This window comes from Malus sylvestris, chromosome 7 (assembly GCF_916048215.2).
Source record: "Malus sylvestris chromosome 7, drMalSylv7.2, whole genome shotgun sequence".
Taxonomy (NCBI): domain Eukaryota; kingdom Viridiplantae; phylum Streptophyta; class Magnoliopsida; order Rosales; family Rosaceae; genus Malus; species Malus sylvestris.
The window spans coordinates 34,202,283-34,262,087 of NC_062266.1; the positions used below are offsets into that span (position 1 = coordinate 34,202,283).

The 59,805-nt window shown below is 36.7% G+C and overlaps 4 protein-coding genes and 1 long non-coding RNA gene across 8 annotated transcripts; 2 read left to right on the forward strand and 3 right to left on the reverse strand.

Moving 5' to 3' along the window:
• Positions 1 to 7,732: 7,732 nt before the first annotated feature.
• On the forward strand, positions 7,733 to 10,231 carry LOC126627775 (protein phosphatase 2C 51-like). Its single transcript, XM_050297326.1, has 3 exons — positions 7,733 to 8,524; positions 9,170 to 9,275; positions 9,740 to 10,231. Exons 1-3 carry the CDS (start codon positions 7,781 to 7,783, stop codon positions 10,054 to 10,056), a joined length of 1,167 nt encoding a protein of 388 aa, XP_050153283.1. The 5' UTR covers positions 7,733 to 7,780; the 3' UTR covers positions 10,057 to 10,231.
• Positions 10,232 to 16,758: 6,527 nt separating this feature from the next.
• On the forward strand, positions 16,759 to 21,585 carry LOC126627776 (spermine synthase-like). 4 transcript variants are annotated; one of them, XM_050297328.1, is made up of 12 exons: positions 16,759 to 17,088; positions 17,471 to 17,551; positions 18,191 to 18,411; positions 18,506 to 18,550; positions 19,079 to 19,155; positions 19,254 to 19,376; positions 19,944 to 20,048; positions 20,131 to 20,203; positions 20,291 to 20,362; positions 20,639 to 20,834; positions 21,039 to 21,168; positions 21,280 to 21,585. In XM_050297328.1, exons 3-12 carry the CDS (start codon positions 18,222 to 18,224, stop codon positions 21,376 to 21,378), a joined length of 1,110 nt encoding a protein of 369 aa, XP_050153285.1. In that variant the 5' UTR covers positions 16,759 to 17,088; positions 17,471 to 17,551; positions 18,191 to 18,221; the 3' UTR covers positions 21,379 to 21,585. The 4 variants fall into 4 exon arrangements, with proteins under 4 accessions (XP_050153285.1, XP_050153286.1, XP_050153287.1 ...); XM_050297329.1 differs by having other exon boundaries at positions 16,759 to 17,029; XM_050297330.1 differs by lacking the exon at positions 17,471 to 17,551.
• Positions 21,586 to 21,990: 405 nt separating this feature from the next.
• LOC126627772 (cyclic nucleotide-gated ion channel 1-like) lies at positions 21,991 to 25,437 on the reverse strand. The gene is made up of 8 exons (XM_050297322.1): positions 25,254 to 25,437; positions 25,077 to 25,146; positions 24,539 to 24,965; positions 24,115 to 24,309; positions 23,602 to 23,897; positions 23,397 to 23,508; positions 22,759 to 23,007; positions 21,991 to 22,648 (listed from the first exon to the last, which is right to left on the reverse strand). The coding sequence occupies exons 2-8, from the start codon at positions 25,115 to 25,117 to the stop codon at positions 22,106 to 22,108; spliced, it is 1,863 nt and encodes a 620-aa protein (XP_050153279.1). The 5' UTR covers positions 25,118 to 25,146; positions 25,254 to 25,437; the 3' UTR covers positions 21,991 to 22,105.
• Positions 25,438 to 47,785: 22,348 nt separating this feature from the next.
• Positions 47,786 to 49,384, reverse strand: LOC126627778 (uncharacterized). Its single transcript, XM_050297331.1, has 3 exons — positions 49,144 to 49,384; positions 48,147 to 49,052; positions 47,786 to 48,033 (listed from the first exon to the last, which is right to left on the reverse strand). The coding sequence occupies exons 1-3, from the start codon at positions 49,202 to 49,204 to the stop codon at positions 48,005 to 48,007; spliced, it is 996 nt and encodes a 331-aa protein (XP_050153288.1). The 5' UTR covers positions 49,205 to 49,384; the 3' UTR covers positions 47,786 to 48,004.
• Positions 49,385 to 53,551: 4,167 nt separating this feature from the next.
• LOC126627782 (uncharacterized) lies at positions 53,552 to 54,740 on the reverse strand. The gene is made up of 2 exons (XR_007625133.1): positions 54,529 to 54,740; positions 53,552 to 53,740 (listed from the first exon to the last, which is right to left on the reverse strand). It is a non-coding gene; the product is annotated as an uncharacterized LOC126627782 (long non-coding RNA).
• Positions 54,741 to 59,805: the final 5,065 nt, after the last annotated feature.

Consider the following 59,805-nt stretch of genomic DNA (forward strand, 5'->3'; position numbering starts at 1 on the left):
CTAAGGCCCCACAAAGGCACATCTCAAAGTTAACGCTGTCCTTCTCTTTCAGCCTTGCCCGAAGAGTCTTGCCCAAAGAGTCTTGCCCGACGAGACTTGCCCGACAACGCCCGACAGCGAAGCAGAAGCCCGACAGCAGCCCTCAACCGGTGCCAACCTCCAGGGGAGCTGTGTGCTCGTCGGCCAGGAAACATCCCCGACGGAAATTCCTGACACGAACAAATCTGTTTGTATAAACAATTGTAAATTCTATAGCATAACTTTAGCAGAAATTCTCTTTCGTACATGTTTTTCACGAATGCATAAGACCAGACTTGAAAGCCCCAGTACAATCCAATGCGTGGTATTTCACTCTCTAAAGGTTGGTTTGGTATTGATGTGATTTAAAAAAAGAGAACTTTAACGAAAAACATCCGGTACTGTTCATTTTAACGAAAAATCACATTTTTACACTAAAAAGTCAATCCTATTACTATTCACTTTACCCTTTATTTTGTCTTTATCATTAAAACTCAAAGTTTTCAAGCCTTTTTCAATAGTTTTCTTTAAAAAAAAAACTGTTTTTGCTGTGCTGTGAGAATAAGCAGCTGTGAAATAAAGCAGCAAAGTGTTTGGTAAACTTTTTTTTTAAAAATACTTTTGAAAAAAAAAACAGTATTATTGTGTTTGATAAACTTTTATGTAAAACAAATGTGAAAAAAGCTGGTTTTTCAAAGCTGGGTTTTGCAGCTTTGTGTTTTTGGTTTTTTTCACCCAAAACTGTGAAAAAAAGTTGAAGCTGAATGTTTACCAAACATAAAAAAGCTCCCAACTTTTTTTTATAGCTATTTTTTTTTCAGAATCACCTCAGTACCAAACCAGAACTAAACCCAACACGATACTCTTGTGGATACTTGTAAAATATGAGATGGCGAAATACGTGTTTCATGCTTTATTTTGAAAATAGGTGTTTCATGCTCTATACCTAACTAGTTTAAATATCATTCTCACATTATTATGTATAATTCTCAACAATATATATAAATATAACATAACATGTCCTTATAAGGTGTTCAGACTAAACTCTAATCCTTGGAGTAAGTCTCAAAATTTGGCTTTTAAACCCACCCCATTTCACTCCAACCCTTAGCCAAAATTTGATTTTGAGTTAAAACTCAAATTTGGGCCAAATACTAGCTAGCTTTTACGTTTTAACCCCACTGGTGCGACTAAACGCGCCTAGTTGAGGCCACTTACATGGGATTTGATGCGCCTGTTTGAATCTCACGCCCCCCAACTTTTCCAAACCATACATGCTGGGTCCTATGCACGTGGGCATGTCTACAAAACAGAATGGCATGTCGGCAAGAATTGAGAGCCTAACAACTCTTTGATTTAATCCAATGGTTTGGATCTTTGGACCGTTGACTAATCCAACGGCCTAAATTCAGCTTTAATTTTTTTTGTTTTATATTTATAAATTTATTAAATCCAACTGTTGAGATCTAATATGATCAAATCCAATGATAGAAAAAAAATTTAAAGACCCCAATTTAAATGCAACGGTTAAAATAATTTAACTCAAACTTCACTAAAAAACTCTACAAATACCTATGTATTTGTTCAAACATCCACACAAAATTCACTTTTCTCCTAAAATTCTTCCAATTTTTCTCTTTACCATCTTACAAAAACATTTGTACCATGTATTTCATATTCTTTCATAATGTTTAATGAGTTTCATAGTGTCGGTTTAGTGGTTTTTCAATATTTATCGGAATTTAAATATTTTTAGGTTAAAATGTTCATAAAATTAATTTAAGATAGTATGTCACAACCCGGCCCGGGCCCCCACCACATCCCGAGCTCGACTTCACCGTAGCACAATATTGTCCACTTTGGGCCCCGACCACGCCCTCACGGTTTTGTTTCTAGGAACTCACACAAGAACTTCCCAGTGGGTCACCCATCATGTGATTACTCTCGCTCGAACTCGCTTTACTTCGGAGTTCCGATGGAACTCGAAGCCAGTGAACTCCCAAAAGGCCTCGTGCTAGGTAGAGATGGGAATATACATATAAGGCACATATGATCCACTCCTCTGGTGATGTGGGATGTTACAATCCACCCCCTTAGGGGTCTGACGTCCTCGTCGGCACACATTCGACCAGGGATCGGCTCTGATACCAAATTGTTACATCTTGGCCCAGACCCATAGCTCAACTTCACCGTAGCACGATATTGTCCGCTTTGGGCCCTGACCATGCCCTCACGATTTTGTTTCTGGGAACTCACACGAGAACTTCCCAGTAGGTCACCCATCATGGGATTGCTCTCGTGAGAACTCGCTTAACTTTGAAGTTCCGATGGAACCCAAAGCTAGTGAGCTCCAAAAAAGCCTCGTGCTAGGTAGAGATGGGAATATATTCATGCCTCGATCCCAACATACGTCCAGGATCGACATGTGACGACACCAATACCCTTATATCTAACATACCCCGCCTCCAGGATATGTACAAAGCACAACTCGAGAATCGAATCGCATAGTAGTTTTTCGTATACTTTATGGCTGCATCTAACCTCCTCGTTAGACTGCCTACGTACCTTCATTAAGGATCAAGTCATTCGTAGTTCATCATTTCACTACACTCGAATATTCATCAATTAAATCGCTATGTCTCAACAATATATCACAATGCATCACATGCAATATTACAAGGGACAAACGACGGAGCACAATCATATTCACTAGTCATAAAGTTCAACGAGTCTAATCATAATTACCATAACCATAACCAACATCATTCCATAATCACATCCATCAATAATGCCAACCATCATATCATCAATAACATATATAACACGTTGAAATGCGGGCTAGAGCACCACAGTTCGGCTGAAGACCACATATCTGAAAAAAGGAATTTTGGACCACCCAACGGAACCAAGGCACCAAAGGGGATTCCAGACCAGAATCCAATCAGGATACGATTCCAGACCATTACTCAACTGAATCGTGGAGTATATAGGATTTCGGACCATCACTCAACGGAACCAAAGCACCACAGGGGATTCCGGACCATCACTTAACAGAATCGTTGAGTAAAAGGAATTTCGGACCATCACTTACGATTCCAGACCATTACTCAACGAAATCACGAAGTAGAAGGGATTCCGGACCATCACTCAACACTCAATTCTGAACCACTCAACAGAACTGAACAGAAGTCCAGGAAGCATAACAACGGCTCGAAAGAACAAGACATGATTCAAGTTACTCAATTCACAAAAACTCAACGAAACGAAACAATATCGAGCAACAAATCCCCATCACAATGGGTTATCAGTCCATTACTAGACCTCACATCTCCCAAGCAATTCAATATGCATTTCAATCACATGTCACAACCATTTCCAATACACAAGTCAAATCACATTTCACTACATCATACCAATCACTATGCTTCCAACATTATATCTTAATCCATAGCTTGTAACATATCAAGGAATCACGGAGCACAATATTAATATTTAATCACGTTAATCAATCAGTGAGATAGCATATCATTTCACGAATTTAATTAAAGAACTCTACATAATTCCCTACTTGGGCTATAGATAATAACATGGTAATTCTAATTTCTATTCACAAGATTCATTGTGGGTAATTCCCATTCACTTGAATCTAGGATTCTAAGATAACCTTATGGAAATGAGCAATAGCAAGGATTCTGGACTACTTAACGAAATCAAAATATCAAATGGTTTCTCATAATTTACCCAGACCTGTCGCATGTGAAATAAGTGCCTACATCATGGAAATGGTGCATCGAGCAACCAACAACCCGGATAAGCTGCGAAGCTCGTGTGAGCGACAATAATACAAAGTATGTAATAAAAATGATGAAACCAACCATCAATCACAGTTTATAAACTTTGAATATAAATCATTCATAAGGAATTAATACCAAAACTTTGCAAACTCCGAATGAGTCACATAAACATCCAACGACTTTTCTAAATCAAACTCAAAGTTCTCGAAGCCAAAATTCATGGATACACTTAAAATAGAGCTAGAGAGACGTCGTTCGGCCGAAGCCTATGCAAGTAACCAAATAGGAAGTGCCCCCCCAAAGTGGATCAACCAAGCAGAGCCACCCTTGAGAAAGTAACCAAGTAGGCAGTGACCCCCCAATGCGGATTAACCAAGCAGAGTCACTTCTACAGCTGTTAGGAAGTGATCACCCAATGCTGATTAACCAAGCAGAGTCACTTCTACAGCTGTTAGGAAGTGATCACCCAATGCGGATTAACCAAGCATGATCACTCCTAAGCATACATGGCCATAAGGATTGCCCAACGTGGATTAACCAAGCGCGATCCATATATAGTATGGTCCCCCAAAGCGGATTAACCAAGCAGGACCATTAGCGACCCCCCAACGCGGATTAACCAAGTAGGGTCATCGATGTACCAATGTTGCATGGTGCTATGAAACCAACATACAACTTACCTCCTACCTTTACACTTATGATTTACAACATGAGCACATACACCATCCATTTCTGTATTTCCCATCTAGGTTCCAAAGCATTATTTAAAATTATTACTACAAGCATCCATCACCTTGATCAACTCTTATTCTCAAGTATATGCAATTACTAAATGCATCACTTCCGACTCTAGTCTTAATTAGATTACTTGGAACTACTAATTCCCACGATGAGATCCAAGTACTATTTTGGTTAACTTGAATTAACATGATCAAAATAAATGTAACATTTGAATGAAAACACTTAGAGAAAATAAGTGAAGATGCTACTTACAAACATAGATGTACTTGTATATAAAAGCCTTGGCAGTTGGTGCATATATATATCCAGGGATATAAGTAAGTTCCTTTGAATATGCATGCATAGATATATGTATATGGTAAATAAGGAAATAAATTCATCCCTTCATTAATTTATACATACATATAAGGATTCGTTCAACTTCAGACATAAGTAGAAAGGTCTGATAATGCTAAACCAATGAGATGGAATCAATATGCTCATCAACAATGGCTATTCATTGTCATCACAACGATAAAATCTGGACCACGTCTGACTAAATGTATACTAACAACTCTCGCAAAATTGTACCAAATATGAAGAGAAACAATTTCACATTATGGGACAATATAATTGTTGATTCCCCATCATCAACATTACATTAATGCATTCACTAACTTTAAAGCAACAAATGCAACATGATAAATGGGTAATTTTCAAATAAGACTATACATACATAATGTTAACCATCAGCATTTCATAAATCGGATGTCACACACCGAGAAATTCGACTTTTTTTTCCAAAAATTCTCAAATTTTACAGGAATAAAGATCTCAACAAGTAGAGTAAACTTTATACCTATGGCCAAGTCCAATTTGGCTGGGAAGGCCCTTAGATTGGCTCGCACCCGTCGAAAACCCTAAGGTGGGTGTTCTTCAATTCGGCAGCCTTGGTGTTCCAATGCCCCTACAACTGATTGGGTCTTGTTCTTGGGTCCAAGAGAAGTTGATCAAGGGTGATGGTGAATGGTGACACTCACTGGAACGACGAATCGCCGTCAAGAACCCCCGGGTTCTCCGGTGGAGTTCTACCTGAATTTGGCCTTAAAAACCCTTCAATTTGAGCAAATAAGGTAAATGAGAGGTTGTGGAATAAGTTGTAGGTGGTGGAGGGTTGAGAATGACCTGAAAAAATGGTGGAGATTGGCCGAAATTCAGCCAGTTGAAGTCGGGTTTGTGGGTGCACGGGATGACGAAAATGGAAGGGGAAAAATCCCCCTTTTTTCTTTCTTCCCTTATTGGTCCTTTTTCCACCTCTAAAAATCTGATTTGGTCCTCTTTTTAAACTAACTTAACCTTTAACCTACATGTGAGAATTAAATAATTCCCACAATCTATAGTTCACAACTTCAAACGTCCGTAACTATACCGTTATAACTCAGACTTGTAAACGGTTTTCACCTATGCGTTCGTGGGTTCGAGATCTATTTAAAAACACTAATTAAAACTTCAAAAAGTCAACGAAAGATAAAGATTGATTTCGAAAATTCAAACCCGATAACTATTCGATTTAATTCCCAAAATTTACGGAATTAAAATTAAGTAATAAAAATGACGTAAACATGAAATACGAACTTAAATTACGAGATACACAATGAATAATGAAATTCCGGGGACAGGATTTCACAATATACATATAAGGCTTACAAGATCCACTTCCCTGGGCGATGTGGGATGTTACATAGTCTACATAATTTTTTTTTAAGTTAATTAAAAAAAAGTTAAGTTAATTAAAAAAAAGCCTAAATTCATTCTTTAATAATATGGGGTTAAAATTTTAGGCCATAAGGGTTCGAGTAGAAAATCTATTTCTGGGTTAAAAGTTAAATTTTATGGACTAAAAATTTTAGATTTTACTTCAAGGGTTGAAGAGGCCTGCACAACTTTTTTATTTTTGATAAATTGAGATAATTTACATTAATTCATCAAAATTATGAAGAGGTGAAATCAAACATGAGACCTTAAGAATGAATAATCTCAACTAACTGAGTTACAAACCACTTGCATATTTGCACAATTTTAGCTTTTTATACCATGTGATTATTTTCATTCTTTGAAAAATAATTCGATGTTTTATATATTGATTTTCACACAACAAAATTTTTGGAGATTTTTTAGTATACTTTAAGGTACTTTGTACTTTTTGTTAAAACAAAAAAGGTGCTTTCTACTTGGAGTGTTTAAGTCATTGTTGTCATTGTCAAAACTATAGTTACGACATAACAGTTAAAAAATAAAAAACCACATGATATAACGAAAAATTTATATGAAACAGTTTTACCGTTACAACTATGTTTAGCTTCGATAATACAAAATAATTTTTGTGTTTATCTACACATATCATTATATAGTTATATTATTTATACATTTATTTTTATATTTTACACATTTGTTGAAGAAAAATGAATAAAAAGTTAAAAAAAATAAGTGCGTGCTGATGAACTGCTCCTGTTGGAATTGGATCCGTTCTGAACTTTGGTGTCCGGAGCTTAAGGATCAATTTATCTATGCTGTACAAATTGAATCCAACGATTCTTATTAACTTATTTTCTTGGCTCACCATACAAAATTTACACATCAATCAACGATCCAGATAATTTGATCCTTAAGTTTCAGACACTAAGGTCCGAAGTGGATCAAATTCCACTGCCGTTCTGTTAATTTTTGAAATTTCAATGGATGAGTGCGTGTTTTGAATAAATAAAAGTATTTGAACCAAGAAAAACCAGACACGATAATCGTTAATAACACAAAGTACGAGGTCCAAATTCGACACGTGTTCCTACGTCTTTCACAAGACAACATTCTTGTCAGCGAGCCGAAACACACCCGAGAAAGAAATGAGAGGCACCACCGCATCTCCTCACCACTCGCCACGTACACATTTTCCAGCTACAGCGAGTGGGCCCCCTGGGCACCAAAAGATCTCGTAGCCAATCAAGAATCAATAAGAGCACCACCTTCGCTCCACGCGTCCTGGATCGCGAAATCCCACCGTCCACGTCTCTCTCAAATTTCCAAGCCAGCGGTCCCCATAAACACGCCTGGCGATCATCCGACGGCGGAGAAATAATCAACGGCTGAAATTAGAAGCCGGTCTACGTCTCTCAGCTTTTTCATGCAATTGAAAAGAAGCCCTTCTTCTTCCAAAAAAGAAGAAACGAAGCCCTTCACTTTCAGGCTGTGGAATGAATGAAAAGATGAGACGAAAGAGCTACGTCATCGAAGCCAAGAATGCTCGGCGACAGAGACTCGGAGTCCGGCGACTGAAGTACACGTGTCATACGAAGAATATCCAGGTGAAAATCACCGGCGACGACGATCAGAAACATGCTCCAGAAGATCCTAAGTCATTGGAGTTGAAGAAACAAGAGAAAGATGTTGGGACTTCGATGGAGATGTTGTCGGTATCGTTTTCGGAATCGGAAAACGAAGTCGTGTTGTCTAGTGGGTCCGTGGCCGGATCAGATAAAGGAGGAGGGAAAAGGGGTAGTGAGGGTTTGGGAGCGAGGGGAGGGTACGGCGTTGTATCATTGAAGGGGATGAGGAAGGAAATGGAAGATGCAGTGAGAGTGGAGGTAGGGTTTGGGAAATTTGACTTTTACGGGGTGTATGACGGGCACGGTGGGCCCGACGTGGCCGGGGCTTGTAGGGAGAGGATGCATGAGGTGGTGGCAGAGGCGGTGGAAATGGAAGGGATTAAAGGGAAAAATGATGATAAAGGTGATGCCATTGATTGGGAGACGGTGATGGAGGAGTGTTTTGGTAAAATAGATGGGGAGGTGAGTGATATTGCAGCGGCGAGGATGATTGGGGCGACAGCGGTGGTGGCGGTGGTGACGGAGGAGCAGGTGGTGGTGGCCAATTGTGGTGATTCTAGGGCTGTTTTGTCAAGAGGGGGTGTTGCCTTGGCCTTGTCCAATGATCATAAGGTGCGTAATTAACAAACTTTATATATGTATCTCTCTAACTTCGTTTCGAATGATTGTGAATGAGCTCACCTCCAAAGCATTATTCTTACTATCCAAAAAAAAAAAAAAAAAACTAATTAGTGTGGGCAAATTAGGCCCAAATATATGTGACTCATGTCAACAATTTGTTCCAGATTTTGAAATTATTATAAATTCACATTACATATATATAGGATAAGGATACCTTGTTGAGTGGAAATTGCATAATATTGGCTATAAAATTGAAAAGGAAGACAGAAAATATACTCCAAAAGATATAAATTGTTGAAAAAAATTACGGGTAGCTAATATGTGATGCAGGTAGCAAGAATAACATTAGACAAAGTAATTAGTATTTGGAACAATCGGAAGAGAATTAACTTTGTCCACTGTAGTTTGTATCCAACAATACTGGCGGAAGGAGGAAATTGAACTCATGATTTCGTATGTAAGAATGAATGAACTTAATCGTCTGAGCTACAAGTCTCCTTTAGCGCCTTATGTACCTTATTATTAAGATAAATGATTAGGTTTAACCAAATACTGCTCGAAAATCTTATTACGCTAGCTGAACACATTTTTTTTCCGTTCATACAACGTTTCTTAATTTCTACGTGCATATATAAGCCTGACAGAGTTGATGAGTTGAAGAGAATTGAAGCTGCGGGTGGAAGGGTCATCACTTGGAACGGAAACCGTGTACTCGGTGTGCTTGCCACTTCCAGATCAATAGGTACGTACATTATACAAACAGCGGGACATGAACCCTAATCTTGTATAAGTTAACAATCATCCCCAATAAGGGCATTACAAATAAAATCACTAGGCATCTCGGGCCAAATAATATCCTTGCTATTAATTAGACAAGGCAAATCGAGGGAGCCTAATTCAAGCGAATGACCAAAGTCAACTCTAAACGGTTCTAACTTAACATTCACCTGCATTAGGTTAATTAGCTTTTTTTTTTTTTTTCTGGGGTAAATGATAGATTTTGTTAGATTAGATGTTAGATTAGCTATCAATAGGGTTCAAACCACGCCGTCATGCAAAAGCTCAACTCTTTTCCACTATTGTAGTAAAGGGTCACTTGCTAATTTGCTTTAATTTTCAAAATACACAAGAGTATCGGATTAATATAGAAACTTTGCTAGTACACCTCACTGATTTGGTGATTTTTCAAATTAATTGGGGGTGCAGGTGACCATTACCTGAGGCCGTATGTGATATCAAAACCAGAGGTGACGGTGACCAAACGAACCGACCAGGATGAATTCCTCATCCTTGCCAGTGATGGGCTGTGGGATGTTATGTCAAACGACGTAGCATGTCAGGTGGTGAAGAAGTGTCTTGGTGGCCGAATGAGGAGAGTTTCCATTCATGACGAACATCAGGTTCTCCTAAATGTCCGAAGTCGCACATCTGAGGCAGCAGCAGTCTTGGCTGACCTAGCTATGGCTAGGGGAAGCAGAGATAACATTAGTGTGATTGTCGTCGACCTCACAAAAACCAGCTAGCCAGCTAGCCAGCATGCATTTTATTTTTCTAGTAAATATACTGTTTTCATAAGTTAAATCATATTATTCTTTACCCCCTTACACATTCGAATTTGAAGTTACATAATTCCTTTGTTAATTGGGTAATTGAAGCTTATATATATATATATATATATGTGTGTGTGTGTGTGTGGATCATTCTTGGCTATTTCATTATTCCGATACTAATTCATTTGTGTTAGAATCATAGAAGTGTGTTGTTTAAATTAATGGGGTAATAAGAGAGTATATATAAGCCCCTTAGTACATCCTAATAAAGAGCAATTTAATGGCTTCGGTTAGTTTTATCTATTTTTTTGTTTTGTATGGACATGTGATATCGTTAGTAGATTAAGTTGTTAAGAAAGAGAGGGATTGAAGTCGCATTGAAGTGTATTAATAAGTATGGTTGCTTTTCACAACCGAGGTCATCAAGTTCCATCTACTTTTTAATTTTGGGGTTTATAGAGGAAGTGGTATTTTCAGATAGGTTGTAGTCATTTTATCTACCTACAGATTGTTGACGCATAAATAAAGATGCTCAAATGAATAGTAGCTACAAATATATATATGAAATAGAGAGGCTTCGCTCCTCAAGATTGAGGAGGAGTTTCTCTTTGATTCATTAAGTGAACGGTGTATAAAATTTTGTACTTATGATAGGAACAGTTCATATTATAAATCATTCTGTAAAGATTACTTTAACAAAAAATCAAGGTTTTTAGTTAATCAATTGTAGTAAATAGATAGACGGTTTTTAATTTATTTATCAAATTCATTCATCTGTTTTTATGTAGTTTGATGATTTATACAATCTCATATTTAATTGATTGCAGGGATAGTCTTTATATAGTGATTTATAATATGAACGTTTTCGATCATAAGCATAAAGTTATGTGAATCGGTTACGTACATAATAATTTAATTGATTGCAGAGATAGTCTTTATATAGTGATTTATAATATGAACGTTTTCGATCATAAGCATAAAGTTCTGTGAATCGGTTACGTACGTAATAATTTAAGTAGGAAATTCTCCTTATTCATTGAGGAGCCAAGTTAATTCCCATATGAAATATCAACTTTGGGTATGATCATGAGATGTGAGAGAAACCAAACTCCCCAACCTTTTGAAAAGAAGAAGCAATTCGTGATTAGGGAATAATGATTTCCTTCTTTATTTTATTAACTTACGATTTAACTTTACATGCATGCTTGTTTAACATAACAATATGCATGCACACCCTTTTCTATATATTAACAAGTGCATAAACACCTTTTTCTACATCTACTACGGCATCCACCAGAAAATATTGTACTTTATCTACCTAATATTCTGCACTCATTTAAATATTATGCCGCGTGTTATTTGAAAACCTTTTCTAGGCATCTTTCCCACATCCTTATCTAATAAATTACTTGGTGATTAGAAAATTACCGATCCCATATCAAGAGTCAAGACTTTATAGTTGCCACATCAATTGTATATAAGAAGGTTGAGGAGTGAGAATCACGTAATCAATGGAAGTCCTTGATGTTGTAATTTATTCTCGACGTATGAGGACGGGTGTCATGGATTTGTGGTTGCCATTCTTTAATAGTACATTGTAATTAGTATTGGTCATACTCTGACAAAGACTTTCATACTACGAGTATATTGTCACCGAGAATCAGTTCTGTTAGAGAGAACTCCAGTGCTCCAAAGTCTCTTTAAGAGATGGTGCAAGATTTGGTATCAATAGTATCATATGAAGAAAAAAGATGTACGCATAGCGTTAAAATTACTCTTGTACTTTGCAATGACATCTTTATTTTTCATTCTTAGGTATGATTTCGATAGGCGTTTTTCTTGATTCTTAATGCACATGTTGAAAGAGTGACTCATCTTTTGCTTAATTTGCCGATGAAAATGTAGCTTATCCCCCATATCTATATGTATCCTGCTTAATCAATAAAAGCGAGAAAGCTTATCATTTAGACTGATGGCTATATCCAACTACCATTGTACGTTGTAAATGGACTAGAAACCCTAAATGACAAGGACATATTTCAAAAAGAAAAACGTGTATCCGAATTGGAATTGATTGTGAAAGAGACCGGTAAAAATTTGACAGAAATACTTTAAATAACAAACAACCAAGCACCACCATTTTTAGTGTTTTTTTTTTGCTTTTTTTAAGAAACCCTAGTGTCTTTCCACCTCAAACGAATGGTCCTGTAGTACGTACCAAAGCAAAAAGCACAAGGAGTTTCTTTGTTTTTGGTTTATATATAGGAGTAAGTTCTCTCCCTTTTTTTTTTTCCCCTCTTCTTTTCTCCCGTCCTAATTGAACGATCACGATTAAGTCACGTCAACATCTTATATTAATTTTTTATAGCAAGAGAAAGACAAAATAAGATAATGTGAGAAGAGGGAATGTAAGGGGCTGGAAGGAGGAGGGGACAAAATAAGAGAATGTAAGAGCAGGGGATGGAAAGAGGAGGGGAGAAAATCTTAGTCATTATATATATACCCGTAGTAGTAGCACCCACTATAAGAAAAGCGAGCAAAAAACTACTAATTATTTGTCAATTAAGGAGTTGTGTGCATATCTAATTACTTTATTATTACTTATCATCCTCAAGTGATAGTGATGTTCCTTATCTTATTTATTATCGTTATATGAGTTTAAATTTTAAGATTCATGTAATGGATCAACACAAATTTCAAAACTTAAACTTATCAAATGGTAGTAAGTAGGTTGGTGAGTAGGGATGAAGCCAGAGATTTACATGGATGGGGGCATCCTCAAACAACACTCACAAATTAAAAAGCTCAAGAATGTACAGAACGAAATGCTTATATATTAATCCATAAAGTTTTTCATATAACATATTACAACATTTCTCGACGTGTTTCATGTTTTGAAAGCATTGCATGACAAATTCATTACCTATACCTTCAAATATCTCTCTCTGTAAAAATAACCATGTTATCTTTCATCCAATTTCTCAATCAATATTTATAAATTTCACCGCTGAAAATGCTCTTTCACCGATAATAGTAGCACATAGAAAAGTTGACGCTAATGTCACAAGCAATTGGAAAGGTACACCTTTTCACCTAAAGTGAGTGGGGGCATCCGCCCCTAGGCCCAAGGTAGCTCCATGATGGTGAACATTACTATTACTTGACCATGACGAGCAAAAATGTACCCACCAGGTTATCATACATTATTTTCGCTACCAAAAACAACAAATCTTGGTATACCCTAAACCCGAAGATCGAAGTAAAGTTATTGTTAATTAAGGTGAATTGCTCAAAATATTTGATAATTGACTAAATTTAAGAATGGAAAAATGCCTGGTGCTTGGTGAGTACACAGTTAGATCTGCAAAGCTGGTTTGGTATTTTTGTGCTTTGAAAAAAAACTGATTCTGCTGTACTGTGAGAAAAAACAGATGTGAAATAAAGTAGCAGAGTGTTTGGTAAACTTTTTTTATAAAAGTGCTTTTGGAAAAAAAAAAAAAACAGTATTATAATGTTTGGTAAACTTTTATCTAAAACAGCTGTGACTGTGTGAAATGAATTAAAGTAAGCAAAATATCAAAAATAAAGGTGAATTACTAAATATACTTTATTTTTATTAAAAGAAAAATATTTATAAACTTTATCTTAAACATATAATCCAACATTTAACAAGAAATCATAATCCAACATTTAACATATAATCCAACATTTATGCCACTTCACGTTTTCAGATTTTTTTCAAAGCTCATTTATACTGCTTCACGTTTTAAGCTTTTTTTTTTCACCTAAAATTATGAAAATAAGCTGTTTGTAAGTGTTTACCAAACACCATTTTGAACTTAAATTTTTTTAATACCTACTTTTTATAAAAACATCTCAGTATCAAACCAGTACTTAGCAGTGCACAAACTATTACTATAAACTGTGAAGTCTGTGATAAGTTTCACATGCATGCAAAAACAATGCTGTCCTCTATTTACATAATTGCTGAAGTCCGTACGTTGTTGGTTTCCTTTTGATTTTAGGCACCGATTGAAGGAACCAACAGTATAGCGAGACAAGAATGGATGAATCAAAAGCTAGCTAGAATCCTCAGTGCCGACAAATTTAACGTCTGTGATCATGTTTAGATATTCACGTGGACACTGTTTAACATACATGATGGAAGATTGAATGGAGAAATGTCTCTCTCTCGATGTTTCCAGACTCGAACGATAATGTTCAGCATGAACCACAAGTTTATTTATACGTAAATTATACACATACATAAAATAAATATTATGTGCAATAAAGATATAAGGTGCGGATAAAACTACTTTTTCAGCCCAATGTTGCTCAAGCCACTTATTATTACGGTATTGCTCTTCACTTGTAAATGAGGTTTTATGTTTGATTTTTGAAAAAGGCGAAATTAAATTGCATTATTGCTAGTTTATTGTGAGGCCCACTCCTCTCTCCCTTAGTGTAGATAATATTTTTGTCAAAAAAAAAAAAAAAAAACTCAATGTTGTTCAATGCTGATCTACGAAGGGCCGCTTGATAATTATGTTGTCTTTAGTTTCACTATTTCTTGAGTTTTCAAATTTTGACCTTGAGTTTTTCACTTTTCGGTTTTAGTTTTTATTTTTATTTTTTTAAATTAGAAAAATGAAATTAGTTGCTAAGAAAGGTTTCAATTTTTAGTTTTCTAAACAGTGAAAATTAAAAATTAAAAACGAAATAGTTATCAAACAAGCCTTTACTAACTGAGGTGATTAACCAATCTAATATGTAGAAAACCAATATCAAAGTTCTAAAGTGATGGTTTTAAACCCTAAAACAACCAACAATGTCAATAATGAGATTTGCTCAACATTTATCTCTTTAAGAAAGACTTGAAAGAAATCCTAATTATGTATAAAACAATAGTTAACTACCATTCAATCTAACTTCTAACTAATAAGAGGGCAGATGATCAAGATTTTTGTTATTATGCAACACGCGCACGATTGAGAAACTTGTGGTGTAACTAAGCACTTTGTCAAATTAGAGGAAAAGAAGACCAAACTTAGCAAATTATGCAAGAGCAACATGTTGTCCACCAATATCTTTTATGATTTATCACTAAAAATTTTGAGAAAATTAGGAGTGGGGAAGATAAGATTATGACATTCCACGTGAGGAAAAACGTGATTAGTCAATGAACCATTAACATCATTCGCTAATTAAATGAGGATTAGCGCACAAAATTAAGCCATTTGTGAGTAATGAGAATCACGATTTGACCTCTTTTCCCTCTCTATCGTTACTATAAAATTGGATAAAATGGCTATGATGTGCCAACATATATATGCAAGAGAAATGCTAAGGAGACTACTCTTCATGAACCCTCTCATCTCACAGTTTAACGTTAACTTTCGTGTCAACATTGTGCCAAAAACATGAAGTTGTAAAGAATCCATGGAGAGTCTCATTTGTAAGAGAGTTTCCTTAACATTTCTCATATATGTTATATAATTGCGATTGTTGTTCAACTAGTTGAGACCAATGTTTTTCAGTGTACAAACTTTGTAGTCGAATTTGTTTAGTTCTTAATCGTCTTTTAAAGATCGCAACAAAAATTAGTTACATTTATTTGGACATCCTTTTGTAAGATTTTTTTATATTTTTATATTTAATGAGTTAAATTATTAAATGTTGAAGGAGAAGAGAATCAAAATTATCAAACCTGGACCAAGATGTATTAAACAATATTATCTTTCGTTAATGAGGTAAAACTCCATCTACTAAATTAATCGACGATTTAATTTTGTAGTAAAACTCAAGCCGATCTCTATAAATAATTTCCTTCAGTCGACACCAGAACCACATGATGAAAGAAAGATTTTGTGTGGATTTGGCAGAATGTTCAAAACCGAACTTGACGTTTTCACTCCTCACACAGACCGCGTAAGAAATAGGACTTGAAAGTTGAAACTAAGCAAAACTTGTTGAAGGTTAAATTGAGAGGATTTGAAGAAATGTCACATGTTAGAAAGTTGCATGTATACCCTGGAAAGTTAAACAAACCTTACAAAGGAATAAGGTCCCCAGTCAAGATTGAGAGGCCAAAAAAGATGATTAAGATTCTTATAAATGGACTCTTTGTTTATTTGATACATATCGATGAAGATACGATTTTCGATTTTATGATCTTGAAGAGGTATATTTAATAATAAACCATTTGAATTGTTATATTTGTATTATAAAATTGGAAATAATAGAGATTATATTTTTGTACGAATACTATTTGGCTACTGGAAGAGTAGGCATTTCTCTTATGATAAAAACTGTTTATATTATATATAGCTCCATAAAGATAGTATTTGTAAAAAATCGATTAAAATTAGGCAATTTGGTGGTCGAACTGTTTAAAACATAAGAATAAAATTGATAGAAGCATTATTTGCTATAATAAATCGACTAAATAACTATATTTTTTATTCATCTATACAAAACAATTCATAATATGAATAATTTTGATTATAAGTAAAAAACTCACTGATTTAAATTCGAACACAAAAAAAATTGAGTTGAAGTTCTTTACGTACCACATACAACACATGGAAGCATCATCCACAAATTTTGTAATTTCAAAAAATAATTTTTTTTTAAAGAATAATAAAGAAAAAGTAGTATAAATACTTGGTCTGTGTCGGCGTCCTCGTGCACACCGAAGTTAGCCGAGAGAACCAGAGAGAGGCAGAGCAAAGATTTATCGACAGACTTCTCAGAGAGGGAGTGGGAGAGGGAGAGTGCGAGTGTGGCTATAAAAACAGTTCATGCTAATTTTCGTTTCCCGCTCACTTGAATCGTCACGAAAACCCAATTTGTGATCAACCCCAGACAAGATCAACCCTTCTCGTTCTCTCTCTCTAAATATACATCTCTGGTTTCTGCTTCTCTCTCTACATCTCAACGACCTGCTGTACGTTCCCTCATTCTTTCTATTCAATCTCTGCCGCTCTGCAAGTTTTGTAGAAAAATGTGGGTTTCTTTTGATCTTAATTTTCCCATTTTTTATTTTTTGATTAGTTTTCCTAATTTTGTAGAAACAGAGTGATATTCTCACCCTCTCGGGCTTCCCTTTTGGGAACCCTCTTTTGCTAATGGCTTAAAACCCTAGGCTTTTGTTTGTTTCCCGGGAAAGTTGTGGCCGAGAAAATGGAAAAAAACTTTTACTTTCTGTTAATTGCTGAAACAAATGAAACGTATGCCCTTTTTTTCCTTTTGCTCGAAAGGTTTCTCAGCAGCCAAACAGAATTTCAGGAGAGAAAACAACAATGAATATATCAATTTAATTCATTTATTTTTAAATTTCCCATCTTTTGCCTTTGGTACTTGTTGTAATTTCTTTATTTGGTGTTAGGTCTGACGGTGGTTAGGACTTTACTCTGCGGCGTTTGACTGGAAAATTTAAAAATAATAAGTTGTAGTAGTTGTTGCTGAGGTAATGCTGGAACTGGTCTGGTACTATTCAGAAATTCAGTTCCTTTTTAATGCTAGAGTCTGGAGTCGGCTGTATGAATCTAGAACGCACTACTTTCTGTTTTTCACAAGGCTTTGTGGTAATAAAAAAATTATTTGGGACCCAGTACATAAATTAAATAGCTTCAGATGATTCTTTCATTCTTTGTGGTGGTGTGTGATAGAAATTCATGATTTAATTAGTAGATTAATAGCTTGTGTTGTGAATTTTGTGATGTGATTTAGTTTGGAAAAGATCTTGCATTGATTGTGGATGTTGATTTAAATCAAATCCTTACTGCTTTAATAGGAAGATTCTATGTGCAAATCAAGCTTGCTTAAACAAAAAGTTTTAAACTTTACATTTTTTTAATTCCGGATGCTTTAGCTTAAACCCTTTTTCTTGGAATAGTTTTTGTGATAGTTCTTCTGGTATGCCATTTGTTTTAACATTGTTTGTTATAATCTGATTGTTTAAGACAGATGCTTTAACTTTGTGCAACATGAGTGCGTTTGTACTGTGACAGAAGAATCCTTTTTTTTTTAAATTCTTGAAGATGGTTTTCATTGCGAATGTATTTTTTCCGCTATATGTTACTTATGAGTATGTATTGATTGTTAGAGACTGGAGACGGATAAGAAAAAGAAAATATATGGAGGGAGGCGCAGGAAGAGGTTTGGAATGCCAGAAGACTATGGATGGGAAGGCGAGTAACGGGAATGGTTCGGAGAAGGCCATCCCTTCTTGTTGCTTGAAGGCTAGGGCTTCTATCCCTGAGCCGGAGGCAAAATGTCATCCTACTGTTGTTTCTGGGTGGTTCTCAGAATCCCAGTCTCGCTCTGGTCATTATCTATATGGATTTTTCACCTTTGTAAATGGACTTCTTGTTGGTTGTTTGTATAATTTGAAACTTTCTTTTATTTTTTGTGATTGCAGAGAAGGCTTGTAAAAAGCTTTATTTCAACAACCCGATGTGGCCAGGTATGCACTTGTACGCATCCACGCATTTCATGTTCACAATTGTAGTTTATATACCACACAATGCGTGTTTCATTTTTCACGTCTGGATCAAGATCCCTTTCTTGTGTTCTTGACTGAGGTTGCTAAGTTTTATTGCTGGTCATGATCTCTTGCTTATTTTGTGATCCTTCATTCTCAGTATTACTTTAGGAAAACTTGTCCATTAGAGGAGCCCTTTGTCAAATTTACAATGCTTTTCATGTAATGAGGAAAGATAAAAGGAACAGAGTAGCTTTTTTTGCTTCATCGATATCTTGTATTGGCAACTCCATGGTCTGAATTTCGTTTGGTAACTTGTTGAAGCTTTTGGTAATTGTTTTCTTCTTCTTTCTTTTTCTCACTATTTAAAGTAGTACTTCTTTAAACTTTTTCGCTTCTAATAAAAATACTCCTTTTTGAAATTTCGCACCTCTAACTTGAAATAGTTTCTATGCATCTAGTTGTGTTTGATGGTTTTCATTTTTGTTGTTATTATTATTATTTTTTCAGGTGAAGCTCGTTCACTGAAAGTAGAAAATATTCTGTATAGGGGGAAATCAGAGTTCCAAGAGATTTTGGTGTTTGAGGTTTGTCATTTTTGTGTTAGACAGTTGAATTTGGTTGTTTATCTACCTTGTGTTCCTTCTTTTAGTCTTATTTATGACTTGAATTCCTTTTTATGCAGTCCTCAATATATGGAAAAGTGCTTGTTCTTGATGGCCTTGTCCAGCTGAGTGAGAAAGATGAATGTGCATACCAGGAGATGATAGCACATCTACCTCTTTGTTCAATTCCCGCCCCCAAGACAGTAATTTTACATGATCCATCCCTTGTGTTTTTTTGTTGTGCGTGTTTAAAGTCTGAATCTCTTGATCAAACGATCACCTATGACCATGAGACCAGATCGTATAACTACATTAAGATCAATTTTTAGCGTTTATTTCCAAAAGTAAAATACTTTATCAATTTTTAGCGTTTATTTCCAAAAGTAAAATACTTTATCTGGTATTGAATAGAGTTACGACTTACGAGCCAGGCATCAGATATAGTGTTTAGCTCATAAAATTGTAGTTATCTACCTCATGTTGGCTGGACTTGGATGCCATGATTTTGTAGCCATATCTGCACAATGGTATTACTGTCACACTGCAAGTGGATTTGGCAGCAGTTATCCTGTGGATGACCATTTGCTTTGTGAACCAGTTTCCTTGTTCGGCAAAGAATAGGGCATCAAATGTGAAATGGTGTTAGCATGAATTCAAAACCCACATCCTTATAATAATTTGACTTGGTTACAGCCTGGTGATTGCAGTTTGATTTACTTTTGTGCTGGAAATGAGAAGCATTTTGCCTTCATATAGTTGTTTTTGTGCAGGTTCTGGTGGTTGGCGGTGGTGATGGTGGGGTTCTTAGGGAGGTTTCTCGCCATCCTTCTGTTGAGCATATTGATATATGTGAGATAGATAAGATGGTTATTGATGTAAGTGGTGTAATATCCTCCATGTATTTTATGTTAAGAATATGAGATGACTAACTAATTTCTTTTGTTTGGCTTTTTGTAGGTGTCCATGAAGTTTTTTCCTCGGTTGGCTGTTGGATTTGAGGACCCTCGCGTGCACCTTCACATCGCTGATGGTAGGTTTAATACTTATTTGTTGATTAAATTGTTAATGTCAAATTGACTTTGTGATTGGATTATATCTCATTTTTAATCCATGACAGCTACTGAATTCTTAAGGCTTGCACCTGAAGGGAAGTATGATGCTGTAATTGTTGATTCGTCAGACCCTGTTGGTATGTTTTTTACTTTTACAATAGTTTTGCCGTGCACTTGTTGGCTGGCTGACTTCAAATTATTGTTGAATTGATTTGTGATCATCTAAAGATGTCTTTGTCTGCTGTGGTTTTCGTATAAATATTAGCAGATGACATGTTTGTTTCTGGTTACTTTCTTTTCTGTGCCCCCCTCCTCCCTATCTCCCTTGGTTGATCTCAATGTGCAATATAAAGACTTGTTATAATAAGATTTCTAAATCTAGTGCTTAAACGTACGGTTTCCTTTGGATGCAGGTCCCGCCCAAGAGCTTGTAGAGAAGCCATTTTTTGAGACAATAGCTAGAGCATTAAGGCCTGGTGGTGTTCTCTGTAACATGGCAGAGAGCATGTGGCTCCATACACATCTTATTCAAGATCTGATCTCTGTTTGCCATCAAACATTCAAGGGGTCTGTCGAATATGCTTGGGCGAGTGTTCCTACGTATCCAAGGTAACACTGTAGTTTCCTTTCCTCGCATTAATCTACTCTCTCACTCTCAACCTTTACGTATATTTATAAGTTTTTAGCATAGAAAAGATGTATTGAGCTTCCGCGTGAAGTTGTATAGACTAAACACCTTGCTTATCCGGTCCTTCTTAAGACCAGGTAGATATAATGAAATCACTCTTACTTGTGAGATTACTTGTCATGCAGTGGTGTGATAGGTTTTCTGCTGTGCTCAACAGCGGGGCCTCCCGTTGATTTCAAAAACCCCGTCAATTCTATTGAGAAGTTAGAAGGAGCTCTCAAACATAAGAGAGAACTCCAGTTCTATAACTCCGAGGTAGGAGTCATTTTCTGATTCAGCTGACATAACAATCTGCTGTATTTGCATCCTTTTCGCTTGCTTTAGATATACTTGTAAGGCAGAATAACAGCGTCGTTCTTTTGGCAGATGCACTCAGCTGCCTTTGCGTTGCCTTCTTTCTTGAGAAGGGAGGTGAGTGCGCTACGTGAATCTTCAACTCCGGCAAGACAAATCGGGGATAAGTAGTTATTAGTCGAGACAACGGTTGCTTGAGTAGCAAATGGAAAGCTAGAAAATAGGTAATTTGTCAAGTGTTGGTGGGTTGGGTTCGTGAGCTCTTCTTTCAGAGGCATTGGTGGGATTTCAATAATTGTGGATGATATGGACATTTGACATTTAATGTTATTGGAAAGTTTACTATGGCTATCAAATAATTATGTATCCGACTTTAAATTATGGTTTTATACTTTATACTCGAAATTCCGATTTTCTCAGGTACCTGTTCGGGGCTAGGTTTGGATATTATTTTGTGTTCTAATAACAATAACATCATGATTTATCCTAATTGTTTTGAAGTGCTAATGACAATAACACGACCTATGAGACTGTTTTAGTGCGCTAATAACATAACGACTTTTGGATTTATGTTTAGGGTTAGCCCAAGTTGTAACGGTGAGTGGGAAAATTAGTTAGGATTATGATAGATTAAGCGTTCGGTGTCTTCCATCAAAACAAATACTATTTCCTCATAGGCCCAATGGCTTACCACGAAACCCACTTTATTGTAATCTGTATGTTTAAACGAGGCCCAATGGGCCATATTAGACCTTACTGTTCTCGCATAACAATGCCACGAGAGAATTCAAAGACATGCCACGTAGACCAAAACAGGAGAAAGAGAACGTTAAAAAACTGCAACTACAATCGTGAACTGCTGTTCATAAGGTACATGCACATGGGACGTGCAGGACGACTAATGGGGGCGCATAGCAGGTTTGAAATACCGGATTCCTGGTGTCGAGGCCGTAGAGCTCTCGAAGCCACTCAGTAAGGGCTGTCCATGATGAGTAACGTTCATATTATTGTTGTTGTTGTTGTTGTTGCTGTGGTTCATGTTGTTTGGCCACAACGATCCGCATTTGGAGACTATACTTGTCAAGTCCTTGGCCATAAGAACAAAAGCTTCGACTTTTGTATGGCATTTAACGGTTTGGGGGGAGATAGGAAGTTGCGACGGAGATGACGGCCAGTAGAGAAGCTCTTCGCCGTAGAACTGGCCTTTCTTAAGCGTGTTGGTTGGCATTGATGAGGATTGAGAACCCGATGATGATCCACCACCATGTCGACTCTGATCACCGCCCACATAAGTCCATATAAACCCTTCCGTAATGAAGATCATCCGATCGAGAGGTTCTCCTGTTCGAACAACGATGCTATTCTCGTCGTACATCACTGGCCTCAGATAGTCGCAGATCATTTTCAACACTTTTTCATTCATTTCTTTGAGCATTGGTACCTATATATGTTATATGCATGCATGCATATTAGCTTAATCATATCTAATTAATCACATCATATAGATTATTAATCATTTAATGACATAAGAGGGGTTGAGATTGCACATACTGTCCTTAGGGTACTCATGAAGAGAAAACGCTTTAGGGGTTTCTTGGTGTACCAAGGAAGAATGGAGAACAGATTCTCCAGATCAGCATCTTTGTTTTCTTTCAGTTTTTGTTTTACGTTTTTCTTGATCTCTTTTTTCAAACCTTCTGGGAGATCATTTTTCACCATCCACTCTTCTATTTGTCGCTCTTTCATCTTAATCTTCTGCCTTATATCCTCCGACCTTGTAGTTGCCAATTGCATAAACGTCTGTATGTACGTACGTCACACAACAAATACTTGTTATTGGTAATTCTATTTAACACAAAAAGAAAACTGATATGACACTCTATAATACATATTGAAAATAAACCCTAATCAAGAAGGAAATTAAATGAAAATTTTAAGGAAAAATAACAGAGGGAGTGCTTTAAAATGATTGAAAGACTTTTGGTAAAAATATTTTTGGAACCAATCTTAGTAAAAAGCAAGTGAATATTGGAAAAATATTCGAAGTGCTTTGTGGAAAAAGTACTTAACTGTTGTTTTCTCCAAGAAGCACTTCAAGTGCTTTTTGGAACCCAAAAATACTTTTTTCTAAAAACATTTTCGATCATTTTAAAAGCACTTTTAAATAAGCTTAAAGATTTAATACCAACCTGTACATTTCCTATGAGATATAAAAATAGGAGTATTCCAATGATAGAAATAAGAATTGCAAAGATGTTTTCCCACACATATGTACTTGTTGTCAGATTTGTGCCAAAGTTGCTGCAAAAAAAAAAAAAATTCAAACGATGATCAAGAAATGTGACAAAATAAGATAAAATGTACATAATAATTAGTTGTCGATGAATTGCCAACCTTAAATTTCGCAGTCCCCACCAAAACGAGTAGAACAACTTGCCCGGAAAATCCAACGACGCCGCGTTTCCAGACCGAAGAGAATCAAGAAATATTCCGAAATCAAACGGCGGTGTAGTATTTTCAGGAGCATTTATGGGACAAAATTTATCTAGAAATGATGTAATATTTCTTGGGGTATCATTGTCGTCACAATAAAAAGTACTAAAGTTTGTCATGTTATGTTTTTTAAATGCCCGATACCAACAAGATGTCTCTCGTTGAATAGAAAAAAAGTACCAAAAGGCTCCAAGTACCTAAAACACAAGAAGCTAATTAATTATATATCGTAAAATTAAGGGTAAATTCTTAATTAGTACAAATGTTTAAGTCAAACAATAGTTAGTTTTACCAAACTAAAGACTAAAGTGAATTACCGCTCGAGTTAGTCAAATGGCAAAGGAGAGTAGGATGACAGGTAGGGGTAAGTTAATTTAAAAAGACAAATAAATTGACAATGGAATAGAAACTTACATGACTTGCAAGGATGTAAAGGACAAAATAGAATACACCTTTGGTCCATATTCCAGTTTGTGGAAGGTTGTTAGAGGATAGGAGAAATCGATAAATCCTCGGAAGATATTGGGCAAGAAGGAAAAAAGTTAGAACCTTTCTTTTGTACAAATATCGATAGCCTGTCATTTTGAAGAAAACATGTACTAAAAGCACCTGGGCAAAACAAACAAACAAAGCCAGTTAAACTTAAAGCTAATCATATAACTCACAAAAAACATTAGGAAGTTGTTATTAGGGTATAGACGCTCCAAAAAAGTCATTCTGTACTTTAAACATGTGAATATAAGAGATAAAAAGAGCTTGGAGGAGTGCAGACTGATTTTTCTGGAGTTCCAATAGCAACATCTAAAAATTGATCAAACCTTAATTCTAATTGTCTTACTTGTGGGATGGGAAGAACAGCAAGAATGTCAGTAACGATCGAGCGCCCCGACAACTTCCTGGCTACTGCCACAGCTTTCGATTCCCAACTGGGATTTTCCATTCCACTTGAGTTGACAGATTTAATGGCCTGACGAATTTGATGAATAATATGCACTACGAAAATGAGATCTGTGAGCAGTCGCAAAACAAGAGTTACATTCTTCAGCTTCTTGTCCATTCCAAGGCACTTGTTTTTTTCATTGATGAATGGAATGTAAAAGAACAAAGGGTCCAGTGACACAGCAATCACACATAAAATTACAAATATTTTGTTCCACAGTAGATCATTTGCAAGAAGTCGATCCAGTTTTGGCCTTTTAAATTTTGTACTAGGTGAAGCTCCTCCAGGTTGCAGGTTAAGTCTGTTGGGATTGAAAGGTGTTTGGCTGAGAAGAAAATGCAAATCAGAAGGGGGGGTAAACACGAATTTGTGCCATAACTCTAAATTATGAATTACTTTTCAGAGCGTACTTCCTTTCTTTTTGAGAGAAACTAACCTTAATTCAATGGTGGACTCATTATTTGGGTCATGCATCATTGGACACTGTTTACGTTCGACCGATTGTCCTGAAAAATTGAAAGAATATATGAACAGGTAGAGTAATTTACTTCTTTGGGAAAGAAAGCATGAACTAATACTGGTAGCAGTATGTATAATGTATTGATGAACTTACAAGCTAGAAAGATAACAGGGGGTTTCTTTGGAAGCAAATGATTGGCAATGTGGAAGAGAAATTGTGTCAGATTCAATTTTATTAGCAATTAGGGTTTAACCATTGTTTGGACATATTCATTGACGAAGAACTTGTCCAAGTCTTTCCAAATATTCTCCTAATCTTCCTTCTTCATTTAATTTAATTTAAGTTCAACTTGTAGTTCCAAACGACGCTGCCAAATTGCTTGATAAGCTTGTTTTTTTTCCCATATAGAGATAAACTTAATCTAGCTGCTCTTTTTGACTAAACTTAATCTAGCTGCTCTTTCTGACTAAACTCTTAAAAGAATAGTGAGGAATCAATAATTGAAAGGTATACAAAACGAATACCTCTATCTCAAGTTGTAATATTATTCAAATTTCCTAGAAGGAGGCGCGCAAACGAATGAACCTCTAGCTCAAGTTGTAATATTATTCAAATTTCCAAGAAGGAGACGCATGCGCGCACACACGCACGCCCATCTATCAGCTCTCCCTTCTTAAAGGAGACTATATTACACTGTAGCAACAACACCCATATATAATTTTTTTGGTCCAACGATAAGTTTGTTATTTTAGATGTTAAATTAGGGAGTTGACAAGATTTAAACTTACGATGTGATGCTAGAACAACACTCATCTCCACCAATGTGGTAGAAGATACTTGCCCTATATATCATTCGATATATCCAATTGTATCCCTAAACTGTTGATCAAATTCCAATTAATCTACGAGCACTTTTTTTTTTTCTTTGGCACATACCAATTTACCAAATACTAAATACTCATTATTTTTTGGGCATAATATGTTGTAAGCTCAAGAGACATTGCAAACAAAACATGAGAAGAGTGAGCAAAACAAGAGACACAAGTACGGCTTTAAAGCTACATAGCATTGAATACTACAAGTGTTTTAGTATTACGGTTAGTGATATTTCTCTTCAGCTGTAAGAAGTCTTGAGTTAGAATCTCGTGAATGACAAATTTGTAACCAATTTATTTCCCAACAGCCCAGTACACAAAATGAGATTGCCAACAAGCAGATACGGATATAAGCTTCTTTAGTCGGACATGCAAATAGGTAGCTAGGCATACTCCGCTACGCGAACAAGTAGGCTCTGCTACAAGCAGACAGGCAGGCAAGCAAATTCCAGATATATGGCAGATGAATATAGATTGAGATGGTGGATGGTAGATAGTTTCAAGCAGGCAAATGTTGAAGTATGAACTCTGTCACTAAACGGACGAGATTCCTATTTTCCAATTGGAATCATGCTCTCCTAAGGTACTTATTTTGAGGACCTATAAAAATCAAATGCATATTAATCAAAAGATTATATTAGTTTAGATTCAAAGGCTGAAATATTTGACAACTTAATCAAAACAAGAAGATGAGTTTTCTAATGGTTCATAGATTTTAAGTTGATTTTGGTTCATTAAATTATCAAATATTTTAAACCTTTAAACCTAAACTAATATAATATTGTGTATCCTCAAAATAAAGACCTTAGAAGAGTAAGACTGATTTGAACCTTATCGACAAACAAACATGTAGAAACTTGGACAACAATCAATGGAGTGGACTGGTAGGAATCGCTATGGGAAACAGACTTGCAAGTCGAAACAAGAAACTTTTCTTAGGTTCTTCCATGTGGGCCTCAAACCCAATTAGTGGCCCAATTTTTTAATTTTCCCTTTACTGTATGTTTTCCTCTTCTTATTAGTGGTTTCTTTTTCATGGTAAGTTTTGGCATAATCTTGAACTTTAAATTAACTTGAAAATATTTTGAACGGCTCATAATAAAAGGAGGGTACAAGACTGGAGGGGAGAAAATTCGAATCCTTACAATAGGTAACACATAATTATTGAATCCCATTATTCTATATTCAAAGTAATTTTAGAATATATTTTTTTCGCCACTTAGTATTACGGTCTACTAATTTTTATGTGGAAACATTGTTCAACTCTCAACTTTCAATTTTATCACTTCCCGGAACCAAATAGTGTAGATGCACTATGAAAGCATGTAGGTTTATTTGTTAGAACCCAGATCATCTCCAGATCTAAAAAAACTAAACCTAAAAAACAAATGATTTGTGCCTTTGAAATTTGATCTAACGGCTACAAACAGGGGACCCTCTAAAAGTTATAATAATTGTAGCCGTTGGATCAAATTTCAACAACCCAGATCAATTGATCCTTAGGCTCAGTTTTTTTAAGATCTAGAGATGATATGGGTTTTATTTGTTAATTATTGAGAGGTTTAGGTTAACCCACCAACGTGAAAAACGTGAATTATTTGTTAATTATTTGAGGGGCTCAAGGTAACCCACCAACATGGAAAATGAAGCAAATGTGTCGATCACATTGGAGTGGTTAGATGTCTTCTTGTGCTTTTCTGGGTTAGTGGGATGATTCGTTGCATCATCGATTAACATATCCGAAATCGGCATTGTATACTCATCTTTGGGAGTTGACAGATTCAGATTTCTGAAGTCGATGCGAATGCGCAAAGCACCATTTTTCTTTGAAACATGAACGATATTGGCCAACCATTCAACGTAGCGCGCTGTCCGAATGAACCCTGCTTTCAAGAGATAAACCAGTTCATCCTTGATGTCGAGTTGCACTTCGGTCGAGAATCGTCGAGGTGGTTGACGGAAGGGTTTACACCCAGGTTTAATACGTAACTCATGCTCGACGAGAATGCGATCTAAGCCAGGCATCTCGTGGTAGCTCCAAGCAAAACAATCTTTGAACTCCTGAAGCAAGGCACGAAGTTCGGCTTTCATAGGTTGGGGAAGCAAAGCACTAATAAATAGAGGTCGTGGGTCATCGGCCATCCCAACATTAATTTCTTCTAATGGATCCTTGACTTGGGGCCGATTGTTTTCGAGCTCGGCCGGGGCGGCTTGAATTTTGTCAAAAGATAAGACATGACGATTATCTCATTCGGCGAGGAACTCTACGAGGTTAACACCTGAATCTGGTTACTTAGATATAGTATACCAATGAGCCAGCAGTCGTTCCATAGTAAATGAAACTGCGGCCCGACGTTTCTCCCGATCGGTGTCAAACATCAGGGTCGGGGATGAAGTTAGCTAACCCGAGTCTCGTCGAATCCTGGTGGATAGTTTCGGCGCCAACTTCGATAGCTTTCTGAATAGAAATTCGAGTCGGCCGTCATTCATCATTGAAACCTTGTAAGGTGATGTAGTCGACGTGGTCATCATAATACCGTGCTTGGATCATGTTAGCTTCGAAGGGCTGACTATCGGTCGGGTGAACAATGACCGATTTACCGTCCCAAAAAACGAGCGCCTGATACAATGATAAAGGAATACAGCTGGTTTGATGAATCCAGTCTCGACCGAGCAGTGCATTATACTCGGTCTTGGAGTCAACGATGAAAAAGGCAGTCATGTGATTACGGCCGGTAATGTTTACTGCTAAAGGAAGCACCTCTTTCGTTTTGGATTTGTCTCCAACAAAGCTGCTCATTGTGATCCCATGGGGGATAAGTTCGTCATTGGAGCGGCGTAATGCCTTCATGACGTTTACAGGCATGATATTGACAGTGGCTCCACAGTCAACAAAAACTTTGGAGACTGGATACCCTTCGATATGTGCCATTACATACAATGGCTTCAAATGATGAAGTTTGGCCGATGATGATCGAGGAAATAATTCGGCCAAAGCTGCCTTGAGGTTGTCATCTTTTGTTGTTGACTCGACTTCAGCAATAGTTACAAAATCAACGTGACCGGCTTCTTCAGCAACTACATTGCCATTGAAGAAATTTGGTTGAGATGTGCTCGATTGAAAATCAACGGGCAAAACATGGACCATACTGATTTCCATGTTATCCAAGACCGACGTGCCCATCGGGTTACGATCATCCTCTTCAGGCTCTTCTCTTCCTTGGTCACCGACTGCGGCATCTGCTTCCATCGGAGTTGTACTAAAAGACTCATATGCTCATTCTTCAATGGTTTGTTCTCGCGGTGTCTCTTCGGAAGCCTATTTGTTCTGTGTATGTGCCTCAGGTGCATCTGAAATCGGAATTGTGCCCGGTATTGGTGCCAGGATACGAGCTTGCTCTTGGTACATTATACGAGCATCCCTGGTGTCGAGATAGGCATCCAATCGTGCGACTCATGTTATTTCATCGGTCGTAAGGCCGAAGAGAGAAACGGCTGAGAAGACTTTGAAGTGGTATCGTAAATACTGGAGGTCCTCCAATGAGAAAGGAAGGTCGGCCACATCGATATCAGTGTATGGGTCGACTTCAAAGCCAAGGACTCGAGCTTTTCGTATGTGTTGGAACCTAGCTTTCAATCCTAAGTCTGAGGTTTTCTGAATAATTTGCTCGGCATCCGGGCAAGTTAGGACGAGATCCATTGTATCTTGACACGCTTTTGGCAAACCATACAGATCGTTAGCCAAATGCTTTTTATGAAACTCTTGCATATATTCCAAAGCCTCATCGAGGAATGGTGGATGTAAATTCTGTCGAATCTTGATCAAAGGTTCTCGTGGGGTTGGTGGGGACAGTTTGCTTTCAGCTATTTTCCTGAAATGCTCGAAGCGTGCCTTCATTTCCCCAGGCCGAAGAAGAAGTTTGATCTTTTTATCAGCCTCCTCAAACGTGGTTTCAACATCTTGATTGACTAGCCGTTTCCCTTAAACCAGCTCTGTCATAATAGTTAGGGATGATCGTTCATCATCATTGGAAACTGTTTTCTTCGGCCGCCATTTAGGGACCGAAGTTTCTTGGGCTGCTCGTTGGCGGGCCATGCAGTCTATTCTTTTGTGCCGACATTTCTGGGATTTAGACAGTGCAATGTAGACGCCTTTCGAAGAGTGATATGTATACCAACACTGGTCTCGAGGTTTAGGAGGTTTGAAAGTTTTTCGGCTTTGTGATGATTCCGAGCTGCTAGAATTGCGTGTGTAATAATCTTCATCATAAAATGGAGCATCAAAATCGAGGTGCTGTCTGACTGAAGATGTCTCTTCCACCCGCACTTTAAGGCCGAGCCTATCAAAAACCCCTTGATGTTGGCCTGCGTTGAGCACCTTTTGCTGTGTTGCGGTTGTAGGTTGTTCCATTATCGCCGGAGATGACTTTTCCTTCGGCTCGGTGTTGACATTTGCTTTACACTTTCGACATAAAACCGCCGACCCACTGTCTTCATCAGTGTTATAATCTGTCATGGGCTTGACAATAGCAGGTCCCATTAGAGCTGTAAATGGTTTGTTTGAACGAAAATCAGCATTGAAACGTGGCCAAGAATTCTGATTCAGAGAGTTGTGACGATCTCTGCCTTCCATTTTCCTTTGTCCCTAGGTAAGCGAGCATCTACCATATTTACTGTTGCCGTGGGAAATGGGTCGATATCAACACTCATCTTCTTCTCCGGAAATCTAAGTTTGCCGTTATCAATCCAGCTTTGGACGTTGTCTCGAAACACGACGTAATTATTTGTCGTATGTTTGCTTGAATTATGGTATTTACAATATATCTTTCCTTTAAGCTCTTCGGCCTTGGGAGTGTTATGCCCGGGCTGAAGTTTGATGATCTTTGCTGATAACAATTGATCAAAATTTGCATCGGCCTTTGTAATATCAAAAGTATAAACTTTTGACGTTTTCATTGTTTCTTCAGTGGCCGAGCGGGTTTTGACTTCCTTAGAGTCAATTTGAGTCAGTGCTTTGCAAATGTATGGCTTATCTATTACTATCTCAGTTGCGTCCACGCTGACGCATTCACCTTCAGTCGATGCAAAACTGACAATGGGATTTTTGTAGATCGTCCCTCGGGATGGAGCTTTCGAGATCTTCTATTCACGGAGCAAATAATCATATTGCTCAACATGCTGGGCTAGTTCATACATATCCCGAAAGTTTGCCCCCAAGAATTTCTTTTTGTATTCTACGTTAAGATCATTTAGAGCAAGTCTGATAAATTTGACTTCGGGGAGCGGTACTCGGCACCAATTCCTGGCCGATTTAAATCTGGTAAGATAATCCATTGGTGACTCATCAGATGCTTAAGCCATCCTTGCTAATGAGGACACTGACATTTCCATCCCTGGGCGATAAAACTACTCATGAAATTTCTCGACCAACTCCTCCCAACTCTGGACGGAATTCGGTGGGAGGTTGATATACCAAGCAAATGATGACCCGGTTAGCGAAAAGTTGAAAAGTCGCAGCTTGTGAAAGTCGCTATTGACATCTCCGCATTACGCGGTGAAACGAGCCACATGCTCTAACGAGGATAAGGATGATTCTCCGGTAAAAAGGCTAAAATCTAGGATTTTGAAACCTCTAGGGTATTCGAGCTGTTCCATATAAGCTAGATATGGATGTATAAATTTATGGAACTTCGGCCCTTTTTTCATGGCCGAATCGATCATCTGCTGAACCTCGGTCATATCAATGGGTGTGGCTTCTACTTTATGGTCGGACCCGCTTGGCCTACTATTCGATCCTTCTCTTTTTTCAGAGTCAATTGGCTTGAGCCGAGCAGGAATTGACTCGGCCTGTACGATTGGTGGCAGATTATTCCTTGGTGGCAAGTGCTAAAAAAGATCGAAATACTTAGGGTCGCTGACCTTACTAACCAGTATTTCGAGCAATCTGGTTTGTGTCTTACTGGTACTACGTATCACGTCATGCAGTTTATCGATTCCTCGACTAAGCATATGTTTAACCGTCCGAGACTGCTCGTCAAGTCGTTTTCGAAGAAACGATCTTGTTGGTGGATCAGATCTTTCGCCACCATCCTCGTCACAATCGTTCACTATCCCTTCATCGAGAATGCAAGTGTTTCAATTAGGGACGTCGAGACTGCGAAACTGATTGCCGAGATTAACTTCCCTTTCTCGACAAGTCGCGCTTGTGGACTCAGGTGTCACGGTGCTCAGGGGATTCTGCACCTGCGGCACACTTTGTCCTATGTTTTGAATTGGCAAATCGGCTGTTAACTTTCCCATAACTGTTTTCTTTTTTACCGATCGCATTTCAATTGGCATGAACTTCGTAGTTTAGCACTTGGTCCTACCGGCCTGCCAAAATGTTAACCCTAAAAACTACTAAGCCTACGTGGCGCGCAGGCCGAGTAATCTATAAGCTAACTACGTCATTCGGTTGAATGCGGGGCGTGCCAACTTGTCGGCCGAGCTCGGCCGAGAAGTAAAATTTGTTGATGTTGCGTTGGGTGCGCGGCTGACTTCTGTGTCTTGCGATTGCGACCGAGGAATAAACACGTCTCAGCCTCTTAGGTTCTCGAACTTGAAGACAAGGCTACTATTCTTACGAAGTTCACGAATCGTCGTCGTTGGATTCGGTCACAGTGATGTATTCATCAGAGTAAACTCACGCCGAATCGACACCAAAGTGTAAGGGCACAGATACTCAAAGCGGATATAAGTCTTAATGGTGAACGTGGTTCGACCGTCTGAATGCCAAACTCTAAATCCCACTTGAGAGTATCCAATCATAAAATAACTCGGCGTGCAATGCGCCGAGCTCAGTAAACTGTAACACCTCACTTCACCGAGAAGGCTAATGAGATGACATCGACCAATAAGAATTTGGAAATCCTTTTTTACCGAGACTTGGATAGGTAACCAACCGTCCTCGCCGCAGTGCTGTTGATGCCAACAGAAGATGTTGCGAGATCGCCCGATTCTACGGTGACAGAGCTATCTATGCCGACTGAAGATATCACCGGTTGCTTTCACAGTGCTGTTGATGCCAACGAAAGATGTGTCAGCGAAAAGAGAAAATAAAAATCTCAAGTTGTTGAGAGAGTTTGCGCAGGGCAGTTATGTGTTGAATTGGAGAGGCCCCTGAACGATACATAGCCTCCTCTATTTAAAGCATTGGATACCTTCTAGGTCGAGTTAACACCCTACTCAGATTAGGATTTCTTCTTCTAATCAAACACCATCTCGAGTACTCCTACTCCCACCAGGATTTTGAACCTATCCTCTCATCGAGCTGGATTCTCCTCTATTTAAAGCTAGAAAGATATCAGGGGTTTCTTTGGAAGCAAATGATTGGCAATGTGGAAGAGAACATTGTGTCGGATTCAATTTATAAGCAATTATGGTTTAACCATGGTTTGCACATGCACATAGTCTTTGACGAACAACTTGTCCAAGTATTGGTTTAACCATTAATTGTTTGTACGCTGTCGTTGACGAAGAACTTCGTCCAAGTCTTTTCCAAATATTATCCTAATCTTCCTTCTTGATTTAGTTTAATTTAAGTTCAACTTGTAGTTCCAAACGACGGCTGTCAAGTTGCATGTATACTTGTTAGGGGTGGGCACGGTTTGGTTCGGTGCGGTTTTGAGTGAAACCAAAACCGAAACCGAAATTTTTTGCGGTTTGGTTTGGTGTCGTTTTGAAGCCAAAACCGAAATGAAACCAAACCGTTTGGTTCGGTTCGGTGCGGTTTAAAACGGTTTCGGTTTGGTTTTTAAGAAAAAATGTACAATTTGCAATTTAACATATTAATAAGCATTTCCCAGTAGCAATAGGAAAAAAAACATTTGTTATGTAAACAATTAGCATGTTGCATGCAGTACATGTATGTGTGCGTGTGTGTATGATGGTATAAAATAACAAAGGTCCTTCAAGTTAATGAACAAAAAAAAGTGATGAATGATGATATTCTAGTGTGGTTGAGTCCATACTAAGTGTATAGATTATAACAAGCAACCAATTAAAACATGAAATCTAATACGGACATTTAATTAAATGTTTATTAATATTTACGGTGCGGTTCGGTTTTGGTGCGGTTTTCAAAAGCCAAAACTGAAACCAAACCATTTTATATGTTACGGTTCGGTTTCAAAACCAAAATCGTTTCAAAACCGCAAAATCAAACCGTTTGGTGCGGTTTGATTTGGTTCGTGTTTCGATTTTGGTTTTCGGTTCTAAGTGTCTACCCCTAATACTTGTTTTTTTTTTTACCGATTTAGAGTCAAACTTAATCTAGTTGCTCTTTTTGACTAAACTCTTAAAAGAATGGTGAGGAATCAATAATTGAAAGTTTCCTAGAAGGAGGCACATATATAAATATATACCCCCACCCACCCCAAAAACATCTATCAGCTCTGCTTTCTTAAAAGAGAATATATTACAGTGTGCAAAGACAATAGGTTATCAACTCATCTATGATCCCTATAACCAATTTATCATTTTTTTTGTCCAACGATAAGTTTGTTATTTTAGATGTTAAATTAAAGAGTCGACGAAATTTGAACTCACATTGTGATGCTTGGGCAACATTTTTGTCCCTATCACTGTAGTAGAGAGTCACTTGCCCCATATATCATTCAATATATCCAATTATATCCCTAAACTGTTAATCAAATTCCAATTAATCTACTAGCACCTTTTTTTCTTTGGCACATACCAATTGATAGGGATTTTACTACACGTGCAAACAGGCTAAAAACTCATATAATACTTGCAAGAATGACAAGGTTATTGTAGTATAAATGGATCTTGCAAAGTCGTTCTCCACAGGGATTATTAAATAATTCGAAACAAACCCAATTCCAACAAATTATTATAAAATAAAAATATGAGATAATTAATTTTTATGACCTAATTTAATAAGACGAATTTAATTAATAAAAAATAAAACAATCTATAGCATTGAAGTTGAAAGAAAAGGAAAAGTTTTGGAGAAATCAAATTAAGAAAGCACTAGGGTTCCACCATCACCTAGCAATCTCATGTATTTTTACCAATTACTTATGATCTATACATGCTACTTTGAAGGTTAGGTTTTCCTAATTCATATTCTACTTGGAACCTCCAACATATAATGTATATCTAACATGCAACCCGTCCGGACGTTCGGATCAAATCTGAACATGAGAGACTCATTACACTTTTTGAAAACCCTTTGAGAAACCATGCAACCCTTAAGACGTGGTGTTCATCTTAAGCGAAATTACAATTATTAATCACAAGAAGCCAGCATCAATTTCAAGGAACATTCCGACCAAAATTGCATCAAATTACTTTTCTAAAGATCCTAACGGTGATAAGGCATTAAGACAAATAGATAGTTTTAATCACGGTGATCAATAATTCAAAGTATGCATGCAATCAATCATAAGCAATTAAATAAAAATCACATATTCATGCTAAGGCGCAAGGCTTCGCCCTAGCAAAAGGAATTAGTTACGCATATTCGTAAATAAAATCATAGAAATATTATTAAGAAGACAAAGAATGAAAACATCTTAAAGTAAAAAATCTCCAAGAACCCTAGCAATTCTCTCTGTCTCCAAAGTTGCATAAAAGAAAGCGTAAAAAAAACATATGTGAACGGCCAAACAATATATCTGCTATGCCATCCACAAACCCTAAAACATAGGTCCTTTATTCCAACTAGGAAACTAAATAATAATAAAATAGTTTAGAAAATAAAGTCCTAATTAAACTAGGAAAATCTGCCAGGTAACTGTACAGCCACAGTTTAGCCTCCGAAATCCTCCAAATCCGGCCCATACAGCTTGTTTTAAAGATCAGGACGTTCTGAACACATCTTCAGAAGACACAAACCCATCCGAGGTCATCTTGAGCTCCAAAAAAGCAATTCAAGCCCAAAACGTCACTATTCCAGCACCGCGCATCGCTCCTTTACTTTATTGCCAGAAAATCACTGCTTGGTGGAAAAATATGATATTTTGATACAATCGAGCTAAGTGACTCACGAACGTCCTCTAACTGAAATTACTCCAAAATTCATCCATTTGACCATGTTTTGCTCCAGATGAAGTCGAAAGTCCTATTTTGAAAATACAATTCAAAGTATCAAAATTCTTCCAAAATATTAACCAAAATATGCTAAGAATATGGTTAAATATATAATATGAAATTGACTTATCACCAATTTACCAAATACTAAATAATTATTTTTTGGGCATAATATGTTGTAAGCTTGGGATACACCAGGTTGGTACATTTATTATGTTATGATACCGATCTAACTAGTTTTTTAAGCTTTAATAATGCATTCTTATTCGAATAATAATGTAAATGGTCCACAAAGTCAGTGGGAGAGGAACATAATAAGAAATAAACAAGTAGTCCGACCGAAACCTTGAGAATCCGCTGTGTCATTGTATACAAGGATTAATTATACAGTGGTACTGTGAAAAGATTGTTCTTCAGTAAAATGTTTATTAAACAACTTGTCTCGGGCTTAGGGGTCAAAAATAATTTTGTAACCGGTGCCATAGATCATTTCACGAAAAAACATTAAAAATTAGAAAATTTTAACGAAAATTTTTGGTAGTATTCATTTTAAAGAAATATCACTTTTTTATTTTAAAAAGTCAATCATGTTATTATTCACTTACAACATATTTTTTATATTTTTCGTTAAAACTCAAAATTTTAAAGTTATTTTAATTAATTTTTCTTAAAAATTAAGTACGGTTGGTAGGCTGGTAGCGCTATTTGTGCGGATATGGATTGATTCATGTGACAAGACTTCTAGATCCTCTCTATACTTCTTCGGCTGCTCCAAATCTTACCATTTCATTCAAAGGCCATGTGTACCACGCAAAACTTTGCATCCTCTGCAAACCTAGAAGGGCCATAGTGTGTGCCACTTCGTGGAACTGATGCAATATTTCTTTCTTGGGAAAAAGAAGATTGATATTTGGTTGGCCACTGAGGGTGATTTGATAGGTTTTGTTGAGAAAACCCATGTGCATTCATAAAGTTGTTAATAAAAAGTTTAAAACTCTTACTGAAGAGTTACTGCCCAAATAAAATAGAGTACTGTTTCAGTTTTTGTATCGAACAATGAGTACGCAGTTTATTCATATTTGAGTGGCATATATGGCTATTCATTCAAAGGAAAAACAGAAAAAAAAAAAAAAAGGAATGCCATATGAAGTGTTGCTGTGTTTGACACAATGAATGAATCTGCCCAGCAAAGATCAAAAGACATTAATACACAACATGCCTCGTTCCCTTAAATTTTTAGGCCTTGTGCCTCTGTCTATTATACCATTTTGTCAAGCAATATAACTTTCTAAGTTTGTTATTGTTGAATCCCACATCGGCCATACAAAAAGAAAAGTAATAGTTTAAAGGGTAAATTAAATCATACCTCTTCAAGTTTGAGGTCTATTGCAACCTCATACAACATCTTTAAACATTTCATTTTCATACCTCAAGTACTATTTTATTTCAATTTCATACATCCATTACATTTTTCATTTATTGATCCGTTAAATGCTGACGTGATTGCCAAAGTGGCAAAAAAAATTAATTTAAATTTTTTTTTTTTAAAACCTGAATTTTTACACCAAAAAAAAAAAGCCCAACGACCAGATCTGGAAGACGAAGAAGAAAAAGATGGAAGAAGAAAGAAAAAAAAAATTGAACCCCCCTAGCGACTGCAACAAGAAGAAGAAGATTGCAAGAAGAAGAAAGAAGAAGAAAGAAAAAAAAATTGATGGAAAATATAATGGATGTATGAAATTGAAATAAAATAGTATTTGAGATATGAAAGTGAAATATTTAAAGATGTTGTATGGGGTTGTAATACTAGTAGAGACAAAATGATATTGTATTGATGAACTAATACTGGTAGCAGTATGTATAATGTATTGATGAACTTACAAGCTAGAAAGATATCAGGGGGCTTCTTTGGAAGCAAATGATTGGCAATGTGGAAGAGAACATTGTGTCGGATTCAATTTTTTAGCAATTATGGTTTAACCATGGTTTGCACATAGTCTTCGACGAAGAACTTGTCCAAGTCTTGGTTTAACCATTAATTATTTGTACGCAGTCGTTGACGAAGAACTTGTCCAGGTCTTTTCCAAATATGATCCTAATCTTCCTTCTTCATTTAGTTTAATTTAAGTTCAACTTGTAGTTCCAAACGACGGCTGTCAAGTTGCATGATATGCTTGTTTTTTTTTCCGATTTTGAGTCGAACTTAATCTAGTTGCTCTTTTTTACTAGACTCTTAAAAGGATGGTGAGGAATCAATAATTGAAAGTTTCCTAGAAGGAGGCACATATATAAATATAGGGTGAAGTGCCGATTTAATCTCTGAACTATCATCTCAATGAAAATTAAGTCCTTGAATTATTTTTTCGGTAAAATAAGTCTCTAAAATCCATTAGAAATTGCTAATTTCATCTCTACTATTGTATTCAAAGCTATTTTATTCAATTTTTCGTCAACTTAAGTCACTTGACACTCTTTTGAGTGTAATACCATCATTTTCTGGTCTATCAGTGCTTAACATTTCATATAGGTTGCGAATTTAATGTCTAATTTACCCTTAAAAATTAACTTACACTATTTCTTTATGAAAAACTACCAATTTATTCTTCAAAGTTAACTCCATACACCATTTCTTTATGAAAAACTATCAATTTACCCTTCAATGTGTATTACATGCAAGTAACGTGACTTAAATTGACGGAAAATTGAATATAATAGCTTCGAACGTAACATTAGTGATGTAATTGGCAGATTTTTATAATTCAGGGATTAATTTTTCTGAAAAAATAGTTTAAGGACCTAATGTTCACTAAGGTGATAATTCAGGGACTAAATTGGCAGTTCCCCATAAATATATACACCCCCACCCACCCCAAAAACATCTATCAGCTCTGCCTTCTTAAAACAGAATATATTACAGTGTGGAAAAGACATTAGGTTATCAACCCATCTATGATCCCTATAACCCATTTATCATTTTTTTTTGACCAACTATAGGTTTGTTATTTTAGATATTAAATTAGGAAGCCGACAAAATTTGAACCTTCATTATGATGTTAGGGTAACACTTGTCTTTATCACTGTAGTAGAGAGCCATTTGCCCCATATATCATTCAATATATCCAATTATATCCCTAAACTGTTAATCAAATTCCAATTAATCTTTTAGGCACTAGCACCTTTTTTTCTTTGGCACGTACCAATTTACCAAATACTAAATAATTATTTTTTGGGCATAATATGTTGTAAGCTTGGGATACACCAGGTTGGTACATTAATTATGTTATGATACCGATCTAACTAGTTTTTTTTAAGCTTTTATAATGCATTCTTATTCGAATAATAATGTAAATGGTCCACAAAGTCAGTGGGAGAGGAACATGAATAAGAAATAAACAAGTAGTCCTACCGAAACCTTGAGAATCGGCTGTGTCATTGTATACAAGGATTAATTATACAGTGGTACTGTGAAAAGATTGTTCTTCAGTAATATGTTTGTTAAACAACTTGTCTCGAGCTTAGGGGTCAAAAATAATTTTGTAACCGGTGTCATAGATACTTTGGTCATTTAACAAAAAATGGAACGAAAATACATTAAAAATTAGAAAACTTTAACGAAAAGTTTCGGTGTTGTTCATTTTAACGAAAAATCATATTTTTACTTTAAAAAGTCAATTATGATATTATTCACTTACAACACGTTTTTTATATTTTTCGATATAACTCAAAATTTTGAAAATCTTTTTAATTAAGTTTTCTTCTAGATCCTCTCTATACTTCTTCGGCTGCTCCAAATCTCACCATTTCATTCAAAGGCCATGTGCTTTGCATCCTCTGCAAATCTAGAAGGGCCATAGTGTGCCACTTCGTGGAAGTTGGAACTGATGCAATATTTCTTTCTTGGGAAAAAGAAGATTGATATTGGGATGTGATATCCACACTTTTTTTTACTTCTTCCACACCTTTTTGGTTTTCAGCCGTCGGATCGGATGAATTAAAGAAGATCAACAGACATAAATTAATAAGATGTGTGTGAGAAGTAAAAAGAGATGTGCACATCCCTTGATATTTGGTTGGCCACTGAGGGTGATTTGATTTGATAGGTTTTGTTGAGAAAACCCGTGTGCATTCATAAAGTTGTTAATAAAAAGTTTAAAACTCCTACTGAACAGTCAGTGCCCAAGTAAAATAGAGTACTGTTTCATTTTTTGTATCGAACAATGAGTACGCAGTTTATTCATATTTGAGTGGCATATATGGCTATTTATTCAAAGGAAAAACAGAAAAGAAAAAGGAATGCCATATGAAGTGTTGCTTTGTTTGACACAATGAATGAATCTGCCCAGCGTAAATCGAAGACATTAGGCTATCTCCAATCGAAGGATTCAGAAGGTCAAAGAGCCCAAAATAGTCTGAAAACGGTCTCCAACCGAGAGCTAAGCCAGAGGGTTGTCGAATCTGGAAGGATCTCACGGAATCGGAGAGGGCTGGAGGGCTAGAGGGCTGGCAACTTCCAACCAGCCAGCTAGCCTCGGGCTGGCCATATTTTTTTTTTAAAGTGTCGGAATTCCTGTCGGCTATAACCGACAGGAATACGTTTATACTAAATATACGGTTATAACCGACATGAATTATTAAGAAAAAATTCAAATGCAACGGCTAGTTTTTTTTTTTATTTTTTATAGTTTTATTTTTTTTATTTACAAATTTTTTCATATAACTTCTATTTTTTCCTATAACTTTTATTTTACAAAATTTGTTTCATTTTTTTTTTAAATTCCATTTTTTCCTATAACTTCTATTTCACAAAATTTGTTTCATTTTATTTTAAATTTTTATTTCCTATCTATTTCACAAAATTTGTTTCGTTTTATTTTAAATTCTATTTTTTTCCTATAACTTTTATTTTACAAAATTTGTTTCATTTTATTTTAAATTCTATTTTTTCCTATAACTTCCTAAGCCATTATACAACATTAAATTACATTAAGTAACATGAAACAATATTAAACAATATGAAACAACATTAAATAACATTAACCAACATACAAATTATACAACATTAAAAAACATAAATTATGTTTGACCCTATGACCCTCGGTTGGAGACGGTTTTTTGTGACAAGGCTAAAACGAGCCATATAGCCCTCGGTTAGAGACGGAGGCAAATATGGTCATGTACTGTTTATTAAAATGTTAATATCTTAGAGAATCTTGGAGGGCCATAAGACTAAAATGAGCTCTCTGATCAACCGTCGGTTGGAGATGACCTTAATACACAGCATGCCTCATTCCCTTGAATTTTTAGGCCTTGTGCCTCTGTCTATTATATCATTTTGTCAAGCATTATAACTTTCAACGGTGGAGCCAGTAACAAGGCTAGGGTGGGCTCTAGCATAGCTGCATAGGAAGAGTTTTAGTTGTTTAAGATTAAAAATACTAATAATTTAAAATATTTTATTATTTTTAATTGTTATAATCCATCCAATAAGTAAAAATTTTGAAAAGTAAGATTACTTTTAGAAAAAACAAGAGTTAATTAATATTAAATAAATAAATTATTTATTTTAATCAATACCGAAATTTAATAATATTATATTTCAAATTACACCAACACGTCTCTATTTAACAATAAAAAATTAATTACTATGTTAAAGTTTCTGATGCACGTTTCCTAGGTTTTCTAGGGAGTAGTCCATAGACTTTTATATTTGACTAGTTTAGGTTTCTAGGAGTAGCCATCGGTTTTGAAAAGTAAGTTTAATATTTTATTATGTTAGGTTACCTAAGTTTTAATATTTTATTATTTCGGCTTTTTGAGAGGGGTACAATACAATAGTGGCCGTTTTTTTACTTTTCAAAGAATTTCGTCTGCAGTTCACAGAAATTGAGCATACAAGTGAGAATGTTTATTGATTTTTTTCATTAACAGGTACGTTTTTTATCACTGTATTATTAAGTTTTGATAATTTTATTTGTTTATTGTTTGAATTTTAAGAGTTCATATTTTAAAAATTCAGTTATAAATTTAATATATTTTTTCTGATAGATTTCTTAGAAATATAATTTATCATATAAACTTGTATTATTTCTTATTTTAAATTATTGCTTTCAAACTTGTTATTATGTAATTTTATGTAAGTAACAAAAAAATATAACAATTTGATCTCGTAGTAATAATTTTAGTTTAGCTCACCCACCGATTATTCTAAAATTATATATGTTTATGTCATGGATGGCTGAGTATCAAAATATAAATCCGTACAACTCCCTACTCAAGACATGACAAGGTTGAGTGATTGTCAAGAAGACTCATCCCTTCCATCTCTTCCATGCAGCATGCTTACATGTTGGCAAAGTTTGGTCAAGTCAAGGCCTTCCAGATTTCCAGTCGTCAACTATTATCTACCCAACTCTTGAACATGGACCCAATTTGACTCAACCATGGCAACGTCGCCCAAGTGCCGTACAATAGATTGGCCGTGTCTTGACCCAGCACCTGGACTTATCACCCAGCAACCGAGTTAAACCCTGATCTTCGCTTTGACCCGAAAAAGACTCGTCCATTTGTCAACTTAGGATTGGCTCCTGATCTACCAATATGAAGAGAATTTCAAGAATTCTCAAATCACATCCGTTCATCGTACATTTTACGGTCAGAAATCCTTGTAATTTTTTTTTATTTCAAATTGAATATGAACTCTACCTAACAAAAATTGACTATGCGATACACAATGAACGAATGTGATTAGAGGATTCTCGAAATCACGGTCTAAAATATCTATAATATCCCGATATTTCCATCGAAATTTCCGTGTTTTTGGACTATTGATATTTCCGATATTATCGATATTTTAGACCTTGCTAAGTTACTCATGTATCTTACTATGCAATGTATAAAGTGTAAAATATTGTATTAATTCATTATATATAAATGATTATAGTATGTTTAAACTTCTTTCATTAATTACTACATATTTTCTACACTCACAATGTTTGCCAGCTCGCTATATAATCAACTTAAATCAGTTATATCTATCATACAATGCATTTCCTTCCAATTTTTTTTGATAAACTAATAGATAATTGACTAAATAAACATCCTGCAAAGTTTCAATGAAAATTTCAAAGTTTTTCTTACAATTTCCGTGATTTTTTTTCAATTTTTATCGATATCTATAATATCCCGATATTTCCATCGAAATTTATGTGTTTTTGAACTACCGATATTTCCGATATCATCGATATTTTATACCTTGCTCGAAATCTTCACATAGATGATCCGACAAAGATTCTCTCAACCCTATTTTGGCGCGTTGGCAGGTGTCGCCAACGCATTCATTTTCAGTAAACGAGCATTAAATCCTATATCTGACAACACACGAGAGGTTCCCGACATTTTCTCTGTGAAAGAGGCATTATTCCCCAAAGATGGTAATTATTATCGATTTTTTAGGCTAACGTTCTACCAAAATTACTTCTAAATTAGTAGAACCCTTCGGCCGGCACCACACTGGCGTCAAGGGTGACCCGAGTCTTATTTTGCAGGGTTCTAGGCGAAGATCACTCTTCTAAGTCTCCCCAGCTTAAGACTCGACTAAATGATCTCTTTTCTAAGTTGATCATTATTTTGCATCAAACAATATATAAAACTGACTGTTCTCCAATAATATAAACATCAAAACATCAACAATCCCTAGTAGAAATGCTAGTCTGGCTATTATCAACCAGCATGGTTTTGAGGCCAAAGATAGATAGATACTGAGCTAGAGTTGCCCGGAGTCCTTGGCCATAATTGAGGACGTTGCTGCAGATGCTAATGGATTGGTTGTTGACAAGCTCTCGCCATTAGTGCCCACTACTGTTCAGCTTCTTTGCATGCCAGATTCGAGACTGTTCTGTTTTTTGGAAAATTCTGGAAAAATAATAACATTGTAGCTCTACTTCTTATCTTTCCAGGCATATATGGCATGTCACTTGGAAAAATCGGAAAGGTTTTGAAATCTTTGTTTTCCCACATGTAGGCAGTTATGACGAGAATGCAGTTTTGACAATGATCTTCAGCGTCTTAGCTTTCATCTCCAAATGACCTTATGTTGAAATTCATTCAAAAAATCGATATTACGATGATGATCATTTTAAGTGCGCAAAATGAGTTTAAGGTATAAATTGACCCAAGAATTTTACGAGCTTTGCGTCCTCAGTCAGAGCATTGATGGACTTGGACTGAGTCGCTTGTAAAGCTAATTGTAGACTTCAGAAGAGGTTTTACGAGTTGAATTTGTGATGAGGTATTGGTCTGCACAGAGCAAACTAGCCTTTGCCTTTGGTTTAGGGATTATAATCCATCCTTGCAAGCTTTTGTGAACCTAAATGTTCATGCTAACTTATTTCGGAATAGGCCAAGTCCAGCTTCATTCTTTGTATGCCTTGTGTGTAGACAAGTATATGTATAAGGATCGATTACAACTAAACCAATATGACAGTGCTTAAAACAATAATCAAAACTATGCATGACCATATTAGATGCAGTATGTGCATGATTAGAGTTTGTGACAGTATAAGAAATATATTTACTTGGAGTTGAAGACAGTGAAGCCATGATCTTGTCTTCTCATCTCTTGGATTCAGAAATAGTATCTCAATACTCTCAATAGGACTGGTATTCGATATGAGAACAAGTAGTGCCTGAGAAGAGAGACCAAAATCGACTTTATATGCTGCAACTGTATCTCCCTATCAGAGATGCAGTTGCTGTCAGTTTGTGTAGGTTACAACTGCCTTTTATTTGAATTGATAACCACCTTTAGTTTTCCCTCTAATAAAGAATTAATCCGGTGTAATTCATATAATTGAGTCCTTACATAATACAACCCTTTCACTTGTATATCTGCACTGTGGTTTAAATGACACTCACATATAAGTCATTCTTACATTCTCCCACATGAGTGAGATTAAACCATCATTCTTAATTGTAAAATATAAAAGTGAAATGTGATCACAGATTGTATAAATTAAGTGACTCTTACAACCATATACTGCGAGTTCATCTGTCGAGTTTTAAGGCTACACAACATTGAATACAATGTTTATACCTCAAAACCACAAACTGATTAAGCTCCAGCACATTCTTGTTGTCGCCGAGAGAATAAAAAATTTTGGGACTTAATTGCTTGTAAATCAAGCACTCCCACATTTCTTTTGGTCACAAGATACTGCAGATATCTTAATTGCTTTAAACATTTGCAATTGCATTAATCATCATTAACATAACATATGAATTCATATTAAGCATTACTCACAGCTTTTGCAACTTAAATACATACTTGTGCAGATTACTCCGACTGCAATCCCATTCTTAATACATGCTTGTTGAAGACTGTAACATTTAATGCTTTTGTCAATGGATCTGCGACCATGTCATGTGTACTGATATGTTGTATATCAATCACACCCTCTCTGACTTTATCTTGAACTTTCAAGTATTTAATATCCATAAGCCTTGATGCCTCTGATCTCTTGTTGTTTTTAGCAAAGAATACTGCAGCTGTATTATCACAGTAAAGCTTAATTGGCCTTTCAATGCTTCTCACAATCTTCATCTCATAAATTAAGTTTTTCATCCAGTTACACTGTTTCATTGCCTCAAAACAACCAATATATTCAGACTCCATAGTAGATACTGCCCTTGTAGTTTGTTTCTTGCTCCTCCATGAGACAGCACCACCACACAGTAAGAAAATGTATCCATTTGTAGACATTCTATCATCAATGCATCCACCTAAGTCAGCATCAGTGTAGCATACCAATTCCAAGTCGTCTACATGGTGATAACACAACACATATGACTGAGTTCTTTTCATGTATCTCAACACCTTCTTACCTGCATTCCAGTGAGCCAATCCTGGATTCGATTGAAACCTTCCTAAGACACTTAACACAAAAGCCAAATCAGTCATTGTACATACTTGAGCATACATCACACTGCCAATTAAAGAAGCATAAGGCTTGTCCTTCATTGCCTGCACTTCATAGTCAGTAATGGGGCACTGAGATAAAGATAATTTGTCACCCTTGCCAAGTGGTATATCTCATCCACTATACCACATCCACTGCAATTCTCCATATTGAACCTTTTGAGAAACTTATCAACATAAGCTTTTTGTGACAACCCTAACCACCTCTTGGATTTGTCCCTAGTAATCTCAATGCCTAAAACATAGTGTGCTGCACCCAAATCCTTCATGTCAAAGCTACTTGACAACATATTTTTGGTTTCTTCAAGTAAAATAACATTTGAACTGGCAAGTAAAATGTCATCCACATAAAGAACCATAAAAATAAAATTAGACTTCACCATTTTGAAGTAGATACAATTGTCAATTTTGTTCTCCACAAAGCCAAAAGCTGGTACAACTTGATCAAACTTTTTGTACCATTGTCTAGAGGCCTGTTTGAGTCCATATATTGACTTGTTAAGCTTACAAACCATATCTTCCTTCCCCCTTTCAATGAATCTGATTGGCTGTTGCATGTATATTTCTTCATCAAGACTACCATTTAGAAAAGCTGTTTTGACATCCATCTGGTGTAATTCAAGATTGAAATGTGCAGTGAGTGCCATGATCACTCGAAAAGAATCTTTTGTGGAAACTGGAGAAAAAGTTTCATTGTAGTCTAGACCCTCATTTTGAGTAAAACCCTTTGCCACTAACCTTGCCTTGTATCTCTCAATTTGTCCCCGAGAATCCCTCTTGGTTTTATACACCCATTTACAACCAATGGATTTTACATTGTTTGGAGGCAAAACTAAAGTCCAAACACTATTCTTGTACATAGAGTCTAGTTCATCTTCCATTGCAGCTTGCCAACTTGAGGACTTAGAACTTTCCATAGCTGCTTTGTAAGTAGTTGGATTATCATGATCACCAATGTCAAAATCTACTTCCTGCAAATAACATAAGTAATCACTAGGAATGGCAGATCTCTTAGGCCTACTGGATTTCCTTGGTTGAACCATAGGGGGTGATAACACGAGAACTGAAGTGGACACAGTAGGCTACTGAGATGAAATGGAAATGGGAAATGATGTAGTAGGCTGCCAGGAGTTGTATATTGAGCTGCAATTCCTTCTTGTTCCAGAAAAAGGGCAAATGGTCCCTTTTGTTGTCCTTTCTCTGTGTACCTTCCATAATATTCACCTCCACAATCGGACCTTACAACTTTAATTGATTTTCCCAATTGTTTTTCAACCTCTAACTTAAAATTTTTAAAACAAGTCAAAACTTGAGATTTTTCAGAGATAAAAAATATATAAGTGTATCTGGAAAAATCATCTATGAAAAGAACAAAGTATGAATTCCCACAAATGGTTTTTGTTGGAAATGGTCCACATACATCAGTGTATATAATCTCTAGGAGATCATTACTTCTTGTGGCTGTCTTTTTGCTTGTTGAGTTTGTGGTTTTGCCCTTAATGCAGTTAATACATTCTGGAGATTCATTAAGGTTTAATTTTGGCAAAATACCATCCTTGATTAACCTCATTATCCTTTCTTTCGAGATATGACCAAGTCTTTGATGCCAAAGCATATAAGATTGGTCATCAGAGGACACATGTTTTGAGGCTGAATATTCTATATTAAAACATTCTTGATGGTAAGAACATTGAACTTGCCAAAGATCACCATTGGGAAATGCATAACCAATAAGATTGTCAAACTGATTCTTGAAATAAAATTTAATTTGATTAACATCCCCTACAAATGAAAAACCATCCTTGACAAATTGAATTACAGAAAATAAGTTCCTTCTCATGGAAGGAACATAAAGTACATTACTTAAATTTAAAACATAACCAGTGGACAATCTCAGTTTGACAGAACCAACAGACTCAACTGCAACTTTATTCCCATTTCCAACATAAACATTGTAGATCTCCTTACTTGTTCTCTTCTGGCTTTGAAATCCCTGCAAAGAATTTGTTATATTTATTGAACAACCTGTGTCAAACCACCAAGAATTTTGAGGAATAAAAACCATATTTGACTCTACTGTCACAAAAACATTTATTATTTTGTTACCTTTCTTGATTAACCAAGCTTTAAAATCAGGACAATCCTTTCTTAAGTGATCCTCAGAATGACAAAAATGACATCTTTTGACACCATTGTTATTATTCTTAGGTCCAGAAGCAATGGAGGTAGCATGAGCTTTTGCAGGTATCACAGTAGACTTGAACTGTTTCTTGGAACCAAAAGTTGTTCCAGCAGTTGGCACAGACTTCTTGAATGCAATTGGCTTCTTTCCCTTGTAATTCTCATTTCTAACTGTAGTAATCTTCCCCTTGCCTTTTCCAACACTTACTAGGTTGGCAAAGTCACTAGTCTCAGCCCTCATCTTCTTCAGTCTTTCCTCTTCTTGACAGCAAATAGCAATTAACTCATTAATACTCCAAATCTCCTTCTGTGTGTTATAACTCACTTTCAGTTGCTCATAATCATTGGACAAAGAGTACAGTGCCATGTGCACAAGAAGTTGATCTGTTATTCCAATATCCATTGCATTCAACTTGTTTGCAATGTTGACCAATTTTAACAAATGCTCACGAATGCTTCCAGAACCATCATGTTTTGTGTTAATGAGTGCTAACAAACATGCACCAGTTTCAGCCTTGTCTGACCTTTTAAATTTCTCTTCAACTCTGTCCATGTAATTCTTAGCCAAATCACAACTAGGAATTCCTCCCCTGATGTGTTCCTCCATTGAATTTTGCATGATAAGTAAGGACATTTGATTTGCCCTATCCCATCTCGCAAAGAATTCTCTTTCTTGTGCAGTACTCTGATCTGTCAATGCAGAAGGTTGAGGAGCCTTGAATGCAATGTTAAACTCCAACATACCAAGATTCATTTCAATTTGCTGCTTCCATGCCTTGAAATTATTGCCATTCAATTTCTCTACATTAACCAAACTCATCATATTGAAACCTGCTTCAAATTTGGAGAATTTTGTGAATCTATGACCAAGAAATAATTACAGAATTTTCTTGTCATACTTAAACTATAGACTCAGTCACACCTTTGGGCAAGAAACTGTCCATATACATGAATAAGTTCCAAATGTTGCATAGCCAAGTCATTGACTACAAAAACTATCCTTATAACAGTACCTTTGGGCAAGTTAGAGCACAAGACAGATTGTAATCCATTACTCACTATACACTGATTATACAAATGAACCCAGTAAAGTCACTCCTTTGGAAGCATTTTACTTGTTAATACTTGTAAATCACACTTTCTGCATTATTCTTCAAGTTCTGAAAATTATCTAGCCCTACACTTTAGTGTTATACTAGACTCATCTCAGAGTGTTTCCTTCTGTCATGAATGCAACATCAATTACATATAAGTAATGATTCATTAGTGTGCTCATTTGCAATTCAGACCTTTTATTGCATAAATCTTCAAGCATATACACATATATGTATGTCGAAATGATACGAAGCAAGTTAATAACTTATTGAAATAACAGAGATACAAACAATGCAATTCACAAAATTCGAATTTCATGCACTGATAAAATATTTCATGCTGATACCAAAAATTGAGCACTGTCATGCACAGCGGGAAAAAATAGCCATTCTTTATCTGAAAAGAGGTTTCAGTTGTGTGGCTCTGATACCACATGTAGACAAGTATATGTATAAGGATCGATTACAACTAAACCAATATGACAGTGCTTAAAACAATAATCAAAACTATGCATGACCATATTAGATGCAGTATGTGCATGATTAGAGTTTGTGACAGTATAAGAAATATATTTACTTGGAGTGGAAGACAGTGAAGCCATGATCTTGTCTTCTCTTCTCTTGGATTCAGAAATAGTATCTCAATACTCTCAATAGGACTGGTATTCGATATGAGAACAAGTAGTGCCCGAGAAGAGAGACCAAAATCGACTTTATATGCTGCAACTGTATCTCCCTATCAGAGATGCAGTTGCTGTCAGTTTGTGTAGGTTACAACTGCCTTTTATTTGAATTGATAACCACCTTTAGTTTTCCCTCTAATATAGAATTAATCCGGTGTAATTCATATAATTGAGTCCTTACATAATACAACCCTTTCACTTGTATATCTGCACTGTGGTTTAAATGACACTCACATATAAGTCATTCTTACATTGTGTGCTTGCGTTCTTCCATGGATTTGAGGTCGTCTGGAACCTCGGTTTTTCAGGGGAGTTCTGGAGTTAAACTTTATGCTTTCTTTAGGGGTGATTGTCCCCAATGAATTTCTTCGCGTACTGGGACTCTGCTATGCTCGTCGGAGCAGTTGTGTTGTTTTAGTTCATAGCAAGTTGGCCTTCACGCAATCTGTAATATTGTTCTGCTCGTTCTCTACCATCAACGCCTTCTAGTCTGGGTCTTGCAGATGTTGGAGAACAATTCAAAAACAAAAAATAAAAAAAATACAAAACTTGGAATACTTATTCTTAATTACTGAAATATACTTGCAATACAGAATGAAATAACAAAATAAATACAGAAATTAAAATGATACTAACTTGATTGAATCAAAGGTAGAGGTTAGCGCAATAGCTATGTCCTTCTAACAGTCTTTCTGTCTCACTCTTGTGCTTGTGGTTCTACAACGTCTGCTCAACTAGGATACAACTACCTAATTCTACAACCTGCACTGAATTATAGAATTTTAGCGAATTATTTTGCGTGTTTATTGTCTGAAAAATGATTTTACTTGGAAACTATGAAATACACAACTCTTTCTAAGAGCTGTGTGTCTTGATCAAAATGTTTTTTTAATTAATAAATTAATTAAAAATTTAATCCGAAATTAAAATTAATGAATCTGATTAATTTTTTTTAAAGCCCCTTTTAAAGAAAAATTAGAATCCCCTTCACTTTTCTAATACTCTTTAGATTAAACATTGGTTCTAATACAAAATTTGATTAGGACGCCCTAAAAATAGACATGTCAGCATTTTTATATTTATTTAGATTACAAGTCATTATTGTGTTTTTTTTTTAATTTAATATGTAAAGTATTAAATTCCATATATATCCTTTTATGTAGATATATTTCTATACGTGCCTATTCTTTAGGAAGCAATTTTCTTCTCCCATGTTTGAGCGGATTGTTTCTTCTCCCACCTTCGACTTCAAAAGACAATCAAAATCAACACACCCAACTAATAATTTGAATAAAAATCGATAACTAGAACCTGAATACCAACGTCGACCTCAGTACGGAAAGAAGGCTTCTAAAACTTATGGTACGTTCATAGGAAGGAAAAAGTGCCGATGGAAAATATAATTAACTAGATAAAAATAACATTATTAATATCCTTAAATTCAAATCCTTCTGATATTCAACAATTAGTGTTCTTATTGGATTAAAACTCTGAGACATTTAGCAAGAATCTAGGAACCTTGATTGCATTTTGGCGTGAAGATAACTGGATACGGGAAACACATGTGTTAAAGGCTATGGCAAATTATGTAATTTAGGTTCATTACAATGGGTTAATTAAAATACACATGGCCCCAAAATTGTAGGAGAATGTTTAATCAAATTGTTAAAATGAACAGATGTTTAATCTAAGAAGCCTAAAAATGAGGGGTCTAAATCAAAACGCCCCTAATTTTAACTTCCAAGGTCTAAGGCCATTGTCTTGATTAATTAATATTAATTGTATTAGGCTATATTATACAAACCTAATTCCGCAACCATAAGGCCCAAGCCTTCAATCCATTTCGATCACTTGTTTTCTAGCAACAAAATAGAAAAGTATTTGTAGAATCAACAAAGAATTTATTCGTCTCTCGACAAAAGGTAGAAATTAAGCACTTAGTTTTGATTCATAGCAGAACGCTGCTTAGGAAGAGAGAGCCCTCGCTTCGTTCCTTAAAGCATCAATCAAAGCTCCGTTGGGATATTTGTCGTTGCTCATGGCAGAGGTCGTGGACTCGTTAAATATGAGTTCACTCTCAATAAAAGCACAAATTGTTGGAATCAAATTTCACACATCCATGAACAAAGGCTAAATTTGCATGAATTGCCTATAAACACTGGAAAGAGATGAATGAGGCTAATTGGGTGTGTGATTGAATCCAGACCGGACTGCCTACATATCTCCATGGATATGTCCACCGCCTCATTCGCCGCCGATAATGGGATCCTGGAGACCATCTCTTCAATTGCTGAGATAGTTCTTGGTTTTCAATATTAGGGCCGGGGAGGAGAATTGGGGGATCGAACGCTATAATTATTTTTTGTTACTGTGATAAAAGGTTATCTGTTACAATCAATTTTTTTTTTTTGTTTAACATTCAAATGGATGATCTTGGAAAAAAAAAAAAAAAAAAAAAGAAGCAGGAAACTTAGATTAAGATAGTGACATGTCAATCCTAAAAAGCATCTAACTTTGTCAAATTTCATCACCCTTTCCGGTTACAGGAGGTAATTTTGTAAATGATAAAAAATTACAGTGCATTTGAGCTGTTTGGGATTTTTTTTTTCAGTGAAAGTTTAGATGAATATCTAGTGCGGATTAGATCTCAACCAATTCTCATTAACCTAACAACTAACTATTTAAGTATGTAGCAATTTCGACGAATTTCTAGTGTTTCTTCATTTTCAATATTTTCAGTTTTATTATTCATTTATTTGTTCATTTATTATGAATGCAGTAAAATGATAGCTTTTATGGTTCTTTTGTCCTATAGTTGCAAAGAGGGGAATCGGTTGAGGTCAAACATGCACAATATGCATATGATGTGTGAGTGTCAAGTATGGTTTCTTTGAGAAGAGTGTGATACCACCAATCTATCAAAGTCGACAAGCAATCTACCTAGCAGTTGAAGTTGTTCAAGTTTAAGACTCTGCTGAGAAAAATAATAATAGAAGTGATAGCACTAATGAGAAGGTGGACGGTGGTAACATGGTTGAACCTAATATTTGGTGATAAAACAAAAATTGGCAAACTCTTCTTTTTCTGTTAAAAAAAAAAATTTTAAAAAAATTTGATCCAGCTCGTCCATCACGCGAACCCAGTTAAATTAAAACATGGTACACTTTTTAGTGAATGGTTAACTCTTAGCTAGGGGTGGTTCGGGTCGGGATCCCAAACCGAAACTCCTTTCCCAAATCCCAAACCAAAACATTTCGGGATGGGATTTTATATCCCGAAACCGAACCAAAAATGTGCATTTCCCGAAATTCGGGATTCCCGAAAGTGTTTCGGGATTTTCGGGACACTTCGGGATTGGGCCTTGAAGCCCAAAATGTTGGACTTTTAAAACTTTTTTGCAATTTTAAGTTCTTTAACAAGTAAGCCCACCCATTTTTTAGAACACAAAAAAAAAAAAAAAAGGTCAACAATTGCAAGCTAGCAGCTCACTGCCCTGCCCGCACAGCCCACATTTTTCAGTTTCACAATTTCAATTTCACATTTTCAGTTTCAATTTTCATACCAAGGAAGCAACAACTAACAAGTTAAGCTTAAGTTCACAATTGTCTACCAAACTAGTTAATTAAAAGTGCATGCAACCAAAATGAAATAAGTCAGTTTTACAAACCAAACTTCCGAATGAATTTAGATTAAGTTACAAACCAAACTTCGGGAAAAGGTAAACAATCCTTGAAAATCTGACCTGAATACAAAAACAAATTGCCAAAATTAAGTATCACACTCAAACTCATCCTTGTATGTATTCCAAAGAGTGGTCCATTGTATGACATAGAACTCAAAATGAGAATAAAAACTAAAAGAAGTAAAGTTAAAATGTTATTCACCGCCTCAGATATTTTGTTTGGCATGGCAAAATGGAATAAACAATCAAATGCTTTAAGCGAGTTTGAAACTAATGAATACAAAAACTCAACAATCAAAACAATTTCTCTGCAATTTACTCAAGAATGACAACAGTTTCTTTACAAAACCCGGCTTCTCTAAACATGTTCTGAACAAAGTAACTTGTATTGCAATAAAACTACATTTCCATCTCAATCTAATGCTTCAATCTTCAAATGCGAAAAAATAAATGCACAAATTCGCTAACCCACAAAATTTGAGGCCATATTTCAACATGCGAACAGCAAAGGGTTGCCATAATCAAAGAAATCAAATACTCCAAAAGTGGTAGATATTTAAACAGAGTCACAGACAGAACAACAACATAGAATTGGGATTAAAACACTCAATACCGTATCATTTGGACCCACCCTAATTCGAAATCCAGAGTCCTCAAACCCTAATTCAAAACACATAGAACCATATCCTGCATGCAGGTCCTGCACAGACCCACCCTAATTCGAAACCCACAGTCCTCAAACCCTTACACATTCGACAAACTAATCACTCAGAAATCAAGTTAATCAACATGAAATTTGACCCTAAACACTAAAGAACAAAACCCCAGTGAAAATCAGAAACCCTAACCTGGATTTTGGGACTCGATTGGTGTCGGATTCGAGTCTTCCTTCCTGCGTTTGCCTGAGTCGATGGAGGATGACGAGCGGCGTGGATTCGACGGAGGAGTGGAGCGGCAGGACTGTGAGTGAGTGAGAGTGTGTGTGAGGTGAGACTGTGAGAGAGAGACTGAGACTGAGAGAGTGACCGAGAGCGACTGATAGAGAGTCTGAGAGACCTAACCTAACAAATGACCTAACTCAATGGACGGTAGGATTAGATAGATCTTAACAAATCCAACGGTTCAAGTTAAAAATTAAAAATAAATAAATAAATATATATAATATTCGGTTCGGTTCGGGATTACCGAACGCTTTCAAAGTTGCGGCCGAATCCCAAACCGAAACTTTCGGGACGGGTTCGGTTTCGGGTACCGAATATTTTGGGAAATTCGGTTCGGGAATTTTTCGGTCAAATTTCGGGACGGGTTCGGGACGGTTCGGGATTTTCGGGAAAAAATTCCACCCCTACTCTTAGCTCTCCACCTCTCCTCATCATTAGCCACTTTGTGGGTCCTACCTTCTTATTAGTGGGTATTTTTTTCATGGTCTTGAACTTTGAAGTAACCTTAAAATGCCGTGACTGGCTCAAAATAAAAGGCTGATGGCTCCGAATAAAAGGAGGGGACAAGACTTTTTTTTTTTAAACCGAAGATAGGATAGATTAGAGACAAATAGGAATGTTTACATCGTGGGCTAGAACATTAAACAAAAACTCTGGCCCAATACAATCCCAAACAAAATCACCACCTTTCTGAAAAGCAAACTTCGCCACCGAGTGAGCCACACGGTTACTCTCCCTAGGCACAAACGAAAGCGTCACAGACATTAACCTTTGTACTAGAAGCTCAATGTCACCAAGGATGCATTCAATACTGTAGTCATGTGTAGATTCCTTCTTTAGCATCTGGATAATAACCAAAGCATCAGATTCAATTACCACATTGTCAAAGCCATTACCTATGCAGGCCAACATAACGCTCCGTATAGCACACGCCCCAGCAGCCGCCGCACTGTGACAAAAGCCAGTTCCCAACCCTCCAGCAGCTTGAAGTAGACCCGCAAAGTCATGGCCTACCCATCAAACTCCAACGCGCAGAGAAGACTTACACTAAGCCGTATCGGTATTCATCTTGATAGAACCAAATTTCGGTTTCTTCCAGTGAGATTGCGAATGATTCGCCAGCTGGTGGGGTTTTAAGTGCATTTGACATTCTCCCACAAGACCCTGGGATAGAACCTCACGGTATTCGGAAATATTCTTCCTCCATAACGTCATGACTTCCAGGTGTTGTCTGTGTACACCATTGAATACCAATTCATTTCTATTTTTCCATAGTCTCCAGAGATCGAAAACAAACTCTTGGAGAATCTCCTCACCCTTGTCCGTATTCTTGACTCTAGTACAAATTTTATCCCAGGTTTCCAGGAAGTCAAGTCCAGCCAGCTCACGGGAATTTAGATGTAGAGGGGAGCAAAACCCAAATCGATGGCTGAATTCACAATTGAAGAATAAATGATTTTCAGATTCATCAAAGGTGTTACATACCCCACAGATATTTTCGAATCGCATATGGCGTCGTTGAAGATTGTGACGCACCGCCAAAGCGTTATTGCAGCACTTCCAGATGAAGAATTTAATTTTGTTGGGTATCTGCAACCTCCAAATCTGTTTCCAGACCAAGTTGTTCGTGCGGTGCTCACTAGGCGCACCCCGACCTTTCCTGCCCAGAGATCCGTTCTCCATCAAATTCATTGCCACTCCATACCCAGTTTTTCCAAAATAATCGCCATTCACCGTATAGTGCCACACTAGTATGTCGCAGCAGCCAGACTTACTTATAGGTATGCTTAAAATTTGCCTCACTTCATCCCGGTTGAAAACCAACCAAGATAACCTCTTCCTTCCAGAACTTTGAGACCGGGTCAATTAGATATCGTACCATAGTTCCTTCTAGTCCACTTTTCGGAGTAACCAAGAAGGTTGTAGGATTTGGAATCCATGGATCCTTCCGAATACATATGCTTTCTCCATCTCCTACCCGCCACCTTACACCATGTTGAAGTACCATATGGGCTTCATAAATACCTTTCCAACCCCACGACGTGTTCTTCCCTCTTCCAGCATCCTTGAATGCTTTCCCTGGAAAGTATTCATCTCTAAAAATAGTCGCAAGAAGAGAGGTGGGGTTTTGGATCAAACGCCAACCAATCTTAGCAAGGAAAGCAAGTTAAAGCACTGGATATCCTTAAAACCCAAACCACCGACCTGTTTTTATTTCATGAGCCGTTCCCAGGAAATCCAATGACAGCCCATTCTCTGATCATTTCCTCTCCACCAGTAGTTGCGGATTACTTTTTCCACATCCCTACACACCTCAATGGGGAGTTTAAAACAGCTCATGGCGAAATTTGGAAAAGCCATAGCAACTGCCTTTACCAGAACTTCCTTTCCAGCTTGGGATAGGAATTGCTCAGACCAACCCACTAATCTAGCTTCAATCTTATCCCGAATCTCCTCAAAGACAACTTTTTTGGAGAGTCCAAAATCAGCCTGCAGTCCAAGATACTTCCCAAAACCATCCTTGTATTGTATCCCCAATGTTTTCCCAATTTTCTTCTTGGTCCGTTTAAATGTCGAAGTTCCAAAGAAAATCGAACTCTTGGACAGATTAATTTCCTGCCCAGATCCTTTAGCATACACTTTCAGGACATCTGCAACACCTTGGGCCTCCTCAACCGTGGCATTCCCAAAAAAGATCGAGTCATCCACAAAAAAAGGTGAGTAATAGGAGTCCCATTTGGTGTCACCTTGTAACCATAGAGAACTCCACGTTCTAGACCCTTCCTAATCAGCATGGAGAAGCCCTCAGTGCAAATTAGGAAGAGGAAATGAGATAAAGGGTCCCCTTGTCTTAAGCCCCTCTTTAGTAGGATGTAGCCCGTTGGGGAGCCATTAATAAGGATGCTAAATGATACAGTAGAAATACATTCCTTCACCCTATTGCAAAACATCGGCGCAAACCCCAGTTTAATCATCATGGAGAGAAGGAACTCCTATTCCACACGATCGTATGCCTTTGCCATGTCCAGCTTGATGGCCATTCCTTTCTGGTTTTCCTTTCTTTGATGGTTCAGGGAATGAAGAATTTCGTGTACCACCAGAATATTATCCTGTATTTGCTTCCCGGCAACAAATGCAGAATGATTTTCGCCAATCACCTTCGGCATAACCTTTTTGAGTCTATTGGTTATCACCTTAGCCAAGATCTTGTAGCTAACGTTACAGAGGGCAATAGGTCTGAATTGCGTCATGTTCTTTGGGCATTTCACCTTAGGTATAAGCACTAAATTTGTGTGATTTAGTTTCTTCAAAAGGGTTCCCGAGTGCCAAAACGCTTTGATTGTTTTCACCATATCCTCGCCCATTGTCGTCCAATGGTCTTTATAGAAGCACCTAGAGAATCCTTCAGGCCCTGGGACTCTTGAAAATGGAATTTGAAAGGCAGCCTCCATAATTTCTTCATCAGTGATAGGTGCCACTAGGTCGCGGTTATCCTCAAGGGTCACCCTAGTCTCCATACAGTCTTCTACTTCCTTAATTTGGCTAGGTCAACAGGACTGAAATAACCCAGTAAAATAAGAGTTGGCAATATCACAGATTTCTTTTTCACTCTCATGTCATTTTCCGTTGGAATCCTCCAGACAATCTGATTGTGTCTTCTTCTTCTCAACGTTTGAGCATGAAAATTTTTTGTGTTTTTGTCACCCTCTCGTAGCCATTGAATTTTGGATTTATCTTTCCAGTAGGCTTCTTCGTTCTTGTGGGCAACCCGAAGATCCCTTTCTTTTATTTTAACCTCCTCGGAAGCAAACTGGTTAGACATGTAAGCCCTTTTGATCTCTTCCTTTAAATTGTCAATGGATTTCTTTGAGTTTCTGCCCCTGCCTTTATACCACACCTTAAGGCTCTTCCTGAGCTTTTTCAGTTTTTTGCAAAACCGGAAGGCTTGGGATCCTCTGAACTTACCTTCCCATTCATGTATCACAAGATTACGACATTCCTCCAGTTTACTCCAGCAGACATCATAAGAGAATTTTCTTCCTCTCCACGCTTTAAGCTTCTCAGTGGAAAGAAGAAGCATGGCATGATTAGATCCTTCAAGCATCATATGTCTGATTTTAGTATCTGGATATAGGTTGTACCATCCCATCGTTGCTAACCCCCAATCGAGCCTTTGTTGGATAGGTAGGGACTCTTTATTGTTTCTCCACGTGAAGGGATATCCTTCATATCCCAGGTCCATGAGCTCGTTCCTGGCCACGAACTCTCTGAAATCCCTCATACTAGACGCCGATCTGTAATTACCTCCTTCATTTTCTTCATTGCAGAGGATGTCGTTAAAATCTCCAATTAGAAAGCAGCAATCTCTGTCCTGATCGATTCTATTGCCCAAACCTTTCCATTGTTCCCTTTTCTTCTTCTCGTCTGTACTTGCATAAATGGTGAAGAGACGCCATTGTTTGTTTAAGTTTTCGTCCCATATCTTGACTTCAATCATAAACTCTTCAGACTTTAACAAAGTAACATGAGATCCATCTTTCCAAAACACACATAGTCCACCACTGAGACCTTTTGGTTCCACAGCGAACATATATTCCAGACCAAGACTCATTTTCAAAAACACATAGCGACTGCTCTTGTTTTTGGTTTCAAGCAGGATCACTATGTTAGGGGTGTGAAGCCGGTTTAGTTCCAACAGGTTGTCAACTGTCAGGTCTCCCCCGATACCCTGGCAGTTCCATGTGATTAGCTTCATGGAGCCTTGGAAGACCCCTTAAGGCTGGTATCCTCCGCCTCTGCGAACAAACTCCTTCTTTGTTTAGTGCTCTTCGGTTCTAAGAAAAGTATCGGCACCATAGATTTTACATCACGGAATGATCGTTTTCTGCTATTACTTTCCTTCATTACCGCCTCGATGATTGGCTCCAGTTCAAATGGATCATCATCAATGCGCTTTTCATTTTCTGCAGATACCTCCCCTATAGTTGTGTCAACTGGCGCCTCCCCCATTTCCGTTACGACAAGAGCCTCCACCCCAGCGGTATCAGGCTCGATGTTTAGATTAAAGTCCTGACCATTAGCTGAAGAAACACTAGGTACAGTCATCCAAACTTCATGCTCAGGAGGGTCGTGTAGGGTGATGTGTTCAGCTCCGGGAGCGACAACTCCCCCTGGTCCAATGAG

Coding starts and splice junctions, on each gene's coding strand:
- LOC126627775 (XM_050297326.1), top strand. CDS start 7,781: ATGAATGAAAAGATGAGACGAAAGAGCTACGTCATCGAAGCCAAGAAT. Junction 8,525..9,169: donor CCTTGTCCAATGATCATAAG/GTGCGTAATTAA, acceptor TGCATATATAAG/CCTGACAGAGTTGATGAGTT. Junction 9,276..9,739: donor TGCCACTTCCAGATCAATAG/GTACGTACATTA, acceptor TTGGGGGTGCAG/GTGACCATTACCTGAGGCCG.
- LOC126627776 (XM_050297328.1), top strand. CDS start 18,222: ATGGAGGGAGGCGCAGGAAGAGGTTTGGAATGCCAGAAGACTATGGAT. Junction 20,363..20,638: donor TGATTCGTCAGACCCTGTTG/GTATGTTTTTTA, acceptor CTTTGGATGCAG/GTCCCGCCCAAGAGCTTGTA. Junction 21,169..21,279: donor TCCAGTTCTATAACTCCGAG/GTAGGAGTCATT, acceptor TTCTTTTGGCAG/ATGCACTCAGCTGCCTTTGC.
- LOC126627772 (XM_050297322.1), bottom strand. CDS start 25,117: ATGATGCATGACCCAAATAATGAGTCCACCATTGAATTAAG. Junction 24,966..25,076: donor GAGTCCACCATTGAATTAAG/GTTAGTTTCTCT, acceptor TTTTCTTCTCAG/CCAAACACCTTTCAATCCCA. Junction 23,898..24,114: donor TTTACATCCTTGCAAGTCAT/GTAAGTTTCTAT, acceptor CTTGTGTTTTAG/GTACTTGGAGCCTTTTGGTA.
- LOC126627778 (XM_050297331.1), bottom strand. CDS start 49,204: ATGACTTGGCTATGCAACATTTGGAACTTATTCATGTATATGGACAGT. Junction 49,053..49,143: donor GGACAGTTTCTTGCCCAAAG/GTGTGACTGAGT, acceptor AATTTGAAGCAG/GTTTCAATATGATGAGTTTG. Junction 48,034..48,146: donor AGCTTGGTTAATCAAGAAAG/GTAACAAAATAA, acceptor AATTCTTTGCAG/GGATTTCAAAGCCAGAAGAG.